Source organism: Gossypium hirsutum, chromosome A07 (genome assembly GCF_007990345.1).
Source record: "Gossypium hirsutum isolate 1008001.06 chromosome A07, Gossypium_hirsutum_v2.1, whole genome shotgun sequence".
NCBI lineage: Eukaryota > Viridiplantae > Streptophyta > Magnoliopsida > Malvales > Malvaceae > Gossypium > Gossypium hirsutum.
Genome location: NC_053430.1, coordinates 24,187,570 through 24,259,658, shown reverse-complemented (window position 1 = coordinate 24,259,658; position 72,089 = coordinate 24,187,570). Strand labels below are relative to the sequence as shown.

The following is a 72,089-nucleotide window of genomic DNA, read 5'->3' as shown; positions in this document are numbered from 1 at the left end:
TGTAATGTAAGCATAAAATAGATTATTACCTGCAGTAGTAATGCTATAGGCAATCCTACAATGTTGCTTCTCCCGATCACTACTGCCTTCTTTCCCACTATTCCCACACCAGATCGAAGCAATAACTCAAGGCAACCTTTAGGTGTGCAGGGAACAAAGAGCGGTTCCCTTCCTCTCATGGAGAGATTCCCCATATTTATTGGATGGAAGCCATCCACGTCTTTTTCTAAACTCACCAGATTCAAAATCTTCTCCTCATCCAAATGCTGTACCAGGAAACTTTTACAAGTCATTTGCAGAACATTGAGGGTTCTCTTGTAAAATTCAAGATAGTATTACAACTGAATAAGACCATGACAAAGTTGAGGATTAGATATTTCTTTATATACTGGCTGTGTTGCATAATGGAAAAAAAGGGGAAAAAAGAACACCCAAATCTAGATTTTATCTTCCAATAGGGGATTAGATAATTCTTTATAAACTGGCTGTATAGCATATTGGAAAAAAGGGGAAAAAGGAACACCCAAATCTAGACTGTATCTTCCAGGAGAAGTGGTGTACACTCAAGCGATACATATACTGCAAGAGAAAGGTATCTCCAGGAGCAGTACCAGTAACTGACAGTAGACTAGAAGGCACACATCAAAGGGACAGGGAGAAACTTTGGGCTATATTAGGAGGATACCCCATCAACGAGGTTAGGCTATAGCATTCATGCAGTCAATGATGTTAAAATAGGTGTGTCATGGGCAAACAGTCTGCCCTAGATGGCACTGTAGTAAGAGATGTAGGATGACATAATGAGCCAAAAGCGGTCTATGGAGTTACTGAAGTGCCCAAGGAAAGGCCAAGGGAAAATCCCTTAATTTGCCCCATACCATGACAATGAAAACATAATCCTAGTATGTGATCAATCAAAAGATGTTGCCTCATCATGCTGGGATTAATCTTATGCGGCAGAATCTGAAAGTATTAGCTACAAAACACACAAAGGACTGAAAGAAAACAAAAACCAACATCTACAACACATAAACTTCCGAAAACTCAATCAAGATGACTAGCTGGAAAAAGGTTCATATTGTCTAGTGACTAGTAGATGTTTCGAAACAAAATTAATTCATCAGGCTATTAGAAACAAAGTTGAATAAAAGATATTGCCTCACCATGCTGGGATTAATCTTATGCCTTTAAAATGCTAGAGAACTTGTTCTTATAGTTTGAAATATCAAGAGCATTCACTACATTTTAATGAAGAAAGGACACCATTTGATTGGAAATGGGATTTGTCAAAGATTCTGGGTACTTGCAAATTGATGATCTCAAGGTAAATTTATATCTACTACATTAGACTATAAAATCATAGAAATTCATGTGCCTTTGTTTAGGCTTGACAACTAATCCAGTTCTAGCATTCTTTACCATTAGCTAGGAAAAGCAGGGCCACAATTGAGATCCCAACTGCAGGATTACCTCTGGCAAAGGAAGCTGCAAAAGGATACCATGAACTGATGGATCCTCATTAAACTTTGACAAGGAAGTCATAATATCCTCTTCAGCACAAGTGTCAGGAAATTCTGCCACCACAGATTTGATTCCAGCTTCGTCACAAGCTTTTATCTTGTTACGAACATAAGTCAATGAGTCCCTTCTTTGGCCCACCAAAATTACAGCCAAACCAGGAACTTTGCCGATGGACTCTTTCATCCATTTTACCTTAGAGGCTACTCTTGATGTGATTTCCTCAGCAATAGACTTCCCATTAATTATTTTTGCGTGCTGCACATTTACAATGGTGAATATTACTAATCAAGCATGTGAAATTACTTTGTTGTATTTAAGTTAAATAATTTATACATGTCAAGTTATGTTTGGAATTTTACATTTATATGAGGGTTTAGTATCTTGGTTTTGTTTTCCTCATACAAGTTACGTATGTTGCTTGGACTCTTCATTCTTCTTGAAGTACCCATATCTAACACATGGATATGGGATCTGGCCTCCAAAGGATCCTCCAAATATATGGAAAAACAGAGAAAAATCTAACCATACCCGAGCTAGATACATATCCAACTCCAAGTAACATAGCAAGTTATGATGAGAAATTTTCAGCATCAGTGCTATTGTGATTGTATGATGCAATAGAGATAAAGTGGGACTCCTAAGGAAGTCTCGTCCGATGCTTAGGTTTTCTTTCTTTCTATCCCAAGTGTGAATCTTAGGAATTCTCACCACTTCATATTTTTATCAAGAATTAGAACAATTTATATTGGAAAATATCACAAACCCTAGCTCTCCACCGAGCAGTCTAGCATCACTTATACAAAAGGCAAATTGGGAAGGAGCATTCCTCTATAAATAATGCAGCACAAAGTTGGAATAATCATTTTTGCTAGAACTTTAGCACACGGCCGTCTAAGTTGTAATTAACCTTGAAAGATAAGTGCAAAAATACGTGTAATTAAGCAAAAGAGCAACTAATGTCATGGCATCCACGAAAAGAGGTAAAGTCAGTGGAAACAAACTAGAGTAAGTAGTTAGATATGGCTTGGCACCATCCAATTATCAAAATAAAAGAACAAACTAAAGTGCATAATAAGAATTAAAAAGAGAGAGTAAAACAAACACTTACAGATACAGGACTTTGGGAGGGATGGTGATGATAGAGGGTGGAAGTGGAACCCCAAATTTCTGGAAGGTCGACAGAGACAAGTGGTGGAGACAATAATATTTGGTTCGTGGTGGTGGTGGATAAATATCTTTTATATTCTTTCGCCCATCCTACTACCACCTTCCGAGTTGGATTCATCATCCTCATCCTCATTAAAATCTTCCTGTACATACCACCTGCCCAATCCTACAACCATATGGTTCTTGCTTCAATTTCCTCCATTCGGCACCCACTCACCAATGACACAATCGACTCCCTCTCGCACCTGAAATTTGATGCGTTTAAAAATCATCACTCGGTAACAGCCTCCTACACGCGATACTACGACAGCCCAATACGATAACGCCACCTGTCAAACAACTCCTTTTGCCAAAATTCCAACCAAAATATCCTTTTCTATTGGCAGTTATAATTTTCAAAATCACAGCTCCTTCACAAAAGAAGTAAAGGGTTATTACCAAGTTTTTAGAACCGTACCATGTTTAAACCGGTAAAATCATCGATTAGTCTGACCAATTAAATTAAAAATTATTAAAAATTTAAATATAAAAAATAAGAATTTGGTTTAATTGCTTTTAGCTAGTTTAATCGATTCATATTAATTCTCAATTTAACCGATTAAAAATAATTCTTTGGATTGATATTTTGATCGGTTCTCGATACAATCAATTCAACCGATGAGTCAAATTCAATTCAAAATCATTGATTATTACCAACAAAAAAGATAAGGGTTAAATCTTAAGAACACCCTCGTATATTAATAAAAGAAATCAATTAAACCCAATTGAATTGCAATGAATTAAAATTTTAATTGAAAATTTGCAATAAATTAAGCTCTTGAAATTTAACTTTTTCCTCAAAGCCGAAAAATGATGATTTGGGAAATAGGTATGGTTTTAGATTATAAGCTTGATTGATTTTTGGGTTAATATATTCATCACAACAAGCAGTGCCATTGTCAACCCTGCATTTATCAAATCATGGATGTTACAATAAAAGCCTCTATAGAGATCTCATATCTCACAGAGATTTATGTAACATTTACTATCTAAAAGATTCAACCATGAGGCATATATCTATTGTATTGAGAAAGGTTCATACAATAATAATGGCATTTAGAATGAAAAGAGTGGAGATATGAGATACAAAGTGCATCTATTTAGTTATTCATGATAGTAGAAGAAAGAGTAGACAACAAAATCATATTTAATTAAAACATGCAAATGATTTGCTTGAAATGACTAATTTCATGCTTCCTATAACTTCATGAGCCTAAAATTTCTATTCCTTGAAGATTTTGTAAAGCTAAAATAACATAGCTTTATAAATAAAACATAATTCATTATACCAAAGCTCCCTCATTTCTACATAAAATATACATCCCTGAAAGAGAATCTTAAACTATCTATTCCCTATCATTTATTTTCCTTCGTTGCGACTTGAGTGCTTCTACTCAACTAAATTCAACAACTGAATAATAAAATTAAACGAGAATTATCCAAACAATATAAAAATGTATATAATAAACTAAGAAGATGCTGAAGAATAAATCAAAAATAAGTAAACCTATTCAATCCAAATTGGCAACTCTTCCAGTCTTCTTCATCATCGTTGTTTATTTTGTTATAGAGGAATCATTCTGTTCAAGTCGTTGCGGCGTTGCGTTTCGCAAAAAGATAGTAAATAAAACAATGCATTTTGGATAGTGTTTTTTATTTTTTATTTTTTTTATGTTTAAGGTGATTGTAGCTATAGAATAACAAATTCCATAATCAACTTGTAACTGTTTCATTTTAAGCAGAGGAGGAAAAATGGAAACGATTATGCAATTTGTGAATGAAAATTTTCTTTTTCTTCTTTTTTCTTCATTTCATTCTCTCTTCTAAATTTACCATATCAAGGGTATTACAGTCTACTGATCCTCCATGGCCAGTGATAGAGTTACAATACATCTTAAAAAAAGGTTGGTCATCTACAATAGGAAGTTGCCCAACTTAAGATTGAGTTATCTCAGTGGGACGCCAAGCTCAACACTCGTCTAAAGGAGCTTAGAGATGACTCTCTTGGTGAGATAAAATCTGAGTTGCAAAACTTGTTTGAACAATATTTGGGTAATCTGCCTTCTATTCGTATTGTTTGGGCTCAAGAGGATAAAGGGAAGAGCATTTTAGGTGGCCCTCCACCTGGTTTTCTTCCTAAAGAAACATTGACTATTTCTCTTATGATGGATTTGGGATGTATGGGTATTCCCTCACGCTCGAGCAATATGGAGAGGACTCTATGTTCTTATAAACTAGAGTGTCTTAAGTTTGATGGCTTCCATTTTCGGGGGTGATGGCCCAAGTTGGAGCAATACTTTGAGGCTGGAGGTATTATTGATAGTCCCAAAGTGAGGACTGTGATGCTTCGTTTGGAGGGGATGGCACTCGATTGGCACCATTTCTATATTCAAAAATAGGGAGGGTTCCATTTGTTAACATGAGACTGCTATGCTCGTAACATGAATGAGAGATTTGGCTCTAGTTCCTTTCAAGAGCCCATGACTGAACTGGTTTCCCTAAAGTAAGATGACTTAGTTGAACAATTCCACAATGACTTTGTAAGTCTTCTCAATCAACTTCAATTAACTGAAACTTATGTCTTAAGTAATTTTATCAGTAATCTGAATTTGGAAATTGGGTAATACTTACAATTGTTCAAACCTAATACACTGGTAGAGGCGTTTTTGTTTGCTAGGCAAGTTGAGAACATACTGTTTAATTCTCAAAAGAAATACTCTCTAGTGGGCATTGGAGGACACCCTCGTTTCTCAACCTTGTTTCAAACCACAAAAATTGGCCTTATCTCGAATTTCACTCCAGTTCGCAATGGATCTCACCTTAGTGTAAATAGTCATAAGGCTACTAGTAGAGCCATATCCAAAGTTGATATAAAAGATTAAAAAAGGTGTAACAGCTCGTTTTTAATCAAATTGGAATAGTAGTTTTGGGACCACAAATTCGAGGTCAAAATATTTATTTTATTATTATTTTGAGGTCTACAGCATAATAGTATGATTGTGTGAAAATTTCGTTAAGAAATTTTATCGTTTAAATACTCAATTTGATAAAAATGACTAAATCGCGTAAATTACAAAACTTGAGTTCTATTAACTAAAGGTACTAAATGGCTATGAAATTAAATAATTGAGGGATTTATGTGGTAATTAGATCATTGGTTGCTTAAGTGGACATTTATGGACATTATTTATGTATGTTTTAATGTTTAAGTAAAGGGTAAATAAGTAATTGATAAAATAAATCAAAATTAAAGAAAGAAAAAGAAAGCTATCATATTTATTCTTCATTTCTTCAACTGAACTTAGAAGGGAGAAAAGCCATTGATAGGATTTCAAGGTTCGACCAAGTCTCCTTGTGCATGTAAGTGTAATTTTGTCCTGTTTTTAATAGTTTCTATGTTTTTGGAGTCGTTGTAACTTAATCTAGTTAGCCCAGGGACTAATTTGCAAAATTGTTAAAGGTTTACGATTTTTTCCATTGATGAATATATGAGTATTTTGATGTTTGATGATTGAAAATGTATGGTTGTTGTTAGATAAACAACATTTGTAAAATGATTTTTGGTAAAATTGTCAATTAGGGATTTATTTGTGAAATGTGGAAATTTTGTGGTAGAAATATGAAATAAATGAAAAATATGGGCTACTTCAGTAATAAAGAAAATTCGGCTAGCATGAGTAGGGACCTAATTGCATGAATTTGTATTTTTATAAGCTAAGGACTAAATTGTAAAAATGTTGAAATATTAGGGGCAAAAGAGTAAAGTTGCCATAATATGCATTTGGGGTTAAATTGAATAGAATGTTGATTAAATAAGCTAAATTTGATTACATATAGATAAAAAAAATTAAGTTCGGATCTAGATCGGGGGAAAAATAAAGTATTGGACTAGTCGGTCCATTTCGTCATTTTGTGAATGAGGTAAGTTCGTATGTTAATAAGTGTGATATCCTAAATTACGGCCTAATCGGAATAGTGGTTTCGGGACCAAAAATCCGAGATAAAAATAATTATTTTATAATTACTTTGAGGTCTATGCTATGATTGCATGATTGTGTGAAAGTTTTATGAAGAAATTCTATGCATAAAGTGCTTAATTTTTAATTTGGGACTAAATTGAATAAGTTGAAAAACTTGCATTCTAGAAATTTCTAGTATGAAATTGCTTTGGAATATTAATTAAGAGGCCTTAAATAGCAATTTGACCAATTTCTAAGTTTTTGGACAAAAATTGGACATGGATGGAATTTTTGAAAGTTTAGTAAGGAAGGGCATTTTGGTCATTTGGATTTTAATGAATTAAAATGGGAAAAATCAAGCAAAAATCCATTCATCTTCTTCATGTTGCTGCCAAAATTTACTTGCTACCATAGCTAGGGTTTATTCAACTTCTAAGCTCAATAGCAAGTCAATCCTAGCCCCGTTTTTAATGTTCTTCATATTTTTGAAATTCTCGTAGCTCGGTTTACCTATTTCTACCAATATTTTGAGCTAGGTTTATATTTAAAAATTTACCCATGAATGATATGCCTAAATTTTGATGTTTTATGGTAGAATATGAAGCTTGAGATTGTGTTAAACAACTTTTGCTAAGTGATTTTACGTAAAAACAACTAAAATGACGTAATCGGTAAAAATATCTAATGTTCATAAATACGTGATAAAGTGTGAATTTGATGTTGCTATAGAAGGGAAAAATGATCAGCATGTCATAAAACATAAGAAAATAGGAAGAAGTTTAATTTCCGAGCTAGGGGAAAAATAGTAATTTTGTGAAACTTTAGGGGTAAAATTATAATTTTTGCCATAGGATGTTTTTGGAGTAATTTGAGTAATGTGAGACATTAATAAGTCAAATGTTTTATTATAGATCAAGAAAGACGTGGAATCGACCTTGATCGGGGAAAAGAAAAGATTTCGAGCTAAATTGCAACCTTTATACATTTTGTACCGAGGCAAGTTCATGAGTAAATAAGGTAACATGATTGTTGTTTTAAGCAATTCAATGTTGTTTATATGATATGATGCTTATTATTATCATGAAATGTTATGTTTTGTGGTTATTGTTGAATAATATGTAATTATGTGAATTACTTGATGAGTATGAACTATCACCGAAGTATCGATTTCGACATTTCGTGGAAGATGGCAAAGGAGTATGATCGAGGAAAATCCCGTTTGAACATTAGGAATAGATTAGGATACAAGTGACATGTCACTAGGAAATTGAGATCCGAACTCGTTGAGTTGCGTTCCGAGTTCGTGAGAATTATGAGGCATCCGAACTCGTTGAGTTGCGTTACAGGTTCACTTATGGATGCAAGCATCCGAACTTGTTGAATTGTGTTCCGAGTTCATTATGGATGTGAGCACCTAAGCTCGTTGAGTTGCGTTCCGAGTTCATTATGGGTGAAATTATGATAGTTTGATTTCATGTATCCGAATTATATTCCGATGTGTTCAATGGGTAAAGTTCTAGTGAAATGGAAGAATTCTTGAGATGAAAGTGACTAGTTGGTAAGTGTTGTGGAACGGATACTCTGTATAGGTATGTACTTAACCCTCGGGTTGAGACTTCAATATAACAATAATATGGTAGGATCATGAATGAGAAATATGATATGAATGCTTTGGTGATATTATGCAAATGTGGATTTCGTATTATTGCATGGTTATGTTACTTGCTATTTACATGTGAACTTACTAAGCAATTATGCTTACTCCCTCCTCTCTATTCTTTGTAGTTTTGTCAAGCCGGTTAGGAGATCGAGAACGGTCGGAGGCGCGCTCACATTATCAACAAACTATTTCGGTATAATGACTTGTATATTTTGGGAATATGGCATGTATAGCATTATAATCATTTTGTGTATATAATCTTATGATATGGCTCATGGATGGCATGGAAATGTTTGAAAATGATTATCTATTGGAGTGGCTAATCAAGATTATATTTGATAACACATATGCTTTATGTGCTAACTAATCTATGGAAATCCATAAAATGGTGTAATTGGCTATAAAACAGAATCACACAGCAGCAGTGACGTAAGTTTGAAAAATCACTAAAAATAATAGAGATAGAATTAGATAATGAATAAAATATGGAATTGAAGCTTAATGAATCTATTTTCATGTGGAAGAAACAAAATAGGTAAAAGAGTTTTATTTTATGAGATATTTATGTTTTAGTGAAACAGGGTCAGAGAGATTTTTGGATCCCCTATTCTGACTTTAGAAATTAACCATAAATTGTGTAAAAATAATTAGGACTCACACTTTATATGTATGGATTCCTTATTGAGTCTATTTTTAAGAGAAATAAACGGCATGGTCATTGGATCTCTGTACAGGAAGAAATTTTATTCGTAGTGCACAGAGTAGCCAAACCCTGAAACAGGGGAGACTTTAACTAATAAACTGTACTAATTGGACTGACCAAAAATTATAGAAAAAAAATTAGTAAGTAGATATATGAGTCTAGTTTTAGGGAAAATTTATGGAATTTGATTTTGAGTTTCGTAACTCGAGATATAATTTTTTTAGCGACTGTGATGCAGATGGACAGTTTACTACGAGAATTGTTTGAACTTGTTTAAATGCTAAAATAAGTTTAGTAATGTCTCATGCTCGACTCCGGCGACGGTCTTGGGTAAGGGGGCGTTACAATAAGTATTTATATAATTATGTTTTAAATACTTTATTATTGAATTTAATTGTGAATACGACCTTACGGATATGTTCAATGAAGATTCGGCAATGTGAAATCTCAGTTGAACCTTAGGAATAGATTAGGATACAAATGACATGTCATTAGGGGTTATGTGTTTGGGTGCTGGTCCATACGTCCTACCGATGGCTGAGTTATCCGGCATGTGTTGCAAATTCTCGTCAGCTTGTGTGAACAGTACCGTGTAGCTACGTCGTGACCGTCAACTTGTGTAAGCAGACCCGTTTATAGCTCGAGAGTGAGTATTATATGATATATGAGATTAAGATAGCTTCGGCTATGTATTAGTACTTAGGGTGCGAGATTTCTGAGCATCCGATAGTATTCCAAATGGTTCAACGGGTATATCAAGGATATGGACGAGTATGAGATTGATACGAGTTTGTACAGGTATATACATGAACCATACAAGCATTGAATCGAAGAAACTTTTGAATTTCATATCTAACCTTGTGAATGAATATATGATAGGTTTGTGGATCAATATGAATTATATTATGTTATGTTTAATTGCTTAAATTGTGTATGTATGGTAAGTTGAGTTTATCAGTATACAAACTTACTAAGCTTTATAGCTTACTCTGTTTACTTTTTCGTGTTTATAGTGAATATCGAAGCTTGCTCGGATTTGAGATTCGTTAGAGATCTCATCTCACTATTGAGTTATCATTTTGGTACTATTGAACTTATGTATTTAGTTATATGGCTTGTATAGGAGTTGTGGTCAATATGATCTTTATGTTGGTAATGGATTTAGTCATTTGTTTTGGCATTGTAAATAATAAATGTTAGGTTATATATATAGCCATGTGATTTGGCTTATTTTGGTATACTTGGAGATGTATATATATGTAAATAGCCTTTTGTTATGTGGTTGATAATTGCTATGTGATATTTATTGTGAATTGGTAATTTGAGTACCATATGGTTGAAATTTGAAGATTTGGTATACGTGTGATTTTAGGTAAGAAAGTGCATATATGAGGTTAATTAGTTAAGTGATTTGTAAATATGAATTTGGTATGATTTGAATTGGAAAAATATGATGTAATTAGTCATATAGTTCTTAGTATGGAAATAACATGAATTAGGCTTGGTTAAGATTGGTTTGAATGCCTATTTATACCATGTTATATGCCTTTTGGTTTGGAGTAGGTGAATGGTGTAATAACCCGATTTAGTGCTTAGTCAGAACAGTGGTCTCGGGACCACAAATACGAAGATATAAAAATTATTTTTATTATAATTATGATATTATAGCATGATTATATTAGTGCATGAAAAATTTAGTTAGTTAATTTTAATGTTTTCAAGCTCGATTGCGATAAGGGACTAAATCGCATAAAAGACAAAAGTTACCTTTTAGTACCCAAATGTGTTAAATAGCTAGAGAATCAAAATTTGGAGTATTTAAAGGGCAATTAAGATCTTTTTAGAGTGCTTGGCCGGCCATGGGAGACAAATTGGTCAAAAAGTCCAAGTTGGGTTGGGTTTGGTGGCTAATAAAATAAGAAAAGATGATATCACCTTCTCATCTTCTTCTCTACCACCGAAAATATCAGCTAAAATGGGGGTTTGAAAGCTCAAAAATCTGTAGCAACTTAAAGCACTCATAAGTAAGTGATTTTAATGAGTTTTCTTCAAGATTTTTATATTTTTGAGACCCTTGAAGCATGAGCTTTCAAATGAGGGTGATATCTTACAAAATAGTCAAGAGTTTAGGATTTTTCCATAGATGTATTTGTGTTATATGCTGAGTTTTTATGGAAAATATGAGTCCTAGTTGTGCTATAAACAACTTTTGTGAAAGGTGTTAGCATGAAAACACCTAAAGGGCCTAGTTTGCATAAATTGCAAATTAAGTAATAAGTGTGTGATATAGTGACAATTTGGGATTGCTCTAGTAGTAAAAAGAGTTTAGCTAGGCTAAAAATATGAATAAATTCGATAAAAATTAATTTTCGGGCATAGGGGTAAAATGGTCATTTTGCCAAGGCCTAAGGGCAAAATGGTCATTTTACCAAATTTGTGAATTTATGAATGCTTAATTGTGTTTAGTGACTAAAAGGATGTATATTGTTAATATAGATCAAGATTTTCCAAGACCGAGCCTAGATCGAGGCAAAGCCAAGCAATTCGATTAAGCCGTTTAGTCAAGCACTTTTTGTAGTCCAAGGTAGGTTGTATGTAAATAGTACAACTACATTGTTAATACTTGTATTCATATTGTCATTGAATTGATATTGTACAAATTGTTAAGTTATAAATTGAGAATGCCTTGTGATATTTGAGATAGTAGAAATATCCTGTTGAACCTTAGGATATGAATTGGATATTCGTGCCAAGACATTGGGTGATTTGTACGCCAGTGTAAGACATGTCTGGGACATGCTTTGGCCGTACTATGAGAGCCAGTATAAGACCATGTCTGGGACATGGCATCGGCATCCAGATAAGGGCTAGTGTAAGACATGTCTAGGACATGCTTCAGCCATATTATGAGTGCCAGAGTAAGACATGTCTAGGACATGCATCGGCCTCGACAAAGATAGCCAGTGTAAGACGTGTTTAGGACACGCATCGGCTAAGAGTTGTGCTAGTGTAAGACATGTCTGGGACATGCATCAACATGCATATATGAGAGCTAGTATAAGACCATGTCTGGGACATGGCATCGGTAATTTATCCCATGTCGAAGGTTCATAGAATATCCAGTAGTATCCCAAAACGGTTCAATGGTGAAAGTTGTAGTTCAATTTTGATAAAGAAAGGGTAACCATGTTACGAGTGTTACAGGTACCTATATGATAAGCATGAGAAACAAGCTTAATTTAGAAATTAAAACTTGAGTAAGTTAAGTTATGTTTACCTTTGAGCTATAAGCATGATGGCAAATGGTGAGAATGTTGTTGTATACTTATTATATGCAACTTACTAAGCTTTATGCTTACTTTCTTTCTTTTCCCTTTTCTTTCAGTACTGCCAATTTACTCAAGGATCCCTTGAAGTCAGAGATATTAATCACATTATCATCCATTATACCTGGTATAGTTGGATTCATATTTTTATTGTGGCATGTATAAGGCTAAGCTAGTAAGTTGTATTATTGAGAAATTGTTCATGTATTTTGGTTTAAGATAAAAGCCCTTCATTACAGAATAACACTATGAAGATTGCAACTTATATCGGTAACACTTGCGTAATTATTCTAGTCGACTTAGGCATAACTCATAATTTTGTTGATGTCAAGCTGGTGAGGAAGTTGTTTCTGCCTGTAGAGCATTACTGCATACTGAAGGTCACCATTGCTGATGGGGGCAAATTTTCCACCTATGGGCTTTATAGAGTGGTCTTTTGGAAAGCTCAAGGCAGCTAATTTGCCACTTAATTTATGGTATTACTATTTAGGGGATGTGATATTGTTTTGGGGATTCAGTGGCTGTCATCCTTAGGATCTATAGTTTGGAACTTTGCTTAATTGACAATGTAATTTTCCTACCAAGGAAACTATTCACTCTTCAAGGAATCATACCTGGTGTTATTCAAATCATGTCTGCTACACAATACTCAAGGTGTTTTTCTTTGGTAGGGCATGAAGTAGGACCTTGTTTCGAAGTCATGACTTCAAACAATCAAGCTACATTAGCGGTAGTTGCCGAGGCTCCTAAAGTAGAACTGCAATAGCTCTTTGTAGAGTATGCTGATGTATTTTAAGCACTTAGTGGGCTACTTCCCCCTCGTTTGCAAGATCATAGAATTCCTTTCAAGGACGAGAACTTAGTGGTGAAGATTTGACCACATCATTATCCAACAGTTCAGAAGAATGAGACAGAATGGCTAATCCAATAGATGTTACAAGCAATAGTCATTTGAGACAATAATAACTCATTTGCTTATCTTATTGTCATGGCCAAGAAGAAAAATAGGAGCTGGAGGCTTTGTGCTGACTGTAGATGGCTCAACCAACTTACCATGAAGGACAAATTTCCCATTTTAGTGATAGAAAAGCTATTGGATGAGCTTGAATAGGCCAAATTTTTCTCCAAGTTGGACTAAAGGTCTGACTACCATCAGATTCAAATATAGGAACAAGACATTCATAAAGTTACCTTTTGAACACATGAAAGCCACTATGAATTCCTCGTTATGCCCTTTGGCCTCACGAATTCCCCATCAAGCTTTCAAGCTCTAATAAAATGCTATGTTTAAGCCCTTCCTAAGGAAATCCATTGTAGTGTTCTTTGATGGCATACTAATCTGCTCAGTTACAAGGTCTGACCACTTATCACATCTTAGGGAGGTCATTCATTATTAAGGACTCATACTAATGATGACATTCTAATAATGGCGACATGACAGCAGTGCGGTGGTGGTGTAGCGATGATGATGTATGAATGAGGCGTGGAAGAGATATGAGTTTTTGTGGTGTTATAGTAGTGGTTTGGTGAGAATGTTGTGGCTAATGGTGGTGATTTGGTGGTAAATAGTAAAAGAAATAATGGTTAGAGAAGGAGAAAAAGAGAGAAAATGGATGAGAGAAAGTTGAAATGAAAAGTAAATCAGAATTTTGGGTGTCTAGGTGCATGGGACGACAAGGTCAATGGGGGAGTAGGAAAAAGTGGAAATGAATGGCTCAAGGGGAAGTAAAGACAGGTAAGGGAACATAAGGAGCAAAATATGCGCTATTAAAGGAAATGAAAGCAACTTAAGAGAGGAAAGAATCTCTCCCTTATGGCAACTTTGGGTGGATGGCAAGTGGGGTGTTGACCAACCTTTTTAAGGCTAAAAATTCAAAAAATAATAATATTGGGTAAGGGGATTTGAACATAGGATCTTAGGGAATTTAATTAAGCCAGTTACCACTAGGTTATTTAACTTGCTTGCACATGAATTGAAGAAATTAAAAATAAAAATATGGGGCGTGACAATTAGTGTTTTCACCACATGAGTTACTATATAGTCATTAGCTCTTGTCTTCGATACTCTCAGGTTGTGTGGACACACTAAAGTCATTGAGTTCGCGATTTTTACATTTTCTCCAATCAAGTTTATCTTGGGAATCCCGAGTTACAGGTGCTCAGAAGTAATCAAGTTGGCTTGGTTGAAATAACCAGAGAGAAAGCATTCCTTATATAAATGCTCATTCTTCATCCTCTACTCACCTACATCTTAGTCTCCCCTAAATTATTTTTTTCTTTACTTGTGTGTTGAAATTTTCGGGTTTAAAGATTTATTTCTCTCTCGCTTTGAGGGAGACATATTCATAATTTTAAATTGTGTTTGGGTTCACGATGATGTCATGGAGCTCGGTAACCTAAAAATTTCACCTGCCATGTGAGTATGGCACCATCATTTAAGAAATTTGGATCGCTTTGCAACTCAAGGTCTAAGTTGGCGGTGATTATATCGTCTCAAGTTGAAGTGCAACTAGGGCTTCAAGGTTACAAAGGTTATGTTGTCAAAGGATAGAGCATAACTAGAGTACTAGTTGACGATGGTTATGTGGACACGACAACTATTTTCTCCTCGTCAGAGGAGCATGCTTCATAAAACCCACACGGAAGTGCAAGGAAGAAAAACACAAGAGTCTTCTAGTATAATCAAATAATTCGTTTTGTTCATGTCCACCAAAGGTAGTGACCCTGTTAATAAAACTTGTTACACCCCAATTATGTCACATGTTATAATAATGGGGTCACCACCTTTAGTGGACATGGACAAAACAAAATACTTGATTATACTAAAAGGCCACTACGTTTTTCTTCTTCGTACGCTTGTTTGAGTTTTATTAAGCATCCTCCTCTAATGAGGGAAAACTAGTTGTTGTGTCCGCATAACCACTGTCAACTACGACCCCATTTATGCTCCATCCCTTGACAACATAACATTTGTAAACTTGAAGCCGTAGTTACACGTTGACCCCAAACCGTATAATCACTGCCAATTGGGACCTTCAGTTGCAAAGCGATTCAGCTTCATAATTGATGACTTCATACTCACATGACAGATGAAATTTGTAGGTCACCCAACTCCATGACACTACTGTAAATTCAAACATTCATTAAAACTATAACCATGTGTATCTCAAATACGGACAAAAATAAATCTACAAACTTTTAATTTCCAACCGTAAGGAAAAAAGAAGAAGAAAAAAACAATTTTTACCAAAGTGAAAACACGTCTTATAGGACGCATTTTTATTCTCTCTCTTGAAAACGCATCTACAGGACACGTTTTCACTATTACATCAATGAAAATGTGCCCTGTAGGACATGTTTTCCTTTCTCTCTCCAAAATATTTTTATTTTAACCTTTTTTTATAATTTTTACAATTTTTTTGAAAATTTTAATTAATTTACCAGCAAGTAGCACATGTGGCCATCCATGTGGCATCCACGTAAGCAAATTAACAATACTATTAATTTTTCCATCCAATTATGGATAATTTAAAAAATAATAATAATAGTTTGAGGGCTGAAAAAAAAAGAGAGGACTAAATTAATTATTTCCAAAAAGATTAAGAGCGAAAATTGTAATTATGCATACATGAAAAAGAAGAATTGATGAAATATAAAATGAAATAATAAGTCTTTAATTACAAGACAATCTCTTTGGCTATTAATTAGATAAAATAATGATGCGTAGAAGGTTGCGAAGCATTGTTTTTCATATCAATGGTTAGGCCCAAATCAATGAAGAAGATAAAACCCATATCACTACTCAAATTTGCTGATTTCCTTCAAATATTTATACTAGTTAACACACTATTGAGAATGATTTTTTTTTAGTTTAGTTGATAGAATTTAAAATTTTTTATTTGGTTGAGAGAAATATATTTGGTGTTTCAATTAGAAATTTATTAAATTATATTAGGAGTGACCGAATTGTGAATTTATTAATATTTGAGTAACTAAATTATAAATTTATCAATAATTCAGTGACCAATTTGTAACTTAAATTAAATTATAGGGGCGTAGCTGGTAAATCAGGAGCTCTACATAACTTGTGGGTAAAATGAAGAACATTTGTTTGAGGACATCCCTTTGGCTCAATCGGTGGTAACGACCTTCTCCAATCGTATCGGAATGAATCTAAATAGCTGCCATATGCTTGTCAGTGTCAAGTCGTGTAGACATCACAGACTCCGTTCTTAAATGGTCAATCTCAGCTACAAAAAATGTAAGCCAAAGGTCTGTTAGCTTTATACTGTAAGATAATTGATAAAGCACATGGTATAATTGATTCGTATATTTGCTGCTTTCGTTAATGTAGCTTCGATTATGCAGTGCCAGATTGAACAGCTTGCAAAATTGATGCAAAAGGTTTGAAACCTACGCAAAATCACTCATGTCACGGCTACTCTTTCGAAATCTCCCTCTCAAGACTTCACCTACCCACAAATTTCTTAGAACTTTACAAACCCTACAAACCCCATCAAATGGGGAACCGGATTCGTTCATGGTGGAGAAGATTCTGTTCAGTTTAAAGCAAGGTAATGCGAACTCTTTGCATAATTATCGATTTCGAATAAACCCGTTGATCGTCGTTGAGGTTCTTTTGCACTGCCGTGAGAATTTGCAATTGGGTAAAAGATTTGTTGATTTTATTGTGCTTAACTGCTCGAATTTTAAGCATTCTTCGATGTCCTTAAGTGCAATGATTCATGTTCTTGTGAGATGTGGAAGGTTGCCTGATGCACAGGCTTTGGTTCTTAGGATGGTTAGGAAAAGTGGGGTTTCACGTGTTGAAATTGTGGAGTCTTTGGTTTCCACATGTGGAAATTTTGGGTCAAATGATTCTGTTTTTGATTTGTTAATTAGGTCTTATGTGCAAGCTAGGAAGTTAAGAGAAGGATCCGAGGCCTTTATGATTTTGAGAAGTAAAGGTTTTTGTGTTTCTATTAATGCCTGTAATAGTCTTCTTGGTGGATTAGTGAAGGTTGGATGGGTTGATTTGGCTTGGCAAGTGTATAATGAAGTTGTTAGAGCTGGGGTTGAGTTAAATGTTTATACATTAAATATTATGGTTAATGCTTTGTGTAAAGATGGAAAGATCAGTTGTATTAAATCTCTTTTATCAGAAATGAAAGAGAAGGGAATTTATTCTGATATTGTGACATACAATACAATGATTAATGCGTATTGCCGTGAAGGGCATTTGGAAGAAGCCTTTGGGTTGATGAAATCCATGTCAAATAAAGGGTTGAAACCAGGCCTTTTTACTTATAATTCAATTGTGTATGGTTTATGCAAGAGAGGGAACTTTGAAAGAGCAAAAGAAATTTTAAATGAGATGCTACGGATAGGGTTGAGTCCTGATACTACTACCTATAATACTTTGCTTGTTGAGAGTTGCAGAAAAAATAATATATCAGAAGCTGAAGACATTTTCAATGAAATGTTGCATCGAGGTGTTATTCCGGATTTGGTTAGCTTTAGTTCACTTATTGGGGTATTTTGTAGAAATAGACATCTTGATCAGGCATTAGACTATTTTAATAATATGAAGAGAGCTGGCTTGGTTCCAGATAATGTAATTTATACTATTCTTATAGATGGGTATTGCAGAAATCGTGCGATGTTGGAAGCTTTGAAGATCAGGGATGAAATGCTAGAAAAGGGATGTAATATGGATGTTGTTACTTACAATACCATTTTGAATGGGTTGTGCAAGGAGAAGATGCTCACTGAAGCAGACAATCTATTGCATGAGATGACAAAAAGGGGTGTTTTTCCTGATTTTTATACTTTCACAACACTCATCCATGGACATTGTAAGGATGGAAATATGAATAAAGCTCTAAACTTGTTTGATGCAATGACTCAAAGGAATATTAAGCCAGACATTGTGACATACAACACCTTAATTGACGGGTTCTGCAAGGTAGGTGAAATTGAGAAGGCCAAGCAGCTCTGGGCTGGTATGATTTCTAGAAAGATTATTCCTAATCACATTTCTTATCGAACTTTGATAAACGGGTTTTGCAGCATTGGTCATGTTCCGGAGGCATTCAGGTTGTGGGATGAAATGGTAGGGAAGGGTATTAAGCCCACTCTTGTGATTTGTAATAGCATCATAAAGGGCTATTGTCGATCAGGTGATACGTCAAGAGCTGATAAGTTTCTATCCAAGATGACTGCAGAAGGAATTGTTCCAGATAGCATTACATATAACACTTTTATCAATGGATTTGTCAAAGAAGAGAATATGGACAAAGCTTTTCTCTGGATTAACAAGATGGAGAATCAAGGGCTTTCTCCTGATGCTATTACATACAATGTAATTCTAAGTGGGTTTTGTAGAGAGGGTAGAATGCAAGAAGCTGAAATGGTATTAAGGAAGATGATTGAGAAAGGCATAGATCCTGATAGGTCTACATACACATCACTCATAAATGGACATGTTACCCAGGACAACTTAAAGGAGGCATTTCGGTTTCATGATGAAATGGTACGAATGGGATTTGTGCCTGATGATAAATTTTAGTCATCCTTTCTTATATCTTGAAGGACTGAGTTAATATGTTGTGTGCCAAACATACACCAAAGGTTAGTTTTTCCTGTCTCTACATAATTCACTAATCTCTAGTCATTCTTGGTTGGAGATGTCTATATGTGCTGGTTCAGTTTTGTTATATGCCAAATATATATATATCTATGACTAGTTTTCTTGTATCTTCATAGGTTGCTGCTATACGGTCCATCTGATGATTGTAAAGTCTTAAGGTCTAAGCATTAACCAGAAGCGCCGTGAAGCAGATATCGGAATCTCACACTAGGGTTGATTCGTATGTTATTCAGGTGGGAGTTTGAGAATTGAGATAGTGAAGTTAATGCATTTATTTAGCATGCAGGAGACTTTGGATCAAGGAGTGAGCTAATTGTTGCCTTTAATACTTTTTCAACTCAACTATATATTCGTTCTGAAAGTAAGGGTGTGTGTCATGGCTGTACATATCTTTTTACAATTACTTTTAACTAAAATTGCTTGTTTACATATATGTGAAAATCTTGATACATTTGAAAATTGGGAACAAAATTAGTGCGAAAGCTTTAAAACCAAGTAAAATTGTGTCTGCATCTGTTTTGTATATTTTGATAGCATATGTGCAACAGCAAGTAAAATTTGGGACAAAATTAGTGTGAAAGCTTTAAAACCAGAAACTCCCAGTGGTAAAAGAAGATGAGACACATGGAAATCCATCTTTATCATATTTTAACAAAATCAAAACTACAGCTAATTCCAAATCGCTTGGTTTCTTTCTGATACTTACGATATTAATTAAAATGAAAGCCTTTCAAGTTTCAACTACAATTGATGGACTTTATGCCTGAAATTTTGCTAAGAATAATTATCCTCATTTTCTGTGATAAAATCACATCACATTAAATTAGCTTCTGTTGATTCTTAATAAATAAGGCTTCGCTGTAAAATTATATCTTGATCCTTAAAAATAATAAAAATATTATTTAATCTTTTAAAAATTATAATTATTAAAACAGTAAAATTATATTTTTACTATTATAAAAATATAAAACTTAATTTCCAAAAATAAATTTTCTGACTTAAGGGTACAGAGTAGAAGACTTGTAGACAAGAAGTTGATTTATATGATATATTTTGGTGTGAAGCTGCACATTTCTTCTTGAAAATGAAAGCTTTGGCCTAAATAAACCCATTTCAATGGTTCCATCTTTTTCTTTCTTATATAATTTGCAACTCAATTATTCAACCCTTTATATTTGGTGGGGGTCGAAAATGTGGAATTCATCACCAGTTGCCTTCCGATACAAATACATTAATTTAATTATAAAATTATTTATAAAAAAATCTTTTGCATGTGTATGAGTATAGAAATTATATATTTAGAATATAAATGTGTTTTAAAATAATATATAATAAACAATGGAATGTATGGTTTGAAACTAATTAATAATAACACATGAAATATGTACAATCTTAAAAAAAAAAAGATTAAATTGTCAGTAAAACAAAATTTAAATATATGGACACATCAAATTAAAAATGCTAAATGAGTACAATTTTATATCATGGTGTTATCATTAATCTTGAGTTGGTGCTACAATAAAAAAAAATATTAATATTAGAAATTCTATCACATGTGTATGGATATGTGTTTATAAATAACAAAAAAAATTTGAAATGTAAGGTTTGAAACTAATAATTATAACAACAAATATGCAATATGTACGGAAATTGAACTAAATAAATAATTGTTTAACTTGTGAGTAAAAGAAAATTGAAATAAATAAACACAACATATTAAAAATATAAAATGCACTCCAATTGTTTATTATGGTATTTTCATTTTACGATAACATGTCAAAAAGTTATCATTTAGTGAAAATAAAATTTAATATTAAAAATTTATTTTTCAAAAATTAAATATCTAGTTGACTTGTGACATCAACACAATTAGTGTCATAATCTATATTAGAAATTTTATCACACGAGTATACATGTGGAAACTACAAATGTGTGTCATACATAAATTTAGTGAAAAAAAAACATTTTATGTTAAAAATTATTTTTTTTAAAGTTTACTCAAGAATTACTATTAGCATAGTGGTAAAGAATTTGTTTATAAATCTATTATACACAAGTTTAATCTATAGACATGTTAATTTTAATACTTTTATTTAAAAAATTATATAAAAGTGTGGAAAAAACCATCAAAATAATAATAGTGTTCATTTAATAAAAGACAATACTAGTAAATATTTTTAAAAGAATATATTAATAAAAAAGAGTATAATATAGATAAAGTAATAAATGTTTATTTTAAAAATATTTTATATAAAATGTAAAAAAAAAAACAAACTTGACTCTAAAACACTGATAAAAAAAATATTACAAGATGTATGATTGTTTGCAGCAATGATAGAGATTAGTGAAAAGTCTATAAACCAAATTATTAAAGTATGCAGTTTTGGTTGTACAATTTTGACCCCAATAGGTACACTTACTGTTTGAGAGAATTGGTTTAATTTGCTTTTCATATTTTCATTCAATTATAATGTATTAGATGTAACTTATTCACTAAATTACAATTTTACTCCAATAATCACTTTTTCTTTTTTCACTTTTTTTAATAATTATGCTCAAAACCAAATTCCTTACCTTAAACCTTAAACAGAATAAGTGTTCTTTTCATCTCATACATAAAATAATAAATCTTCACTTAAATAACTATTTAATAGCTTGTTAAAATACAATCAATATGAATCACTATCTTCTAAAAAGTAAACTTTGATATAATTTTCGGTAGGAGTGACCAAAACTCGATTCAACTTGAAAAAATCGAAAAAAAATTCGAATTTCGAGTTAAACAAATCGAGTTATTCGAGTTAATCGAGTTATTCGAGTCAACTCGAATTTTTTTTTCGAATTTCGAGTTCGAATCAAGTTGAGTTTTCGAATTCGAATAACTCGAATAATTCGAATAATTCGAATATTAAACTATAGTATTTTACATTTTTACCCCAAACTCCCAAACCTTTTTACTTTTCTCTCAAAATTTTTACTCCTTCCTACTTTCCCCCCAAAACTTTTACTCCCCTTCTATCCCAACTCCCCAATCTACCCAAAATCCATTTCCCACCAAAATTTTACTCTTCCATTTACTTTTTCTCAAAATTTTTGATTTTCCCCCATAATTTTTACTCCCTCCCACTTTCCCCCTAAAACTTTTACTTCCTTCCAATCCACCTCCCATCTTCCCCAAATCCATCCCCCCAATTATTTTTAATATTTTCCCTCCAAAATTTTACTCCCCCTATTTACTTTCCCTCAAACTTTTATCCCCCAAAACTTTTTATTTTCCCCCTAAATTTTTGCTTCTCACCTTTTACTCTCAAATAAAAAATCAAAATTATCCAAAAAAAGATCACTAAACATAAATAGTAATAATTTTATTTATATCTACTATTTATATTATTAAATTAAATTTCACATTTTATATTATTTATATTATTAAATTGTTTAGTCATATTGAATAGTTATATTAAAATTAAATTATTAATTATGCCATTAAATATTCATGTTAAAATTTTATATTGGTATTCACATTTTATCTTTAAAATAACTTTTATTAAAAAATCATATTTTTACATTTAATATATTTTTTAATTCCAAAATACATAGTGACAAGAATCTAAAGATAATTGAAAAAACTAAGCAAGCAAATAAGCTAACCCGTATATAAAAGATTAATAAATAAATTATGAGGTGATGAAAGTTAATAAAAATTTTGATTAAGGTGGATAAATTTTATTATGATGGGTGACAGTGATTACAAGGACCCAAAATTATTTTTTAAAATTTAACTCGAACAAATAAATTTGATTCGATTCGATTCGAATTCCATCTCACTCGACTCGATTTGAGAAAATTTCAAATCAAATTAGGATGATAAAATATGATTCGTCAACTCGATTAACTCAAAATTTTTTCATTCAATTCGATTCGATCGAACGCTCACCCCTAATTTTCGGTACAAAATAAAGCGACAAAGATTTTCTCAATATAAACTTTTTTTAGAGATCAAATCTATTCAAATATAGAAACTTAGGTCACATCAAAAGGCATCATATTATGACTTGATTTTTCACCTTTTTATCTTCATTAAAGTGTTGTTACAATTTTTTTTTAAATGTTATTAAAGATTAAACTATTTTGATAAAAGAAATGTCAACAAAATATAATAAGTTAGATTGATGTACTAAAAAATAATTAAGTTAGAAGTAGAGTTATATAATTTTTTATGAGAGAGAAAATAAAAGGTTAGAAATAGTTGAAAATTATTTTAATTGTGATTCACAAGTTATCATAATTTTAAATCATTACAATTTAAAAATAATAGAAGACAGATATGAGTGTAAATATATGTTGATGGGTATCATGGTGGCTGATGACATAGCAATGTCACTGTCAATATGTCATCCATAATATATATATTCTGCTTTCATAAATGTTTATCATATGATTTCATATATCTGGTCAAATGGATTTTGATGAAATCAAAACTTAAAAAACACAAAATTTCCTATAACTATAACAAATTTTTTTAATATATTTTTATTGAAAAATTAAATAAATTAATCATTGTAAGTTACATGAGTAAGCAAAATAATCCCACCATTATAATATGGTGTTTATATATAAGATATTAATAAATTTAACTTTCAACATTTACACATTTATTCAATTTGATCTCTAATTTTTTATTGAAAATAAATTAAAAATTTTTGAAATTAATAAGGCTAAAGGGTAAAAAAAAGACTTAATTTAGAAAAAAAATCAATTAAATCATTTTAAAATTTAAAAGAAATATTTAAAATATATATATAAGTTATAGAAATGTTAAAAAATTATATTAAAAAACAATACCAACCCATTAAAATCTAATGGTTATAAGATTTTTAAAAAATTGATCCCTAATCTTTCATTGTGTCGGTATTGTTATTTTTTAATAAAAATTTATAATTTTATTTTTTTTACAACTTTAATTTATAATTTTTATGATTTTTAAATTATTTAAAAATTTAAAAGGGCATAATTGATATTTTTTAATTTATTACTAAGGCCTTTTTGGCCCTTTAGCTTTATTAGTTTCAAAAGTTTCTAATTTAGTTCCAATAAAAGAGTAGGGTTAAATTGAAAAAAATGTGTAAAGGTTGAGGGCTAAATTTATTATTATACCTTACATATAAACACCAAAATAAACATTTAACTGTGTAAAATTAATGGAAGTGTTGTTTTGCTCACTCATATAATGTACAAGGGCTAAATTGATATTTTTATTCAATAAAATATTTTATTTCGTAACATTGTTTTGCTCACTCATATAACGTACAGGGGCTAAATTGATATTTTTATTCAATAAAATATTGTATTTCGTAACATTCTTTCAAATCATAATTAAGTAATTGCACAATAATTAAAAAGTATATTGCATAATCTTTAAAAGATATATACATTTGATAATAGAATTAATATTAATTTAAATAAAAATAATTTAAAATAAGAAGATATTGCTTATTAATTAAATTGAATCGTTTAAATTATAATAAAAGTGTAATTAAAAGGGATTGCTTCAACATTTTGAATAAAAGTAAAACAATTTTATATAAATATCTTAAAAGTTAAATTTCAACAACTATTATTTCTGCTACAAAATGGCTAGCTTCGGAGAGGGGTTAGGTTAAACTCAATATAGATGGAGTTGTTTCGACTAGTACTCAATTGGCTGCAATTGGGGGCTTCATTTATGATGATGGGGTAGCTGGGTTTGTGGTTACTCGATGACATTAAGGAAAGATGAAGTGTTTCAAATTGAAGCAAGATAGATGTTAGAGGGGCTTCGACTAGCTTGGGACAAAGGCTATCGACAAGTTGAGCTTGAATCAGATAATACTTTGTTAGTTGAATTAATGTTAGCCGATAACTGTACTACTAGTCATATTGTAGAATTACATGCTATTCACAAAATATTGCATAGAAATTAGAATGTTCAGATGTGTCACCTTCCCAGAGATCACAATACATGCTGCCCTAAGGTTCACAAGTATTCAAGTGTTCTCCGTCCCTTCTCAAGCTATAAGGGGGTTGATTCAAAAGGACAATTTGAGTTTTGATTTATGATTTCATTGTAATCGACTACTGCTATTTATTATTTACTGAAAAAGAAGTAGTTTAAGAATTGAGATTAGGATTTTGATTTTAATTTGGATTAGATAAAATTAATTATAATTCTAATGTATTAAATTTATTCAACTAACTATTATTTTTTAAAAAATTAATGTTAAAACTTAAATTCAATTTTTTAATATTAAAAATTATATTTAATTTTTTTTCTAATTTAAAACAAAAAAACAAAATAAATTCAAATTGTATCAATTATAATAAAAATAAACTATATTAATCTTGTTGGAAATCAATTTATCTAATTTGGATGAGATTATCACAGTATATTTTCTAGTTTTCTAATAGTTTGTTTTTATAAGTGAAACAAAGATTATTAAATCATTTAATTGTATTATAAAAATCTATGAAAGAAATTAAAGATAATTGGAAAAAGTTCAACTAGTCTATTTAGACAAATTAAAAAAAAATCCAACTTCCTAAATATTAAAATAAGATATAATTTAAAAATAAATAATAATAGTAAATTTTTATTTTAATATTCTGTTTCAATCTATCATTCTCATTAGCGTCCTCATTATTGATCTCCTTTTTTAATTTATTATCTTCATCTTCTATCTATGTTGAATTTCTTATGTAATTTAATTATTTTAGAGTTGCAAATCACCTAAATAATTATAAAATAAATCATAATAATAATTTATTTTAAATTGGAGATTTTTATGTAATTATAATTAGAAAAATAGCATTAATAATGTACAATTATCAAGTCAAACTTACACATTATAGGGGAAAGTGAATAAGAGTGGTTGGAAATAAATTTAATATAATATGCATAATAAACTAAATAAATATGTAATGAAGGACTATCAAAATTTTACATTTTTTTGATTAAAATGAATTTCCATTTCTCTCGATGAGATTGATATTTAAACGTGATTAGAAATTCTCTCATCGGAAAAAAAACATAAAATTCGATCAAATTTGGAGCGTCATAGTGATTATCAAACTGACCTATTCGATCAGTTGTTCAATCATTACACATTAAAACATAAATTTAAACACACAAATAGCCAAAAATCGACAAATTCTAAAATAAAACCAAAGTAACCGAATTGAACAAATTATCAAATTTTAAGTATATGCCAAACGCTATAATAATACAAGGGTCTTTACTAACTCAGCGAAAATGCGAGGACTTTGAGTCAATGCTACTTTGATGTCTCAAACTCACGATCCAGCAATTACCTGCACACAAAAAAATTTAACTAGTACTTTGAACTTGCAAAGTTTGAATGGTGTTCTACTGAAGTCTAATATACCACGTAATCAAAGCATACTAACAATTCCATAACAAAATAGATTTTATAACTTGTCGAAACCAATTTTTGGAAAACGTGTTAACTTTAAATTTTAGAAATAAAAACGAAAAAACGGGAGTCGTCACCAATTCTTTTTTATGAGGTGTGATCAAGTCACTTTAAATTAATCATTTTAATAAAAGTTAAGATTTATTAAAGCGATAATTTTTTGGTCTACGAAAATTAAAAAATGAGTTCAGGAGTCGGTTACGTACGAGGAAGGATTAGCACCCTCGTGACACTCAAAAATTGGTACCTAGTTGATTAATTAGTGGCTTAGTGTCGAAACTTTGAAAACTCGAAAGACTTTAAAATACGATCCATCTTTTTATAGAAACACTTGAATGTTAAAGAACTTCTCGTCTCGAAATAATAAAATGTCACATCCAGTAAGTTAGGACACAACATCTTGAATTTTCGAGAACGAGCTTGCCTTTTATTTAAAATTCGTGTATTTTAACTTTTTAAAAGGGTATTCGATTATTTAGAGTAAACGAGAAAAATCAAAACCCAGTAAGTTAGGGCACGATATCTCGAACTTCCAAATACCGAATATTGCCTTTGTTTGCAAAAATCTTATCTCGAGTTAACAAGATGTCATATCTAGTAAGTTAGGACACAACACCTCGTATCTCAGAGAATAAGCATTTTATTCAAAATTCGTGTTGCAATTTTAAAAGAATATTCCGTTATTTAGATTAAATGAGAAAAATCGAAATCCAATAAGTTAGGGCACGATTTTCTCGAAATTCCAAATACGGATCATTGCCTTTATAAAAGAATTAATTTTGGGTAGGATAAAACATAAATTCATAATAAAACGAGATAATAGAGAATGCATAAACAAATAAAAAATTCGGTATTGACAGGCATAACATAATAAACATAAAAACGAATGTGAAAGATAATAACGATAGGAGAAAAGATAAAACAAATGGGTAAAATGAATAAGCTAAAATAAAAAAGAAATAATAAATAAGCTAAAAAAATATTTGAAATTAAAAAGAACTAGTAGTAAATAAATATTATGTAAAACTATTTAGAAAATGATAGTAATAGTAGTGATAATAATAATATGAAAAATATAACAATAGTGAAATGATAATATAGGTATAATGCTTAAAATACAATAATATCGAAAATATAAATATATAGAAATATAAATAGGTAAGTAACAAGAAAATCTATGTAGATGAAAATATAGTAGTAATAATAATACTATAGTAATAATGATCATAAAAAAATTAGTAATAATAAAAAAATAAAAAAATAAAAAAATATAATGGTGACAGTAATAAAAAAATGTTAATAATGATAAAATACGGTGGTAATAATAATAATATATTGATAATAACTAATAAAAGGAATAAAAATAATAGTAACGATAAGAATATTAATAATAAAAATAATAACAATAATAATATATACATGAATAATAATAATAATAATAATAATAATATAAAGAATAGGAAATAATAATATACTAATAAGAATAATAATAGGTTAATAATAATAGGAGGAAATGATAATAATATATTAATAAGGATACAAATAATAATAATAATAATAATAATAATAATGGTAAAATAGCAAAAATAACTAAAATGACTAAATTAAACTTAAAATAGGAGTTCGGGGCGAATTTGGAATAAAAGTACAAAGAAAAGGACCAATTTAGGCGTGCGGATAACAAGGGAAGACCAAAATGGGCAATATTCCATCCTCTCAAAATGCACAGCACCAAGAGGGACCCAATTGAACTCCAAGCACAAGTTTAAGGTGAGATTAAAATAAAGAAAAAGCTTAATTGCAAAGTAATAAAAAGCGGAAGGGCTAAAAGTGCAATTAGCCCTTCCGTAAAAAACACGCAGATCTTCAACAGAGGCGGGTCAGATAGGGTCGGCCTCCCCAAAACGACGTCGTCTTGGGGTTTGGGGAGGCCAGTGAAAATGATGTCGTTTCTTTAGTGTTATAAAAGCAAAATTTTTTATAAAAAATTCATTTTCCCTTGTTTCTGAAAAAAGGGGGGGCTCTCTCATTTCTCTTTGGCCAAAGCCAGAATTCAGCGAGAAAACTGTCGTAGGGTCGCCGCCAGCCACCGCGTGCGGTGGCCGAAACTCCAAAAGGTACGATTTTTTTATATATTTTTTTATGTTTGTAATAGTCGTATATATGCGAGGAAATAGATTCGAAAATAGGAAAACATATACAATAAAAGAGGAAACCTTGACAACGAATCGTTTTCTTCTTCAACTGCTATCTGTTTTTGATTTGTTTTTGTATTTGAACACCTACTGTTTGTATTGATAATCTTTTTTTTTCAAAAAAAAAAGAACCCCCTCACATTCGGTTTTCTTCCCTTTTTATAGCCCTTTCACCATGCCTTTTTAATCTATTGCTTGCGTGTTTATTTTATTTTTACAGGCTAGTCGGTGGTGGTGGAACAGGTGGGGGTGGCAGACACGCCAGTGGTGGTGGATGGGATAAGGGCAGACCTAGGTGCGGCGCACCTAAGGTTTTCTTTTGTTTTTCTGAATTGAAAAGTTGTGGGCTTGGTGGGCTAGGTTTAATTGGGGTTTATTTTGGGGTTAGTGGGTTGCCTTGGGTTTTAATTGTTGAGCCGGGCAAAAATTGGTGTGAACATAATTAAAAACATAAATCAACCTAACTCTTAACATACATAATCCAAATATTTACATGTACTTTACAAATATGAACCGGTATTACAACATTTCATTTGATAATTCCTTTAAATATTTAGAATATTAGAGTGGTTCAAGGACACCATCGAATAGAGTCAAGAGTGCTCTCTTAGGTCTCCCGAAGAAATAGTAAATACTGTGGTTGGGAAGAAGATGAGTGGTGGCTTTGGAACGATGGTGGATCAAAACGAATTTGCCTTTTTCGAAAAAGAGTTAATCAAACTAACGGTGAAAAGCTCTCTAATGGTTCCATGTAAGAACCCGATGTTACTATGTTCAGTTTGAACGAAGAAAACATATAATCCAGCTAGCTTGAGGGCACAGTTGAAGAGTATTTGGAAGACAAAAAAGAAATTCGATATATTTATTGCAGGTCAGAATTTGTTTACGATTTCTTTCAAAGATGAGAAAGATTTGAAACAAATTTTGGAGGAACGTCCATGGCTCCTTCGAAAGCAACTAATCATCTTTGATAGGTTGGTTCAACCTATTGAAAGAAATAAGATCAAGCTTATTTACTCTCCGTTCTGGATAAAGGCAGGTCCATGTCCTCCTGAGTGCGACAAGAAAGACCTAATGCATGCAATAATTTAATTCAAGTTTACAACTATTCAACCTATCATATTGATGTGGAAATTAACGAAGAAGATAGTCAAAACAAATGGCTGTTCACTGGGTTCTATGGTAATCCACATTAATCAAATAAACATGAGTCTTGGAACTTACTTCGATAATTAAGAAATATCTATCCATTGCCATGGTGTGTATACGAGGATTTTAACGAGATTATGTACATACATGAAAAAATTAAAGGGAGAGTAAAGGATGAAAGACAAATGGAGGAATTTCGGGGAGTTTTAAAAGAATGTGGTCTAGCCGATATGGGTTTCAGTGGGCAAAAGTTTACATGAGAAAGGGGTAATTTCGAAGAGACAAATATAAAGGAGAGACTCGATAGGGGGGTTGCAAATCTGGAATGGATGAATTTATTTAGTGATTACTCGATACAAAATCTACCCCTCTTTTTCTGATCATTGCCCAATTCTCATCCAGACTGTGCCAAATATGAAACGTTCTAGAAATAATTTTTTTTTAAATTTGAGTCTTGGTGGATAACTGAGCCCTCATGTGAGGGATTTATCAAGAAAGTATGGACAGAGAAGTCTGGTAATGTCTTGGAAAAATTGGAACACACCCGGGTTAGTCTACAGACATGGGAAAAAAACATTAAGGCAAATTGGAGAAAGAGGTCAAAGAATCTTCGTGAACGCCTAGTCAAGCTCAATGGAATGGATAGGGATGATAATATTTTGGCAGAGATAGTTGATGTGAAATTAGAGTTAAATTGGGAGATGGAGAAGGAGGAGTTGTACAAAGAACAAAGAGCTAGAGCAAATTGGTTGCGACAAGGGGATAAAAATACGGCTTTCTTCCATAGCATAGCATCTTAGAGACATAGAATAAATAAAATACAAAGGTTGGAAGACAATTAGAACAGAAGAGGAAGAAGTGGAAGAGATTATACGAGACTACTTCGTGAGGATATTTCATTCTAATGGGATTGGCGATACTAGCCACCCTTTTTCAGGTGTTGATCGGAGTATTAGTGAAGAAATGAACCACATGTTAACTACAGAATATAATGAAGAAGAAATTATTGAGGCACTTAATGGTATTGGCCTGACAAAATCTTATGGCCCTGACGATTTCCTAGCTATTTTCTTTCAGACATTCTAGCACATGGTGGGAAAAGAGGTTAGTGATTTTTGCTTAGTAGTTCTTAAAAAAGGACAATCTTTAGAAGTCTTAAATCATACAAATATTGTTTTAATCCCAAAGATACCTCTCCTGAAAAATCCATCAAAATTTAGACCAATTAGTCTTTGCTCGATTTTTTATAAAATAATCTCAAAAACTATTGCAAATCGATTTCAAAAAGTTCTTGATTATTGCATTGATCCGGCTCAAAGTGCCTTTGTACCGGAAAGACTAATCACTGATAACGCCTTGCTCGCCTATGAGATTCTTAATTCTATGCGGAAGAAAAAGGTGGGAAAAAAGGGATTTATGGCATTTAAGATTGATATGAGCAAGGCGTATGATCGGGTGGAATGGGAATTATTGAAGCAAATGATGGCCAGAATGGGTTTTGATGAAAGGTGGATTCGACTTATTATGAACTGCATAAATACAAGCTCATACTCGGTTGTTCTAAAAGACATGGTAGAGAAAAAATTTATTCCACAGAGAGGCTTATGCCAAGGGGATCATTTGAATCCCTTTTTATTCCTCATTTGTAGTAAGGGTTTATCTACTTTATTAAGAATTGCAAGAGAGGAAGGGCTTTTGAGAGGAGTTAAGACAAGTAGAAGAAGCCTTCAGATTACTCATTTCCTTTTTGCTGACGATTGTATTCTATTTGGGGAAGCCTCTGAAAAAGGTACAGAAATTTTCAAAAAAGTGTTAAAAGAATATGAAAGTTGTTCAGGGCAATACGTGAATTATGGGAAATAAACTGTGTTCTTCAGCTCAAACACTAATGATATGGTCCAATGAAATATTTCAAATAGATTGGGGGTCAAAAGGTCAAACAACTCTGAGAAATATTTGGGTCTCTCAAACATGGTGGGCAGAAAGAGACGTCAGGCTTTTCAACACTTAAAGACCGCATCAAGATGAAAATCGATACCTGGAGTACAAGATTGTTATTACAGGGAGGGAAAGAAGTCTTCATAAAGACTGTTTTACAAGCAATTCCTACTTATACGATGGGATGTTTTCTTTTACCAAAATTTTTATGTGAAGAAATGGAACAAACAATAGCAAAATTCTGGTGGCAAAAAAGGCATGGGAGACGTGAGATACATTGGTGTTCATCGAGTAATTTATGTGAATTGAAGGAGAATGATGGTCTTGGATATCACAACTTAGCAAAATTCAACCTTGCCTTTCTTGCAAAGCAAGGTTGGAAACTAATTGAAAATCTGAATTCTCTTCTAGCACAAACTTTAAAAGCAAAATCCTACCCGAACACTAATTTCTTAAATTCAGATCTAGGAAACTTACCATCATATACTTGGAAAAGTATGTGGGCTGCAAAAGGTCTCTTGTTAACAGGTCTTTGTTGGAGAATTGGCAATGGACGTGACGTTAGAATTGAAGAGGATGTTTGGGTTTCAAATGCTGAAAATTCACACATTCAATAATTGGCGAGAAACCAGAACATAACGAGGGTAGGAAATCTGATCGACAACAACACTAGATCTTGGAAAACATAATTGATCGAACATACCTTCTCAACTGGTGATGCCCAAAAAATTCTCCAAATTCAGCTGATTAAGAATCCCCATGATGACTTTCTGGCTTGGAGGGGGGAGTCAACAGGTGAGTATACAGTAAGGAGTGGGTACAAAATCCTATTACATGGTAATTTGCTTAATGATAATAGATACAGCCCGATCGAAATCAGAAAATGTTACAAAAAGCTATGGAATAGTAACTTCCCTTCAAATTACTTATTACAGTTTGGAGAGCCACTTTGAACAATTTGCCTACTCTAGTAAATCTCAGAATTAAACGATTAACAAACAAGGCGGTCTATCCAAGATGCATGCAAGGACTAGAAAATAAGGAGCATATCTTTTGTGACTACGCTGTTACAAAAAAGACATGGGATAAATTAAATTACGCCTGGCCCCAGGAGTTATCTCAGTTGGAGTTCTTGGATTGGTTTACCTGGATTATGCTGAATAGTGAGAAAGATGTCTGTCGAGCCTATGTTTGCGCCATTTGGGCTATCTAGTCTGCTAGGAATCAGTGTATCCATGAAGGTCGAAGGAGATCTGGAGCAGAAATAGAAATATTTATTTTACAGTATTTCCAAGGGCTAAATAATATCAAGCAAATATCCCCTACCTTAAGACCGCCTACCGAACTCTGGAGACCTCTGGAGCAAGGGTTCTGCAAAATTAATTTCGATGCTGCAGTGGATATAAAAAAAAAATATAGATCCTACTCAGGAGTCATCGTCCGAGACTGTAATAGGGATGTCTTGGCTTCGAAAACCACAATACATGAGAATGTTCCTTCGGGATTTGCAGCCGAAGCCATTGCATGTCTACAGGCAGTGAAAATAGGAAAGGGTCTGGGATTAAATTATGTTGAAATTGAATGAGACTCTCTGACGGTTATGAAGCGAGTCAAAGGAAAAAAGTGGAGATAAATCGGTAATAGGACCATATATTCAAGACATTAAGGAACTGATTAAGGGTTTTCATGAAAGCAAATTTCAACATGTAAGACGGACAGTAAATGAGCATGTGCATATATTGGCAGCAATAGGATTAAAATGGAGAACAATACTCACCTTGCCCAGAGAAATGATGGTTCAGATATTACAGTAGCGGAGGTTGATTGAGGATGGTGATGAAGGAGAACAGAAAGACTACAGGAATATGAGAAGAGAACTTTTTGTTTTTAGACGTTTGATCTTCTCCAGGGGCTGTTTCAATTTTGAGAAGTAGATATTTTCAATTTAAGAGTTTTCTAGAAAATGACAGCTCTTACAGCTGGGTTGCTTTTTCCTTTCATTTTTGTCATTTCTTTATTTTCTTGTAATTCTAAGCATTTGATACTTAAAAGCGATCAATTCACGACGATATTTGCTTTCAACGATTCCCCTAACTCTTTTCACTTCAATGTAAAAAAAATATACAAATTTATTTAAAACTAAATCTAAATTATCAAATTTATGATAATGAATCGAATTTTAATTATTCTAACTATAACTTTATTTATAAACTCAATTTAATCAAGATTCATATATAGCTATTCTTTTCCAATCTTCTAATATAAATTAAACTAAATAATAATACATTAATTCAAATAATAATAACAAAGCGCACGCACTCATGCCACTATTCATGTCAACTAAATTGTCTACGGCCTAATTACGATATTAGTCCCCCATTAATAGATAAAAGTTCAATTTAATCTTTAAAACAAGATAAAAATTAATTTATAAAAATATAAAATTTATCCTTTCGAATGCAATTTCCAAAATAATTTATTTGAAAAGACATAAATACCTTGGGATTATATTTGTTATGTTATTAAAAAAATTATCTTCTAGGCATAAATACCCTTGTGACAATATTTTCTATGTTGTGCCACAAGTTAATTAAACATCACTTCAATCAAAAGCTTTTATTAGTATTAAAAACTCTCTTACATGTGTATGTCTATGAAAATCATTTATTTAGAATACAAATGCGTTTAAAATAGCATACAAAGAATAATAAAATGTATGATTTAAAATTAATTAATGATAATAACACACAAAATATTTATGCTATTAAAATAAAAAAATTAGATTAAATTACAAGTAAAATGAAATAAAAAGACTAAAATATCTTCAAATAATATAATTTTTTTTGATAAATCAAATAATATAATTTATTCTAAATGGGAAGAGACATTAAGTAATTTCCCTAATTGAGTTGGGGCTCGGTTGATGGGTGACATCAACTCAGTACAAAGCTTTATAAATAGTAAGTATAAATACACAAATATATAAAATTTTAGAACACATATATACTTATTAAAGTTTCAAATAGAAACAAAATATTGATTTAGTTCAAATGGGAAATAAAAATATTTTATATGCATGGTGTCCCTAGTTCAAATTTCATTATGGATAATTTTTTATTGATTTATAAAAATATAAAAAGACAAAAACACTCACATAATTATATAATTTACTTAGCAAATAAAATGATTTTTGGTAATTCTCTAACCAAGTTGAAATTCTAAGGCTTAATAAATAGTATATATAAGTATATATATTATATTAAATAATTTATTTGATGATTTTTTATGCATTTCTTAAAATACCCATAAACTTTTTTAAACCCTAGCTAATTAAATTATAGTATATTATGCGTGGTAAAAGTATGATGTAGGCCCTGCACTAGGAATTGAATTGCATTTTCTCACCTCTATTAAAAATGGTCAAATTAGCTCCTGATGTTAAAAAATGTGTAAATTTATCATTATGTTAAAAATTTTATCTATTTATGTTGTTAAATGATGGTTTGACTTTTTTAAAAAGAATTTATGTAAGTGACGTGGAATTAAATGATGAGTAGTATTAGGAGTTGATTACATTTTGTCCCCTCTACTAAAAAATGGGTAAATTAATCTCCGAATGTTATATTAAAGGGCAAATTGGTTCTCCTAATAAAAATTCAATTAATTCTACTTTTAAGTGATGATGTATGCATTTACAAAATTACTCTAAAAATTTTGCAGTCTTTTCAATTTAATCCTAATCACTCAATCTACTACTTAAAACTAACCAAAACATCTTAAAAACCCTAATTAACCTCTAATTATGAATTCCTAACCTAAATCAATGCTAAAACTCGAAAACCTTTCGGTTTGACTTACCGAAATAACTCGGTACACAATTTCGACCAAAAATTAACTCTTTTAATTCTCGAAAAATCAGAGGTGTTACGACAATGCTATATATGGTTGGGGGGGGGGGGACTTTACAATAACAGTATTCAATCTTGATACGAGACTAATGTGATTGAAATGCTGAAAAAAGTTAATATGTTACTCTTCATGGCAGGAGGGTGTGAAGGAGAGGGGTAATTATCATGTATAGCAGTATTCAGTAAGATGTTAAATGATGTGGAGGTAGACTTTGATTCTATTATTTTAGAATGTGATCACAAATTGAATACTGAAAAGGCTTCTGGTGTTGACTTTGATTTTAGTAGAATCAAAGGTTGCAAGGGGTAATTATGAAAAGTCATCGGAAACTAGCTTTTTTACGCGACTTTAAGACTATGGAATCATAATTCCCGTGATAGTATCTATGTCTGGTTTTCCTAGATTGAAGATGAAGACTGGATGCCGTTTCTGGCTTTGCGTTGCTTGTGAATTGGTGGTGGTTCATTTGTAGAAACCTGACCTTATCTCATATCAAAAGTCAATTACCGTAAAACACATTAATTAAGCTCAGTCTTTCTTGTTGGTGGAGTTTGCTTTAAGGATAAGTACTGTATACGAAGCTATTCAATTCTTCCACATCAGAGTTTTTTCAGGCATACTGATCAAGGTGCAATGAATTAAGACAAAAACAAATTTATCCATCCTACGAAAATGGAGATGAACATAAAGGATAAGTTGAACCTAGATGATAACAACTCCAAGCAAGTGAGGAAAGGGAATAACCCAACACAACCTCAACTTTCTATCACTTATCTTAGGGTAACTAATGGAAAATTGAGTGGTTAAATAAAAAAATTAATAATTAAATGACGTACCCCGGCTCGATTGTAATACTTTGGCCCCATGTTTTTTAAAATTATACGAATATCATTTATCATATGTTTTTCATTGCTTTCTTCCCTATGTTTTTCATAGTACGTCTATTAATTTAAAAATAGAGAAGAAAGATTTACTCTACTTTTATCAAAATAGACTTATAATTTAAAATGCATTATTTATTTTATAGGTCGAAGGGGAAAATATTTAATTTAATTATAAATATTATATTAAGTGGTGAAACAAAAATGTTGATTAGTGGGGTTGGGATATTTATTTTAAATAGACATATTAACGAGTACAAGTGGAGTTTACTTCAATAAGTATTTTTAAATTTGGGATAATTTTGAATGTTGACCACAAAAACTAATATTTGAAAAAGTAAAATAAGTTTTGTTTTTAAGTGTAACAAATACAATACAATCAAAGTATAAATACAGGTCGAGCAATCGCAAGTATCGAATTATTACAGGTAAATTGTTTGAATTTACAATGTAGAATCAACTATTACATCAGAATAGACTAAGAAATACAATCCAAATTATAACCAACAAACTGACTGGACTAAAACTCACCTATAACAATTGCAAATGATGGGACTCGAAGATTTACGCATATAATTTTGCATGATAGGTCTTGAACCTAGAAACTCAAGATCCAGAGCCTTTGCTTTTGCCAAAAAAAAGACAAATAAGTTAAATACTCAATTTATATTGAACACTATAATTTTTAACTTTATTTTTATAAAATAATATTTAAATACTGCTTTGTATTAGTTTACAAATTTAAACTAAAAATATTACTAAATTTATCATAAAAATTTATAAGTTATATAAAAGAAATCAAATTGAAAAAGAAACCTTGAAAAACTTTAAGGGTCATACACAAATTTATCCTATTTTTAAACATTAATTATAAGATCAAAATAAAAATTTTAAAAAATTAGGAGAATTGAAATGCAATTTTACAAAATTTAAGGGCTAGGCACTCATAGTGCTAGCCCCTAAATTTAATTTGCCCCTGTTTAACAAAAATATTAGCTACATTATTCATAGAGTTTTTAGACTCTATAAATAAGACTACGGTGATAACAAGAGTCCAATAAAGTATATTAAAATATGAGTGAGTATTTTGCAAACTGTATTTTTTAATTCTACAAGCAACTTAAAATTTTGACATGTGTCTTTTTTTAATATTTTATTATATCTCTATAGGATACTTTTCAACCTCCTAACAATGTTTGTGGAGTCTAAATGTGTACCAAATAATTTTCCTTAAAATATTATATATAAGGTTGAGGTTTTGGTACATTGCAATGTACTTTTTTTTTTATTTCGCAAACAACCTTGAAAAACTGACATGTGTTTTTTTAAAGATTATAATATACCCCTATAAAACACTTGTTAACCTCTAACACTATTTGTGGAGTATCAAAGAATCAAGATACAAGACAATCTTTTAACTCTACTTTAAAGTAAAAAAAAAAAAGGTATATTGTCAAATATAGATGTACAAATAACTATATGTTTAAATAATTAAATGGGTTAGGTGAGAAAAACCAGAAAATAAGTGAATTAAAAATATGTTTTTGAAATAAATAATTAAATAATGTAAATACTATTAAAAGTTATTCTTAGGCTGCGTTCTTCTCCTCGTTTTTAAAGAGCTTTTGCTCAAAAAAGCACTTTTTGGCTAAAAATATTACAGAACAAACACCAGTGTAAAAAGAATTTTAACTTTAAAAAAGTGCTTTTGCACAGATGGAGAAGCAGAAATTTTTGGCTTTTCTCAGCCAAAAGTGCTTCTTTGGCTTGTATTTATTATTTTAATCTGCTAGTTTTTTTTATACGTTAGAATATTTTTCCCCTTTACTCTTTCTTTTCTGAACTTTACTCTTAGAAATATTTTTTCTATACGTTAGAATATTTAATTATTATATTTAAATATTTCAATATAGTTTATATATTGTAATTAAATTTAATAATTAATTAATATTAATTATTTAGAAATATTTAAAATTAATATTATATATTAAAATATTAACAATAAGTTATAATAAAGTATTTTTTATATTTTTGTTAAAATATCATAATATTAACTAATTTGAACATTATTTAAATACATATTTATTACTTTATAATATCATGTCTAAAATAGACATTTTACTTCTTAAAAGTATTTTTTGACAGCAATACTAAACACTGAAATTTTTCAAAAGTACTTCTCAAGAGCACTTCTCTACAGCACTTTTCTGCAGCACTTTTCAAAAGCATTGCCAAACTAACCCTTAATGTACATCAAAAACTTATTTGTCAAAGTATGTTATTTTATCATTACATTGACATTTACAGTTTTTGTGTTTCATAAAACATGTAAGAAAAGAAATTAGTTTTTACTATTAGGAGTTGGACATCCGTGGATGTCAAGTTTAGGTATGTTAAGTTTTCACCATATATATAGCATAAACCTAACCCTAATAAATGCAATATGGACCTCATCACTTGTAAGTATTGAGTTTAAAGTATGTTTAAGGTTTCATTAATTACCATAAATCTAACCTTAATAAATGCAATATGGAGCTCAACACAAGCATGTTTAAGGAATTTTTTATTTTGCCTAAAATACCCCTTTCTCGTTTTGTTTTTTCACCTTAAATTCCATCTTTTAAACTCTACTATGGCTCTCTTAACGCAAGCAAACCATATAGCTCTAATAACCCGAAATATGGTAATATTTATTATTAAATTATTACTTAAATAAGCATTTATTTATTATTCATTTGTATTTAAAATTAATATTAAACATATTTATATTGAATTTAGAATATTGATTTTTTTTTCATTTATTTACTAAGTTGAGGAACGAAACCTAAAGATTCAAAGTAGCATGCATTATCCGATGTTGGAGGAAAAGTAAGTTCAAATTACAAACTGTCTAGATGTATTTAGTTTTTAGAATGTGGCCCAAATACCTCGTATTTCATTGCGGTCATCGTTGCTCATGGCCTTGGTTGAAAGGTGGAGAACTAAGACTCTTACCTTCCACTTCTCATGCGGTGAAGCGACAATTACTTTAAAAGATGTAGCCTTCCAATTGAAGAAGTTATTGTCACCAAGGTGATTGAACTTGAGCTCGAGCCATAAATGATGTGGTCACTCTGCCATTATCTCGATGATAATATAGATTTAAAGGGTAGTTGAGTAAAGTTCACATGGTTGCATACATTGATCAAGCATTCACTAGCGGAGAATGAAAAAAGATGAAGAGTTTGATCGGTATGTTAAAGCATACATAGTGCACGTGGTCGATGGATTATTTGTGGTAGATAAGTCTGGGAGTCTCTGCCACTTAATGCATTTACCATTGCTGGAGGACCTTGCTAGAGTTCGCACATACAATTGAGGGTTTGTGGTGTTGGCATTCCTTTATCAGGAGCTTAATTAGCAAAACCCTCAACCCGCTTATGGAGTCTAAAAAACTCCACTAGTTGTGTATCAAAAAATTTTTCGTATATTTTAAGGGATGATATTTGGCACACTTCTAATGAAGTTTTTAGACTCCACAAGTAGGAATAGGGGTTAACAAATGTCCTATAGGATATAATAAGGGTTAGTAATTTGTACACTCATAGTGTACATTTTTTATTCTACAAGCAGTCCTAAAAAATTGTCATGCGTATTTTTTATTTAATATTTATTTTTTACTATTATATTACACATTTATAAGACATTTGTCAACTTTTTAACCCTCCTTATAGAGTTTAAAGACTCCATTAGGAGTGTATCTAATATTATTCTATAGTAAAATATTAAAAAAAAGAGATATATGACAAATTTTTAAAATTACTATCACATATTTTAAATATTATATACAATAAACGGGGTAAGAGAAGTATATTATAATTGAAGATGTTTTAAGGTACGTTTCGATTAGTTGAAATAAAAAGTGTGATAAATGTTATAAGAAGACGTCCATCCCACTGGACATTGAGAGATACACAAAGAGTAATTCAAAAGCCGACATTGCTGACCACCGGCCCCATCAACCTAAAAACAAACAAATATGGACTTTTTCCAAAGTCAAATCCTCCCCCTTTTCTTCTATATAAACATAGCCCTTTCCTCTTGGTTGTTTCCTCTTGTATATCATCCAAATTATCTTTAATTCTTTCGTCTCTTTCTCTTTTGATTCATCATATAATAATGGGGAATTCCATATCTCCATGTTTTCATCCCAATCCAAGGTCTTCAGTGAAACTCATCTTCTGGGAAGGAAATACAAGAATCCTCACTGGAAAACACATCGCCGGCGAGGTCATGTTTGAGTTTCCCGACAAGATGGTTTGCCATGCAGACTCTTTCTTCATCGGTCACCCCATCCCAGTGTTAGGCATTGACGACGACCTCATGCCTGGTCAAACTTACTTTGTTCTTCCCCTCGATCGATTTCCATGTATGAACGTATTGTCAGCATCTTCTCTTGCTGCCTTAAAGTCTAGTCCTAAACCTGCTCCCATCAACTTCGGGGACTGCCCTTTCGAATACGTCAAAGGTTCAAATGGTAGGGTTCTGATCAAGGTTTTGCCTGAGTTTATAACAAGCTTGATACATGGAAGCAAAGAAGAAGGAAGTGAGAATAGTTTCCTTTGCAGCACACCGGAGTTGAAGAAGCATTACGACATGCTTGTTGGATCAAAAGAACAAGTTTGGTCGCCAAAACTTGAGACGATTTCAGAGTACAAGATTAGGTTTTCCCCTTGCAGGTTCATAGGGCTGGAGTGGAAACAAAAGGAGAACCAAATTTAGTAATTTATTATAGACGATTAAAAACTCATTTGTCATGTCAACTCCTCAAATAATTATCTTAATTTCTAAATTCATAATCATAGATAGAGGTCCTTTGATTAACTGTGTCCTTTTAACATGGTGTATGCCACTAGTTGTAAAAACCTTTTAATTCCATTTTCATTGTCAATACACAGAAATGTTATTGAAATTAGAGATTTTTCTTTGGGGTTCAACATTCATCTTAAATTAAATTTGCTTCTAAGTGTTTCATTAACTTCATCATTTTATCTTAACAGTCATTTTATTAATTAACTCCAACTAAGCACTCATTCATATATATTTCTTGATTAAACAGCAATTTGTATATTTATATGCATCTATATAGAGAGAAGGGGGGGGATGGAAATTATGTAAAATGGCAACGCACAAGTTAGTTATGTATTTATAAATGCTAACCCAAAATTAATGCAGTTGAATACAAATCTTTTATAATTTAACCTACCATTTATTCTACACAAGTTCATAACTTTAATCATCAAGGTATTTCACAACTTCATCCTAATTTTTAATTAGATCCCAATTTTTATTTAATTCTTATTAAACTCTTAAAAATTTAATAGTCCCAAAACTTCATCCCAATGCACGCATTCCTAAAGGAAAACCTACACCAAACATTCATCACAAAGAAAGTGTCAAATTTAAACAAATGTGAAGCTTGTGGGTATGGCCATGCGGAAGCAAAGATGAAAGTTTTATATATATCTGAAACAAACCTAAAACAAAGCATCTATCCGCAAGTTTAAGCAATTGGGAACTTCTAGCTAGGAAACTTTTGAGTTTGTCATGTGGATTAAATTGTTATATCTAGATATGTGTGCCAATAAAGTTGATATGGTAAAATTTAATTATTAAAAATTGTAATCGATTTATAATCAATTATGGAATGCCAAAATATTATGATAAAATTGACATCTTTTGTTCGAATTTTTTTTCTGGATTTATTTTAAGGTTAAATTATTTTTTAAATTTTATATAAAAGATAAAAAATAAAAACACATGATTATAATATTTGTTATTTTTTAAAAAAACTGTTTTTTAAATATATAATTTTGAATTAATATTCTATTCACTCTTGATTCTAATCCAATAAAAAATATAATAGTACATATAAATAAATTTTTTTTCTCACAGAACTACAGACGTTGTTGACTTTTTTATCTTTTAAAATGTTACCTATAATTAATAGTAAAAACCTTAGCAGCAAAGTTAAAAGGGTATCTTAGTAATTGAATATGTTTATGAGGACCTGGCTGGAAGGTTTGTCTAATATTTTAAAGTTTAAATTATATGTTTGTTCACTCAATTATATGAAAGCTTTTGTATTTGTTATTTAATTTCAAAAGGTTATAATTGGGTATTTAAAATTATGTTTTTAGTCATCTTTAACTGGTTAATGAAATGCAATGAATTGGATCCATCATGTTTAAATAAAATAAAATATTAAGAATTCATAAAAATAAAAAGATATTAAAAATCATAAAATTCAATTCTGTCATCGGTTCATTTGGTTTTTTAATTTGGTTCAATCAATTTATAACGGTTTGTAAGTCAACCGGTTTAACTAGACATGTGAGAAATTTATGTAAAATTTTAAAAGTTGACATAACAACCAAATATAGCTTTGGTCGAAATGCTGCAATTGAGTTATTAACAATTATAATGTTTTATGTTTGGATCCCACTATGTGCAAATATTTTTTAAATTTTATATGAAAATATAAAATTACCTTCAAAGTAAGAGCCATTGCTTTGTAAAAATAAGAGACTTTTGGTAAATCTCCATTGAAGTGAGACCCGATTGAAGCATGACACAAACTCAATAAGAATATTAAAAATGAGTATCGATAACTAGACAAGTGTAATGTATTAATAATACTAAGAAGCAAATTAGAGGGCAGCAAGAAAAGAGAATCTTATATAAAAGCACTAGAATTTATAAAAGTACTATGGATACTCTTGTCCTAAGAGTTAGATTGCATTTTACCTTCTCTACCCAAAGAATGAGTAAATTAATCCTTATACATTAAATCAAAGAGCAAACTAGTCTTTAAGTTATAAGTTTCATCTATTTCTACTATAAAGTGCTAGTGAGACTGACGAAGCAACTAGACAATGACATGTGGCGTACCACATGTACCTCATGCTGATATGAAGAGGCTAATTCAAGCAAAATGAAGGGAATTTTTAACAAACAATGAAATGAAAGGAATTTTTGACATGGAGGGACTAATTCAAGTAACCAAATCATCACTTAATAGTAAAAGTGGATGAAATTGTTAACAAAAAGATCAATTTACTCTTTGATCTAATGTGCAAAGATTTACCCATTTTTTGAATAAAGAAGACAAAATACAATCTAACTTATAATACATGGACCTCCATGATGCTTTTACCTACTAGTATTACTGTATATATCATAATTTATGCCTAAAAGCAATGCATTCTCCGTGTGTGTAACATTTTTCAAATTTTCAATTTGGTTAGGTAAAGATGATGTAGTAATTACCAAGAAATAGTTAAGAAAAGTGAAAGTAAATTTGGTTTATCAAAATTGACCAAACAAGACAAATCTAAAAAAGAAGTTGTTAAATGTGAAAAGTAACAATTAATTAAGGCATGGGCGTCTGCTGCAACTTAATTAATTAATGAATGAATCAACCAAACAGTTTAGCATGTGAAAGATGTGTTCAACGTTGATCATATATATATATTTTATGTATCTGTTCATATTGTGGCAACATATAAGAAAAAAGTTTCAAACTGATCATCATTATTCATTATAATGGATATGGTTCAAAGTTGCAATCAGGAATACAGGATCACTGAAGTCCATTTCATGCTTATCTGTTTGATGCCGTTGTTGGCCTTTTTTATTTGGTCAAGTTGTTGGCCTTAGTGTGTCGTTGACTCAGATAATGCCACGTTTATATCCCCCATTATTCGTCTAATCACACTGAGATGTTACATCAATTATTCATACCAAACTATGTTATTCCTATTGCTTGCCTTTTCTCTCTTCCCTTGTAATTTTCTCTTCTTTTCTACTTCTTCTATCATTCTTACTATGCCTTTTTCTTTCCTATGTTCATATTAATAAAATATGTAGAAAACCAACTTCCCATCACCACAATCTTGTTCATAACAACATCAATAAAACACCAGATAAAACATGAAACTTGAATGACAACATTCACTAACAACCCCAAACACTAGATCGACGCACAACTCACTCTTCCTTAAGCCCAAACCATTACCAACCCTTCAATCACCATACTTCCTATGCTTCACATTACAAAATTCGCACAAAAATACTTTTGTTTATAAGCCATCATATTTCATTAGATTAATAAGAACCAATTTAAAAAGGTAGATTTGTGCATTGGCCCCAAAAGGCTAGGGTAATGTACATCAATTGAAGTTATTTTCAGTTAATTACAAATTCATTCAACTATTTTTAGTTAATATAATGCACTTACCTTTACTATTTTTAGCCCTCCTAGATATGCCATGGCTCATTTTCACTCTCAACACACCCCAAAAATCTTTCTCCTCTCACCTCCTTTTGAGTTTGTTCAGTATTTTTTTATTACAATCTATTGTTAGATCTGTTTTCAAACTATTTTTAGCTAATTCAATCTACTTACGTTTACTTTTTTTAGCCAGTGAAACTCCTATATATATCATGGCTCATTTTCACTCTCAACACACCTAAAAAAATCTGTAACACTCCCGACCCGGCCTAAGAGTTTCAGCTAAGTCGAAGGTGTTACATTGATTATCGACCGGCCTAAGAGTTTCAGCTAAGTCGAAGGTGTTACATTGATCATCGAAGTGATCTTGTAAAGCCATTTTTTTGCTTTGAGTTGGATTATATGAAAATTGCTCTTCTATTTTAAAGGAAAACATCCATTAATTAAATCGGCTTTACTTAGCAATTCAATTACAATATTATTAATGTGAAGTTTTGAAATATGGTTAAAATTAAAAAGACTTTTAAAAAATTATGGTATTTTGTAAAGCAACGAAAAACATTATTAAGAATAGTAGTTTTCTAAACCAAATAGCATGCAGATATCAGAGTATTAACTAGGTATCATGTTTAGAAATAGTAAGCTAAACAATCCCAAACTTAAGATTTAAAAGAAAGAAATAATTATAATTACAACCCCAAAAATGATTAAGGAAAACTTTTAATGGAAACTTTAAAATGATAATAAATGAGCCCCAATTTCAGGTAATTATGCACATATACTTTAACATATTATGCTATTTATCATCAATCGATACTATATTCAATATCTTATACCATCATTTAATGGCATGTGTTCATGCATTCATTCACATCAATTTCACATATACAGTTAATTTATGGAACTAAAAATAGTTTCACATATACAATATTTTTATGTGAATTTAACAGGCCTAGTCCGGCTAACACAACAATTCAGGTCCACAAGTAGGATTCGCACATATGGGTTTGCATATACACATATAGGGTTCGCATATCACAACATGTAGGGTTCACACATACATATTGGGTTCATATTTTACTCATGAAAGGTTCACATAAATAACATATAAGGTTTGTATGACAACCGGATAGGGTTCGCATGTATATTTCATATAGGGTTCGCATAAATATAATAAAGGATCGCATATTGATTCCTATAAGGTTTTGCATATGGGTTCACAATAGGGTTCGCATATATCTACTATAGTTCACCTAGTGGAGTTCGCATATATAACAGTTTACATAAGGGCTCGCACTTAGGGTTCTCATTTATAGGGTTCGCACATACAGGGGTTCGCATACATGGGTTTGCATTTAAGGGCTCACTATAGGGGTTCGCGTGCAGGGGCTCGCCTATAGGGGTTTCACATATAAATGGGTTCGTATATAGGGTTCCACATGCAAGGGGTTTCGCATATAGAGGTTCACATGCAAGGGGGTTCGCATGCGAGATGGTTCGTGTACAGACTACTTACTTTTTAACACTACAATTAATCATACATAATGAGTTAAGTTTAGATCCCACACCTAATTTAAAAACACTAAAACCTTAATTTGGATGAGAAGATCGACGATCTATTGGAAGGAGAGGGGCGGTTTTGAAAATCTTTGAAATCCTCGATTGAAAATTGATTCGGCAATGGAGGAGAAAAGAAAGAACTTTGAGAGTTTTTCTTGAAAAATTTTGTGGATAAAAATTCCAGGGTTTGAAAAGATTGACTATTTATAAAACTTTTTTTCCCTAATTGAAATAGGTTTTAGGAATTCATGTAGAAATAGGACTACTTTAAATTAAAGACTAAATTAAAAAAAATAGTTTTGGGCTGGGCTATTTTGAAATTTTGGCACTTTTATGGGGTAAAAATAAGAAAATAAAATATTTTGGTTAAAATGTGCACTAGGAATTTCAAACTTGGGACCTATGTGTAAGTAAAAACTTTACCACTGAACCAGCAAACTCATTCTGGTTAGTTTTTTTAACAAAAATAATTTTTAAGGCATTATAAATTCTCTTACCTTTAGTTTTAAAGAAATAAAAATCCATATTTAATTCCTATTTCTTCTAGTCCTAATTTTAGGATGTGACAAATCTCCTTCCCTTAAAAAAATTCATTCTTGAATTTTAACTTACCTTATCTAAATAAGTGAGTATATTGTTGACGAATCAACTCCTCAGGTTTCTATGTTGCTTCTTTTGTTCCATGGTTTTTCCAGAAAACCTTAATCAGAGGAATTTTCTTATTTCTTAGAGTTTTAACATCTCTATCTATTATTCTAATTGGTTCCTCTTTAAAAGATAAATCCAATCGGAACTCGATTTCTTTAACAGAACGATATAGGAAGGATCAGAACAATAGCGCCGTAACATTGACTTATGGAACACATTGTGGATTCGATCTAACTCAGGAGGTCATTCAAGTTTGTAAGCCACTGGGCTAATCCACTTCTGTACTTGATAAGGACCAATAAAATGAGGTCTTAGTTTCCCTTTTCTACAGAACCTTAGAACCTTTTTCCAAGACAAAACTTTTAAGAAGACTTGTTCTCCCACATTTAATTTTATATCTTTTCTTTTTAGGTCGACATAGAATTATTGCTGATCCAAGGCCATTTTTAATCTTTCTTGAATCAGACGAATTTTATCTTTATTTTCTTGTACCAATTCAGGACCCATTATTTTTCTTTCTTTCAATTCTGTCCAACACAAGAGTGTGCGGCACTTTCTCTATTATAGTGCTTGGTAAGGTGCCATATTTATGCTCACTTGGAAACTGTTGTTGTAAGTGAGTTTAATAAGTGATAAAAATTCCTCCCAACTGCCTCGAAATTTAATGACACAACTTCTTAACATGCTTTCCAGAACTTGGATAGTTCTTTCGAATTGCCCATCGGTTTGTAGGTGGAATGTTGTGCTAGAGTTGAGTTTTGTTCCCAATGCTTTGTGTAGTTTCTTCCAAAACTTCGAGGTGAAACAAGGACATCGATATGATATAATTGAAATCGGTACTCCATGTAGTTTAATAATCTTTGTAATATACAACTTTGCTAAATTTGATAAAGGGTAATCGGTTTGAACTAGAATGAAATGGGCTGATTTGGTGAGTCGATCCACAATCACCCATACTAAGTCATTTTTTGTAGGAGTTAAAGGTAACCCACTTACGGAATCCATTGTTATTCTTTCCCACTTCCATTGTGGAATTTTGATTGTTTGTAGCAACCTCGACAGAAATTGATGTTTTGTTTTTAGTTGTTGGCATGTCAAGCACTTTGCCACTAAATTTGTCACGTCTCTTTTTAATCCTGGAAACCAATATAATTCTTTCAAGTCTTGGTACATTTTATTACTTTCGGGATGCATAAAGTATAGGCTATTATGGGCTTCTCGAAGTATCTATTGTTTCAATTTTGGATTGTTCGGGACACAGAATCTTTTTCTGAAGCAAAAGACTCCTCTTTCATCGATTAAGAAGTCTTCTGTCAATCCATCTTCCACCCTTTTTATGTGCGATAATAACTCAATATCCAAGGGTTGTTTGGTTCTTATTTTCTCTTCCAAAGTCAGGTTAACTTGTAATTTGGCTAGGATGCATCCATCATCGTAAAAGGCTCAATCTTGCAAACATTGTTCTTAGTTTAATTTTTGGCTTCCTGCTTAGGGCGTCTACTACAATGTTGTTTTCTCTGGATGGTATTCTATTGTGTAATCATAGTCTTTGTGTAGTTCGATCCATCTCGTTTGGCTTAAGTTAAGTTCATTTTGAGTCAAATGGTATTTCAAGATTTTTTGAAAAATGCAAGGTTTTGTTCAAACCTACAACTTGAAAAACATTAACTTAAGTGAGATGCTTCATGTTCCTAATGTTTAAACCAATTTGGCTTCCGTTAGATTATTAGGAAAAATTGAAGTGAAAATGTCCTTCGAATGTGACAATTATAATGATTACAAATATATTTTTGTGAGAAAAGACTTGTAAAAATATACTATTTCTTGTTTGATTATATAGTATTCAAACAATATAATCATTAATATAAATAATTTCATAAATCAAAGCAAGAAATAGGGTTATTACCTTAAATCTAAACATATTATTTTCAATATCTAAAGATATGAAGTTACTCAATGTAAACGTGAAAAAATAAAAATCTGATGCAATTTATGGAATTCAAAATTTAATTGAATATTTGCAACTTCTTTATTTTTATTTAAACCTAAGCCTCAAATTACCATCTCTTCACATATTGTTGAATGAGGAAAAAATGTTATATCGATTGCGTATGGTGATGAATTTGTCATAAAAAATATATAAGTAGGCAACATGAATACATAAATCTCTATTGTCTCTTTGGTTTAAAGAAGAAACAACTAAATCAGGCCTTTAATATGCAAAGTCATGGTAAGTTGCTAAAATATGACATTAATAAAATGGGTAAACTACAAAAATAGTCACTTTTGTTTGCCTCAGATTACATTTTAGTCACTTATGTTTGAAATGTTACATTTTAGTCACGTTATGGTTTTATTACGAAGTAGTCACTCTACTGTTAAACTTCGTTTCCTCCCTAACGACAATTCTACGTGGCAATCCAAATGGGTTTTAAATGCCAACTTGGATGCCTAGTTGCTAGGATGACAATAGGTTTTTAATTAAATAAATTTAATTTGGACTGCTACGTAGGACATCCAAGTTGTCATTTAAAACACATTTGGATTGTCATATAGGACAGCCGTTAAGGAGGTAATGGTAGAGTGACCACTTTGTAACAAAACGATAACATAAGTGACTAAACCGTAACATTTCAAACATAAGTGACTAAAATGTAATATGAGGCAAACAAAAGTGACTATTTGTATAGTTTACCCTAATAAAATTTTTCTTCTAAACTTCTAAACCCAAATATGTTATAAAAAAATCCCTAAAAATAATAACAACTAGTAAAGGTTTCATTTTAGATATTGTTCTGATTTATTTTAATTGAAATGATCCTTTAAACTTTTTATGCTTGTTGTTTGAAAGAAAAAAAAAACCATTCTCATTGAAAGAGAGAGAGAGAACCTTTAAACAAATAACTTCTTTGGCTATTTGCAACTTTGCTAGAGAATGCTTCAAACTCTGATTATAGTTTTTAAAAGGCACAATCAACTCATAATTAAAAACTAATGTCCTGTTTGGCAATTGGTTGATAGTTGATTATTGATTGCACTGGCTAGTTTGACTAATTGATTCTATTAACTAACTTGACAAACTGATTCTATTAACTGTTTATTTAAAAGTGTTTGTAAACCTTAACTGATAGCTGAAAATTAATATGTGTAAAATGAAAAATAAGGGCATGACGCATTTTATTGTTAAGTATTTATTTATTTATAGTACTTTAGTATTTATCGGGTGAAATTATTGAAATAAAACACTATTACCAAGGAATTAAAACGTCCATTATGGAAATTAATTAGTGATTTTAAATAAACAAATTTTCTTAAGTTCCTTATTTGCAAATATATTTTTTTGGTGAAAAGAAAAGGGATTACATTTAAATTAACTGATCAAAAATACCATCTACTATATCGAAATGCATGAGATCTAAGACTTCTCATGGCATATTGTCAAAAACTTCCAGATTATCCTTCTTGTTGAGCAACAATTTGACTAAGCAATCAACAACTTGATTTTTCTCTATAGAAATATGTCTTATTCTCTAATGCTAAACTTTCAATAAAGTCTGATGAATTCGTCTAATCAATGCAGAGTTTGAATATAATAATGAGCTATCTTGGATGCCTTTAATCATCTGTAAACTATCAAAACGAATCATTATCTTGTTGTAGCCTTGTCATTGGAGAAGAATCAAACCATCCAAGATGCCTCATAATTTCTCATCAAAAGCCGAGCATTTTCCCACATATCTGTTATACCTAAAAATCCACTCACCTACCCTATTACGCACCATTCCCTCAGCACCTCCTAATCCTGTGTAACACCCCACACCCAACCCAAACGTTATGGCCGAATTTGGAAATGTTACAAAAAAGGGTTTTGAAACAAAACTTTCATGTTAAACTTTTCAATTTTATCATTCTAAAGGAATCCACATTTTTAGAAAAACTTATTATTATTCTCTTTAATGAAACCGTCATTTATTGCCTTTTTAAGTAAAACATTAATTAAAACGTAAATTGGCAGCGGAAATTTGTAAGTCGTTATAGTGGAAAATCAAGCTTAAGTTTTCAAAAACATTTGTTTGCGTAAAACCGTTATTTTCGTTAAATATCGCAGAATAAAAGTCAAAGCACTTCCAAACCAAAATTAAAATCAAACAGTCTCGAGAGTCCAAAAATTATAAAACTTTAAAAAAACCAGAAAAAGTAAATAAATCACTAATTAAAAGTAGTTTTCAGACTAGTGGTCACCACTGAGACTCTTTCGTATCGACCCACTTATGGCTGAGAATTACCTGAACAGAACAGACAAACATATATGAGTTTTCATAAACCAATTGTGTAACTCAACAGAGATAGACATTCAAATATACTCAGAATTTCCATATGCAGAACATATACAGATACGGATATAAGTCCTTAACAGAATCAGATAATCAAAACACAAATATGCAAAATCCTACCCCCATCCTCTACACACCATCTCCGACCATCCCAGCACATTATATGTGGTATAAAACACTCACCCATCCTTACACACCACATAGTGCTCGCACGACACTTATTAGAATAATTTGCAGTTGTGCTGCCAGAATAAGGGCTAAATATCCCATTACAGAACACTTTCCCCAATAAAAAGATCCTACCCCATATACAGATACAAATAGCAGATAACAGATATAACAGAATTATCATGTCTTGCATACTTATATATATAGATAGATATCATACATGTTATTACGAATCAGTCAAATCATACATATCAATTTTTAAATGCTCAAATCAATTAATTAGAATACATATATCATGCATTAGGGTCTGTTTTGCTCTTACCAGTCTTACGGAAGACGCATAGTCGACCGAATTGACTTATGTGACTTTAAAAAAAGATTTAGAATTTTGGGCTCGCATGCCGTGTGGCCCACATGGCCTGACCTATGGCCCACATGCTCGTGTGGCCAACACGCCTAAATCGACCTAGGCCATGTGACCCACACGGCCACACACTCGCCCTTTACACGACTATGTCTCGCACATGACTAGGCACACGTCTGTGTGGCGTCGATAGACCACTTTTTCGGCTTTCGTCAAACCTTGTTTCTCCATGTTTTCATTACACACCTGGTTCGTTTTTATGCGAAAGCAAACCCGAGACAACCAAAACCCACGAAATGGCAGCACTGAAGCTTTACTACATGATCAAGGAGTTTTGAATTTCTCGAGAATTATCTATGAAACCGCACGAAGAAATCGAGAATACTCAACGCAACGAGAAAAGTGAGTTGAAGCCAAAATTGATGGAACAAAATATGGAAAAAGCATGAACGAAACAAAAAAGACAGATGGAAAAAGGGAAGAAACAAAAAAAATGACGTCAAAAGGGAAAGAGAATTTTGGAAAACAGGAAATAAAAATTAAAAATAAAGTTACTTAATTCCTCCAACTCCCTACTAACCTACTAACTAGCCTAATCCCACCAAATCTGATACACTAACCACATCCAACTACCTCAAACTCCCAACTCCACTGAACCTCTACTAGACAATCGAAACAAAAATTAACATTCATGCTCACACGGGGATTCAAACACGAGACCTTCAGCAAACTAACTCCTTACCACTCAAACCAACAGCCAATTATGATAAAAGTTTACTAAAGATAAATATAACCCAACCCACCAAAGGTAAGGTCAGGATCAAAATAACAGAATTTTTCAGAAAGTGAGACTTGAACCTAAAACCTCAAACACACATTCAGAACACTTAGCCACTGAAGCAGATACATATTTGTGACAAAATTCATAAAAATAAAATTAAATATTTTAGGGTGTTACAACTCTACCCCTAAAAGAAATTTTAACCTCAAAATTTACCTGATCCGAATAGGTGAAGATACTATTGACACATCAAGTCCTCAAGTTCCTACGTGGCTTCTTCAGTACCATGATTCCACCACAGAACCTTAAATAATGAAATAGACTTCCTCTTTAGAATCTTAACATCTCAATCCAAAATTTAAACTGGCTCCTCCTCATATGTCAAATTCGGTCTAACCTCAATCTCCTCAACAAAAATAAAATGAGATAGGTCAGATCGATAGCGCCTTAAGATAGAGACGTGAAACAGATCATGGATACGGTCTAACTCTAAAGGTAGCTCTAATTGATAAATGACTAGTCTCATAAGCTTTAGAATTCGATACGACCCAATGAACCTAGGGCTCAACTTGCCCTTACGTCCGAACTGCAGAACCTTCTTCCACGGAGATACCTTAAAAAAGACAAAGTCACCCATATAATATTTGATATGCCTTCTTTTCAGATCTGCATAAGACTTTTATCTATCAGAAGCTGCCTTAAGACGATCCCGTATCAACCTGATTTTATCTTCCGTCTCGGAGACCAATCCAGGACCCAAAACACGTCGCTCACCCAACTCAGTCCAACACAGTGGAGTACAACATTTACGACCATACAAAGCCTCGTAAGGTGTCATCTGAATGCTAGACTGAAAATTGTTGTTGTAGGCAAACTCAACTAAAGACAGAAAATCCTCCAAACTCCCGCGAAAATCAATTACACAACTCCAAAGCATATCTTCCAGTATCTGAATCACACTCTTAGATTGACCATCGGTTTGAGGATGGAACGCAGTACTGAAGTCCAATCTCGAACCTAGAGTTTCATAAAGTTTCTTTCAAAATCTAGAAGTGAAACAAGGATCTCTATCAGAAATTATCGAAATCGGAACCCCGCGAAGTCTTACAATCTCAGAAATGTAGAGCTTGGCCAATTTCTGCAGTAAATAATCCATCTGAACCGGAATAAAATAAGCAGACTTGGTCAACCGATCTACGATGACCTAAACAGAATCCTTTTTAGTAGGTATTAAAGGCAACCTACTAATGAAGCCCATCGTAACACGTTCTTATTTCTACAAAGGAATCCTAACGAGTTAGAGCAAACCCGAAGGCAACTAATACTCAGCCTTAACTTGTTGGCACGTCAAACAACAAGCAATAAAATATGTTACCTCTCGTTTCAGACTTGGCCACCAATACAATTACATAGATCCCGATACATCTTATTTCCACTGGGATGCATAATATATGGACTACTATGCGCTTCCCTCAGAATCAATTGTCTTAAATCAAAATCATTCAATACACAAACTCGTCTTTGGAAAATAGAACCTCATCCTTATTCAGCCCAAAATTAGATGTACTGCCACTCTTAGCCTGACAGAACTGCAGAACTAGAGAATCATCCCTTAACTATTTATCCCGAATTTAATCAATCTAAGTCGGTTTAACTTGCAACTCAACTAACAAACATCCATCATTAAACAAACTGAGACGAGTGAATATCGCTCTCAAATCAGACATTACTCTACGATTGAGAGCATCGGCCACTACATCGGTCATACCGGGATGATACTCTATCATATAGTCGTAATTCTTGAGGAACTTAATCCATCGACACTGCCTGAGATTCAACTCCTTTTGAGTAAGAAAGTACTTGAGGCTCTTGTGATCGGTGTAAATGACACACCTCTCACCATACAGGTAATGCCTCTAGATCTTTAAAGCGAACACCACGACAGCTAATTCGAGATCATGCATCAGATAATTCCCCTTGTATGACTTAAGTTATTGGGACACATAAGCCACAACCTTACCATCTTGCATCAGTTCACATCCCAAATCGATGTACGAAGCATCACTGTAAACCGCAAACTCTTTACTGGATTCAAGATATATCAGAATAGGAGCCTGAGTCAAAACAAACTTGAGTTTTTTAAAACTTAATTGTTGCGCATCAGTCTAGACAAAGGAACATTTTTACATAGAAGCTTAATCAGAGGATTTGCAATCAACAAGAAGCCCTAAACAAACCGCCGATAATAACCTGCAAGACCCAAAAAACTCCGGATCTCAGAAATATTATTAGGCTGTTTCCAATCAAGTACAACCTCAATCTTCCTAGTATCAAGTCGGATCCCCTTAATAGAAACCACGTGCCCTAGAAACGTTACTTCTCTTAACCAGAATTCACACTTACTCAACTTAGCATAGAGCTGTTTCTCTCAAAGTATCTGAAACACTACTCTAAGATACTCATCATGCTCATCCTCGGTCTTAGAGTACACTAGAATATCATCGATAAAATCTATGATGAACTTATCTAAATACGACTGAAAAACCCAGTTCAATAGATCTATGAATGCAGCTGGAGCATTCATCAAACCAAAGGGCATGACTAGGAACTCGTAGTGCCCATAACGACTCCTAAAATCTGTCTTAAAGATATCAGTTTCCTTAACCCTAAGTTGATGATAGCCGGAACGAAGATATATTTTCAAGAATACTGAAGCTCCACGAAACTGATCAAACAAATCATCGATCCTCGGAAGTGGGTATTTATTCTTTTCAATCAGCTTTTTTGACTGTCGGCAATCAATACACATCCTCATGGTACCGTCTTTTTTCTTTACAAGCAAAATTAGTGTCCTCCATGGAAACACACTAGGACGAATAAATCCATGATCCAAAAGCTCTTAAAACTGAGCCTTTAGCTCTGTAAACTCTTTCGGTGCCATTCGATATGAAGCGATAGATACCAGAGCTATACTCGGTAGAAGTTAAATGTCAAACTCAACTTTCTGATTCGGAGGTAATCCTGATAGCTGATCAGGAAATACATCTGAAAATTCCCTCATTATTCTGGTATTCCAAAGAGAAGAGTCCCCAGAAACTGAAACACTTACGAAGGCTAGATATGCTTTACACATCTTCCAAACCAGTTTTTTGGCTACTAGAGCGAAGATCACATTAGATAAGTAATCCCTACGCTTGTCAATCACAACCACTTCCACATCATCCTCAGTTCTCAAAATGACCCACTTAGTCGTGCAATCCAAACTGACTCGGTGCTCTATTAATTAGTCCATACCCAAAATCAAGTCGAACTCTCCAAACGGTAACTCAATCAGATTTGTCAAAAACACAACCCCTTAAACTTCCAGCGGTACATTCCTATACAATCTATTAACCCGATCAGATTGACCCAACGGACATAGTAAAAAAATCTCACCAGAAGTACTCTCAATAGTAATCCCTAAGTTTCCAGGTACAGTACTAACTACATACTAGTGTGTTGACCCTATGTCTATCAAAGTAGTAAAATGAGTATTAAAAATAAAAAAAATGTACCCGTAATCACATCATGGTCGTCTCTGTCCTCACAACGTCGAGCAGTATAAACCAGTGCAGGCTGCCTCACCTTAGTCTGATTAGCACATCTGCCCAGTGCTCTTTATCCTCTGCCCAAACCATTACCACCTCTAGTCAAACCATGGCCCCTAGGTGGCTGCTGTACTGCCCTCTGAGGCTGAACAAAACCCGGACCTAGAGCTTGCATCTGATCAGAATGTTGCGAGCACTCTCTAATCAAATGCTCCAATGACCCACAATGCAAAGAAGCCCGTAATCTCCTCCAACACTTGTCTGGATGGCGCCTACCATAATTGCTGCATGGCTGAACCCTAGTAGGAGCAACTAGAACTCCCACTCTAGTAGGCCCATCAAGTCTGGCTTGTTTCTTAGGCCTCTAAGCAGAACTAGAGGGCTTTGAATCCCTCTTATTCTTGCATCTCTCATGATATCTGTTCTGACACTCAACGCTTCTAACCTCCTCGGTGATATTTGACTTGTCCACCAGAAAACTCTCTTTTCCTCTACGAATCTATCAAAACCATCAGACTGTCTCTCAAACTATCCTCGAAATGCACACACTTCTCGTACTCAGATGCCACCATGCCTCAAGCGTAGCAGCTCAACCTAAGAAATTCGATCTCATACTCAGCCACAGTCCTATCCCCTTGCGTGAGATTCATGAACTCACATCTGCGAGTATCTACATAACTCGCTCCCACATACTTTCTCTAGAATACAGTTTTAAAATACCCCCAACTAATACGATCCGGCTGAGTACGCTCTTCGATCAGTAACTATCATTGACATGCCTCGTCACGAAGCAAAAAAATGCACCATTTAATTTCTGCTCAAAAGTGTAGTGGATGTCGTTCATTATTCTCTCGATAGCCTCCAACCAGTATTCAGCCACAGTAAGGGCAACTCCACTGACGCCCCTATATAGTTCAACTCCATTGGGCCAAAGTCATTTAGTTACTGACCCACGACCCCCAGATCTAAAATGGGGTCCAGCAACCCTATCTAAAACTCTCAGCATGGCTTGGGATAATGAGTCATCCCTAGCCGAGCGGCTTTGAGACCCAATTCCGGTAGTAGGTGAAATTCGTGTATCATTCTTATCTAGATTTGGTATACTGCCCAAAAAGGAAGACTCGACTCGAGTCCCCCTACGGTGCCCGACACGCCCACAAATACTACAACTGCGAGTTCCACGAGCGCTCATTGTAGTTCAGTTTATCTACATTATAGAATTTTATGCATCAATTTCAGTGTTTATTAGTAAACGGTTTATGCTTCAAATATTTATCAGAAGTTCAAAAATCTTTCAAAAATCACATTTTTTAGCTAACTCAGTATAGTTTCAGATAGTTCTAACTACAATATTTCTAAGTCCAGATGTACTTACAAGATCGGTGCTGGAGACTCGATGTACCAAATATTAACTCAAAAAAAAAATTTTGTTTAAAAAACTAGTTCTTTTACAAATAGAATTTTGAACCCAAAATTCACAGCCCGAGTTTTGTAACCTGACTTTGATACCACTATATGTAACACCCTAAACTCGGCCCAGACATTATGGTCGAATCTGGAAATTTTACGAAAAAAGGTTTTGAAACAAAACTTTCATGTTAAACTTCTCGATTTTATCATTCTAAAGGAGCCCACATTTTTGGAAAAACTTATTATTATTCTCTTTAATGAAACCGTCATATATTGCCCTTTTAAGTAAAACATAAATTAAAACGTAAATTGGCAGCAGAAGTTTGTAAGTCGTTATAATTGAAAATCAAGCTTGACTTTTCAGAAACATTTGTTTGCATAAAACCATCGTTTTTGTCAAATATCGTAGAATAAAAGTCAAAGCACAACCAAATAAAATTTAAAATCAAACAGTCCCAAGAGTCCAAAAATTACAAAACTCTCAAGAAAAACCAAAAAAGTAAATAAATCACTAATTAAAAGTAGTTTTCAGACTAGTGGTCACCGTTGAGACTCCGTGGTACTGACCCGTCTATGTCTAAGGATTACCTGAACAGAACATACAAACAGATGTAAGTTTTCATAAACCCAATGTGTAACCCAACAGAGATAAACATTAAAATATACTTAGAATTTTCATATGTAAAACAGATACAGATACGGACATAAGTCTTTAATAGAATTAGATCATGTCAGAATTAGATAATCAGAACACAAATATGCAAGATCCTACCCCCATCCTCTACACACCATCCCAGCACATCATATGTGGTATAAAACACTCACCCATCCCTACACACCACATAGTACCCACACGACACTTATTAGAATAATTTGCAGCTATGCTGTCAGAATAAGGGCGAAATATCACCTCACAGAATACTTTCTCCAATAAACAGATCCCACCCCATATACAAATATAACAAAATTATCATGTCTTGCATGCTTATATATATAAAAAGCATACATGTTTACGAACCAGTCAAATCATACATATCAATTTCTAAATGCTCAAATCAGGCTATCAGAATGCAGATATCATGCATTAGGGATTATTTTACCCTTAGCGGCCCTACGGAAGGCTCACAGTCGATTGAATCGACTTACGTAACCCTAGGGAAAAGTTTAAAATTTTGGGCCCACATGCCAGCTGTCGAAACCATCTTTCGATTTAAAAAAATTTAAAGTTTTTAAATTTAATGAAAATACGGGGGAATCGACTTTTGAAAAAAACAGGAATAAGGGAGTCGCCACCGATCTTTTTGTTTTGGGTGTGATCGGATCACCTAAAATTTTGGTTATTTTAATAAAAGATTTGCGATTTACTAAAACAATGACTCTGGTCTACGAAAATTTTAGAAAAATGGGCTCGGGAGTCGGTTACGCATGAGGAAGGATTAGCACCCTCACTACGCCCAAAATTGGTACCAAATCAATTAAATACTGTCCTTATGTCTAAAAAATGTTTTTCAAAATGTGGCTCATTTTAATAAAAGTTGAATAACCCGAGTTGATTGTCAAAAATCTTTTTGTTTCGACGTCCGAAAAATTTATAATTTGAAAATCACGAAAGGATGCTCAACTATTTAGTCCAACGAAAAATCGAAACCCAGCACAGTAGGGCACGATTCTTCGAATTCCCAAACATCGATCATTGCCTCACTTTGGGAAAATACGAGTGAAATTCCGGAGAGATATTCGATTATTTTGGACAGACGGGAGATTGCAACCCAGCACGATAGGGCTCTATTCCCCGAATTGCCAAACATCGAGCACTTCTTTCGTTTTAAAGGGTTTTTAGAAAACCTGAATGAAACTTCGAAGGGATCTTCGATTGTTTAGGGCGAATGAAAAAGCACAACCCAGCACGATAGGGCACGATTCTCAAATCGCCAAACATCGAACATCCTTTGTTTTGAAGGATTTTTAATAAACATGAGTGAAAACCTAAAGGAATATTCGATTGTTTTGAGCAAACGAGAAGTCACAACCCAGCACGATAGGGCATGATTCCCGAATTGTCAATCACCGAATATTGGCTTCGTTTTAAATGATTTTTAGAAGACATGCGTGAAATTTTGGAGGGATATTTGATTATTTTAAGCAAACGAGAAATTGCAACCCAGCACGTTAGGGCACGATTCCACGATTGCCAAATATCAAATCTCGTCTTCGTTTTAAAAATTTTTTAAGTGAATACTTATAAACTAGCTTAAAACGTATTAATGAATTTTTTGAAATGAAACAAAATTAATCATAAAATTTAGATTTTATAAAACCACATTTCGAAAATAAAAAAGAAAACGATGAATGGGGTAATATGTACATACGAGACATGGTCCATTAATAAACTAATAATTAAGCGGGACTAATCAAAAAAGGTAATACGATTACAAAAATGCATGGAGAATAATTACTATAATAATACAATGACAAAGATGATAATATAACAACCATTCAAGCAAAACAATACATATGATAGCATGCCACAATAATATTCATCGTATGTTATAGAATAACCAATACAAGACATAAAAATAATATAGCAATTAGAAACCAATGCGCTATCCAATGATAACAACGAGTAAATGGACCTATATAAGTTGACAAATTTGCATGAAAGCTATAGATAGCTATATGATTTTTGGGAACTGATATTATAGAATGAAAATTTGAATCGAATTGCATGTAAAATGTTTTAAACATGAATTTATTTAAAATTAACAAAATACATGATGGTATAAAAATACATGATACAAAAATACATGACAAAAACATGAGGCCCAAAATAAATTTATAAAAAAAATGTACGTATAAATTAATAAAAGAATGAGATTAAAATTAATACATAAATAATTTTAAATTGGTTTTTAAAAAACATATATATCCTCATATCAAAATATTTAAATAATAAGCTATATAAAACACAAAAGCCATATAATATAAAGAAATATTCAAAAACTTTAAAATTATCAAAGGGAGTTCCTAAAAATAATTTTGTATACATACATAAAAGAGAATGAAAAAGTCATAAAACAAAGAGTATTTTAAAATAAAAAATCTATTAAAGTAACAAGTATATCGACATGTATACCTATGAATTAAAAAAGGTACATGCAAATTTGTATAGAAATAATAATGTATATACATGCTTAATAATACATATGAATCAAATACATGTACTAATATAAATAAATCCAAAATAACTCAAATCCTATGTCAAACACATGCAAAGCATATTTGAATAATAAAGAAATACGTTAAAAATGCCAGGATATATATAAAGACAAAAGCCAGTATATGCATATAAAAATATATTGACACTATTATAATATATACATACATATATAATAATATAAAGGAAACAAATATTTAAAATGTATAAAACATGATGTTCACATTGTTAAGAGAAAACAGTTTATAACAATGGAATAGCCATGACCTAAAATTAAAAAAATAATTAATTAAGAACACACAAGGGCTATGAACTAAAGGACTTAATCAAAATTAAACTAAAACAAGAGGGGAAAATTAAGAAAATGGAACAAATGAAAAAAAAGGGACCAATGCGCGAGGCGCGATAATGCAGAAGGATCTAAACTGGAAATATACCGGTCCTCACAATGCAGCATTAAAACGCGGACTAAATTACAAACGCGCATGAATTAAAGAGCCAAATTAAAAAAAGGGCCAAACAAATAAGGTGCAATTGAATATTCGCACAAAAGGAAGGATTTAATGCAAAAATTCCCCACTCCTAATGAAAAGACGCAGACTTATTTTAATGCTGAAACACTTATTCCCATTTACTTTTCTTTCAAAGCACAAGTAACCTTTTAATTTTAAAAAAGAAACAGAACCCTTCACTGTCTTTGGGTTCATTAAGCAACCGCCCAAACCACATCAATTTGATGGCTGACGGAGCACGAACGGGGGTCAGATCTTGCTGAAGAATGCCTCGCCCACAAAGATCCGGTAAGAGTACTCCTTTCCCCCTTTTTTTTTAAAAAAAAAACTTTAAAATCCTATACTATTCTGTCAAAAATGAGGCGAAATCCGACGAAGAGCAAGAGAAAACAACCCTAGCCCGAATCACCATATTCCTGAGACATGAGGGCTTTCATCGGTGTTGTTTCAAGTATCCTTTTCGTTTTCTATGCTAAAATAATGCAAGCAAATCGATGGAAAAGAGGGAAAGATTTGAAATCACATTTAGATAACTTTTTTGATTTCTTTTCTACTGTTTAGAATATGTATTGTAGTGTGCGTATCTCATCCCCAAAAAAAAGAGAGACTTTACAATCGAAATACACAGGGCTTTATAGCCAAAATCCGAAAAGATCAAAACATAAAAAATAAAAAATACAACTTTTCTTTGTTTTTCTATTTGCTACTGCTGTGGTTTGTCTGTTCTTCGCAGGTACGGGGTGCGTTGGCATCGTACGGAGGCTGTGCTGGCACTTGCGTAGCTGCTGGAGGGTACGGAGGCGGTACGGAGGCTGGGGCTGCTGCGGCGCAAACAGATTGCTAGGGTTCTGCCTTATTTTTGAATCTTGGGCCACTTGGGCTGATATAATTTGGACTAGTTTTATTAGTTTTGGGCTATGGGTCATGTAAATGGGCTATGGGGTATTGGGTTTGTGACTTGGGTCTTGGATTTTAATTTTGGGTTTAGGGTCATGTATTAATTTTAGGTTTTGGACTGCAATGATTTGGTTTGTAAAAGGACACTAAAATGGGCTGTTTGTGTTTTAAACTTTTTGTTTATTGATTTATTTTATATTTTGTTTTGGTCTTTTGTGTTTGTTTGGGCCAGGCAAATTTGGCCCACTACACTCGTTTGGCCCACACACCTAAATCGGCCTTGTCTGTGTGGCTCACACACCTAAATTGGCCTAGCCCGTAGACCCATACAGCCACACTCGTCTGTGACACAGCCCTGTGCGACACACGACCAGGCACACGTCCATGTGGAGTCGACAAGCCACTTTTTCGACTTTTGCCAAACCTCATTTTTCTGTGTTTTCGTTACATACTTGGTTTGTTTTTTACGCAAAAGCAAACACGAGACAACTAGAACCCCCGAAACAGTAGCCCCAAAGCTTTACTACACAACCAAAGAGTTTCAAATTTGCCAAGAATTATCTACAAAATCGTACGAAGAAACTGAGAATACCCAACGTAACGAGAAACGTGAGTTGAGGCCAAAATCGATGGAACAGAATGAGGGGAAAACAGGAACGAAATAGAGAAGATAGAAAGAAGAAGAGAAGAAACAAAAAAAAATGACGTCAAAAAGGGAAGAGAATTTTGGAAAACAGGAAATAAAAATTAAAAATAAAGTTACTAAACTCCTCCAACTCCCTAGTAACCAACCTAATCCCACCAAATCTGACACTCTATCAGACAACCGAAACAAAAATTAACATCCACACTCACATGGGGATTTGAACACAAGACCTTCAGCAAACTAGCTCCTTACACCTCGAACCAGCAAGCTCATTCTAATATAAGTTTACTAAAGATAAAATATAACCCAACCCACCAAAAAAAATGCTAGGATCAAAATGATAGAATTTTTCAGAAAGTGGGACTTAAACCAAGACCTCAAACACACATTCAAAACACTTAGCCACTGAAGCGTATACATATTTGTAACAAAATTCACAAAAATAAAATTAAATATTTTAAGGCGGTTCATCCTGAAGCCTGTATAATTGCTCCATTAGAATTTAGGTGAACCCAATTTCCTGACAAGGATTGACTAAGACTATTTTCCTGATAGCTACTCTAAATATCCTCATGAACTGACATGTATTGCAAATATTAACCTTGTGGAAATTTATAAAATATTAATAGTGTATCAATATGATAGTAAACTATACTCTTAGTGATAATATGTCACACTCTGAATAAATTTGTCAAGTAACATATTTCAATTAATATAAAGTTGCATAAGAAATCATTTTACATGAGCAAATTGAAAATAAATTAAGAGTACATAAATATTCAAGGACGAATGGGCTTGATTGAAAATTTCTTGCGACAATGTTGATCTTAGTAGATTTAAGTGGAGTTTTTCTTTTTTTTTTAGATTTACTTTGGACTTTAGAGGTGGAAGTGAAAATAAGGGAATAAAGGCTACTTATATCTTGGCACACTTGAGAGCATGTGGTAAAAGAAGTAATTTTTTAGCAAGCATGGTCAGATATGTCATTCCACATATCTTATTCCCATTCAACTGTTGAAAAAAGTTGTCTATCCTAACGTTTTTCATTTTGGAGGTTTTAGCTTAACAATTTCTTGCAAACTTCGATTCACCAAACACTACAATTAGAGAGTTTAACTATTCAATTGTAACATCCCGAAATAGGGCCTAAACGGAATAGTGGTTGCGAAACCACAAATTCGAGGTAGAAAATTTTATTTTATTATCATTTTAAGGTCTATGGCATGATTGCATGATTGTGTGAAAATTTCGTTTAGAAATTTTATCGATAGAGGGTCCAATTTGATATTTAGGACTATATTGCAAAAGTTGTAAAATGTGTGTTCTTGTTCACAAAGGTACTAAGTACTTGTGAGTAATGGGTTTTTAAAGTGGAGGTCCTTGGATAGTAATTAGACCATTATACTAGTTTGGACAAAAATACCTAAAGGAAAATAAAACACCATAGTTTTTAATTAAGGGCATTTTGGTTATTTAGTTATTAAAATGAATTAAAAACAAAATTAAAAGCCAATTTTTGTCCATCTTCTTCATTAGACCGAAATTTCAAGGTTTCTCCATAGCTAGGGTTTGTTTCAAGCTTCCAAGCTCCATAGTAAGTGATTCCAAGCCCCGTTTTTAATGTTCTTTACGTTTTTGGAGTCCCGGTAACTTGATTAAGCTTATTCTAGCAATAATTCAACCTAGGGTTCATATTTGGAAAAATACCCATAGGTGAAATTTGTGTGTTTTGGTGTTTTATGATAGAATATGAGATTTTAAATTATGTTAGACAACTTGTGCTACTTGGTTTTAAGTGAAAACGAGTAAAAGGGCTTAATCGGTAAAAATACCTAATAGTCATAAGTACATGTTACAGTGAGAATTTGATGTTGTCATAGAAGGGAAAAATGATCAGCATGTCATAAAACATAAGAAAATAGGATGAAGTTTAAATTCCGAGCCTTGGGGAAAAAGAGTAAATATGTAAAAGTTTAGGGGAAAAAATGTAATTTTTCCAAAGTTTGGGTCAATGACTGTTTTAATAAATGTGAGTATTAAATAAGCTAATTTTTTTTATTATAGATCAAGAAGAACAAAATCCGAAGTTAGACCGGGAAAAGAAAAAGATAGTGGACTAAATCGATATAGTTGATCGTATTTTGTTTCGAGGTAAGTTTGCGGTAAATAAATGCAATATTCTATTATTTTATGTTAATTTTGTTAATTTCCAGCATGTGTATATTTATTTTATGAAATTATTTAAAGAAGACTCAAGCATGAATTGACGGAGAAGTAATTTCAGAAAGTCCCGGTTGAACCTTAGGAATGTGTAGGATACAAATGTCATGACATTAGGGTTTAAGGATACCATGTAAGACCATGCTAAGGCATGGCAATTGGTAGGGTTTCTCAGGCAAGGAAATCATGTAAGACCATGTCAAGACATGACATTGATAAGTTACTATAAGGCAAAGGTCCCATGTAAGACCATGCCAAGGCATGGCATTGGTGAGTTCATAAGGCAAGGATACCATGTAAGACCATGTCAAGACATGGCAATGGTAAGTTTAAAAAGGATACCACGTAAGACCATGACAAGTCATGGCAATGGTAAGGTACCCACGTATCCTTAGTATTCCAAGTGGTTCAACGGGAAAATTTAAAGAGAATATCAAGGTAAGGTAAGGTAAGGTAAGGTAAGGTAAGACGAGTTATACTAAAGAGGTAAGACAAGTTCATGTTAGAAGAGCAAAGGTAAGTACATAATGTTCATGTATGCTTGATAAGGAAAAAGGTGAGTAAAATGTATTAATAAATTTGATTAAGTAAGTAAGTATTTAAGTAAGTGAGTAAGTGAAGAAGTTTAAAATATGTCTATGACAATTAATGAAGTTGCATTAAGTAGTATCATGCCAAGTAGTAAGATAATTCTTATGAATATTGTTATTTATTTGCATGCAAACTTACTAAGCTTAATGCTTACCACCTTTATTTTCCTTCTTTTTATAGTTTTGTCAAGCTAACTCGGGGATCGTAAAGTACGTCGGAGGTCCGGGCACACTATCACGAGGATTATTTTGGTATAGCTAGACGTTTCATTTTGAGTATGGCATGTATAGCATCGTAGCCATTTTGTGTGTATGATCTTATGATATGGCTGATGAATGGTATGTAAATGCTTGATAATGATTAGCTGTTGGAATGGTATGCCTAAATGCTAGTTATTCCATGGAAATCATGAAAAATGTGAAATTAGCTTTAAAACAGTATTGGACAGCAATAATAATGTGAATTTGGAAAATCACTAAAAATAGTAGAATTGGATTTAGATAGTGAATGAGATATAGAATTAAAGCTTGATGAGTCTATTTTCATATGGATGGAACAAAACAGGTATATGAGTTATATTTTATGAGATATTTAAATTTTTGTGAAATAGGGCTAGAGCGATTTTTGGATCCCCTGTTCTGACTTTGGAAATTCACCAAAAATTGTAAAAAGATAATTTTAAGTCATGCTTTACATGTAAAGATTCCTTATTGAGTCTAGTTTTATGAGAAATAAACTTCATAATAATTGAAACTCTGTACAGGGAGATATTTAATTTGTAATACACAGGGGTCAGAGTAGTCAAACCCTGAAACAGGGGAGACTTTAACTAATAAACTGTACTAGTTGGCCTGACCAAAAATTCTAGAAAAAATTTAGTTGATAGATATATGAGTCTAGTTTCAGGGAAAATTTACGGAATTGGATTTTGAGTTTCGTAACTCGAGATATGAATTTTTAAGAGACTGTGATGCAGTTAGCCAGCTTGTCTGGAAGTTCTAAAATAAATTGTTTGAGCTGTTTAATTAATGAATTAAGTCCGTTAACACCTCGTGCTCGAATCTGGCTACGGTCTCGGGTTCGGGGCGTTACATCAATCATCTATTTGTGCCCAAATCAACTAAAAAATAACTCAAGAAAAAAAAAGAAAAATTCAATTCCATTTACTTTTCCTTAAATGAAAGAAATAATCCAAACAAGGGTTCCTTTATTTTCCCTAGTTTTAATGCAATCCAAACAATGGAAGAAGAAATTATTAAATAGGCACTTCCTAATACATCGCTCACTATGCCATTTAATAATATAACAACATTAAATTTTTTTTGTCAAATCTTCATTTCCAAACCTTCTTTTATCTCCTTCCTTTCTCTTTTAATTACCCAGTCCTTTCTCTTTTTCAACCCACTCTCTTATTGTTACGGTTCCTCTCCATGCAACAATAATATCCCTCCTTCCCGAAACAGCTTTTCCTTCCTCTGTGGCCACCGCCACATATCCAAAATATGCCACTTCATTTGGACTTATAACAGCATATATAAAATGGGTCACTTCATAATGGTATGGGTTTCCATTTTCAACATCAGTGTTAGGGAAAAACTGGTTAGGTTGGCATAGGCTAAGGGCATGACCCTTTGATGCGTTGGTACTGTTAACATTAATGGGAGACAACATTAATGACAAACAATACAAAGTGGTGCAAGTTTAGCACCCTAAAGTTGACTTTGAAAAAGTGGCATGGGATAATTTTTTTTTGGTCCTTGAGATAATGGGCTATTTATTGTTTGGTCCTTAAACCTCAACTATAAATAGGCCTTCTCATTTCTCATTTCAATTCATCCCAACCAATCTTTCTCTCTTAGTTTTCTCTCTTCTCCCATTTGAGAATTCTTAAGGAATTCTATTTGTTTGTAATACTTTGGAGATAGTAAAGTTATCATCTGGTGTTAGTGCCCGAGGACGTAGGTATAATTTACCGAACCTCGTTAAATCTCTTGTGTTCTTTCTTGTCCTATTTTTCTTTCAATATTTGAGGGTATAATAGTAGTATTTAATTGTGCTATTAAATTACTATAGAAGGGATATTCTGTCTAAGGAAAGACTTGGTATTTAAGAGATCCATGTGATCCACCTCTCTTCCCTGGGAATTGAACTTTGTGTGATTTTTTAGTACAATAATTTACACGCTTCCGACCCTATTGGAACAACAAGTGGTATCAAGAGCCGAAGGTTAATCGTAGTATGCTCTATGGTTGCAGTTTGAACTGATCTTCCACATCAGAAAAGATTTCCTTAGGTATATTGAAAGATTATGGAGAAAACGGTCGGTGTAGGAGCTTCAACATCGTCCATGTGGACAAGACTGACAATTGCAAATGCAAGATTGGCCGTGGAGATCTTTGATGGCACGGGCCATTTTGGTATGTGGCAAAGTGAGGTTCTAGATGCCCTTTTTCAGCAGGGTCTAGACATTGCCATTGATGAAGAGAAACCAGATGATGTACAGGAGAAAGATTGGAAGGCGATCAATCGGTTGGCATGTGGCACAATTCGATCATGCCTTTCTCGAGAGCAGAGGTATGCTTTTTCAAATGAGACTTCTGCAAATAAGTTGTGGGTGGCACTTGAAGAAAATTTTTTGAAGAAAAACAGTCAAAATAAGCTCCACTTGAAGAAAAGACTGTTTCGCTTCACATACGTCCCAAGTACCACAATGAATGATCACATCACCAAATTTAATCAGTTAGTCACTGATTTGCTGAATATGGATGAGACATTCAAAGATGAAGATTTGGCTTTGATGCTATTGGGGTCACTTCCTGAGGAGTTTGAGTTCCTAGAAACTACTCTACTTCATGGCAGGAGTGATATATCTCTGAGCGAAGTCTGTGCGGCCTTATACAGTTATGAACAGAGAAAGAAGGACAAACAGAAAAACTCAATCAGAGATACAGAAGCTTTAGTAGTCCGAGGTCGTTCATACACTCGGAAGAAAACTCAAAAGGGGAGATCAAAGTCAAAGTCCAGACTCGGGAAAGATGAATGTGCTTTTTGTCATGAGAAATGCCACTGGAAGAAAAATTGTCCAAAGCTGAAGAATAAGGGAAAAGCTGCTGTAGATGCTTGTGTTGCTAAGCATGATACTAGTGACTCTGAACTATCACTGGTTGCATCATCATCGTCGTTCCATTCAGAAGAGTGGATATTGGATTCGGGTTGTACCTATCATATGTCCCCTAACCGGGATTGGTTCTCTGATTTAGTAGAACTAAATGGAGGAGTTGTTTATATGGGCAATGACAATGGCTGTAAAACTGTTGGGATAGGTTCAATCCAATTAAAGAATAAAGATGGATCAACCAGAGTTCTGACTAATGTTCGGTACGTGCCCAGTTTGAAGAAAAATCTCATCTCATTGGGAGCCTTGGAATCCAATGGTTCAGTTGTTACTATGAGAGATGGGGTTTTGAAAGTGACATCTGGCGCATTTGTGATATTGAAGGGCATCAGGAAAAATAACTTGTATTACTACCAAGGTAGTACAGTTATTGGAGCAGTCGCTGTAGCTTCCGGCAACAAAGAATTGGACTCCATACAGTTGTGGCATATGAAGTTGGGACATGCCAGCGAAAAATCCTTGCAAATTCTGGCAAAGCAAGGATTGTTGAAAGGTGCAAAGGCTTGCAAATTAAAATTTTGTGAGCACTGTGTTCTGGGAAAGCAAAAGAGAGTGAAATTCGGCACTGCTATCCATAATACAAAAGGTATTTTGGAATATATTCACTCAGATGTGTGGGGGCCTTCCAAAACACCTTCGTTGGGAGGAAAACACTACTTTGTTACTTTTGTTGATGACTTTTCCAGAAGAGTTTGGGTGTATACCATGAAAACTAAAGATGAAGTGCTTGGAGTTTTTCTTAAATGGAAAACTATGATCGAAAACCAGACTGGCAAGAAAATCAAGCGGCTTAGGACGGACAATGGGGGGAATATAAAAGTGATCCGTTCTTCGATGTGTGCCAAGAGTATGGTATTGTTCGACACTTCACAGTTAGGGATACACCACAACAGAATGGAGTGGCAGAGCGTATGAATCGAACATTGCTGGAGAAAGTTCGATGTATGTTGTCCAATGCTGGGTTGGGCAAGCAATTTTGGGCTGAGGCTGTGACATACGCTGGCCATCTTGTTAATCGTTTGCCATCATCTGCATTAGAAAGAAAAACTCCTATGGAGGTATGGTCTGGAAAACCGGCTACAGATTATGATTCCTTACATGTGTTTGGAACCACTGCATATTACCATGTGAAGGAGTCAAAGTTAGATCCGAGGGCAAAGAAAGCTCTCTTTATGGGAATCACTTCTGGAGTGAAGGGATTTCGTCTTTGGTGCTTAAGCACAAAGAAAATGATCTGTAGCAGAGATGTTACCTTTGATGAATCTGCCACATTGAAAAATGTAGCAGATAAAGATATTCAGACGAACAATACTCCACAGCAGGTGGAGTGTACTCCAAAACAGGTAGAGTTTGAGCAGATGGGGATTTGCCCAGTTAATAAGTCTAATTCTCCAGCCACAATGGAGGAATTAGAGGTTGAAGAGGTTCTGACCCAAGAACCACTAAGTACACCAGAACCAGTTGCAGTTGCAAGGCCACGGAGAGAAATTCGTAAACCTGCTCGATTTACTGATATGGTGGCCTACGCCCTTCCCGTTGTTGATGATATTCCTATCACTTATCAAGAAGCAATGCAAAGCTTAGAAAGTGATAAATGGAAAAGCGCCATGGATGAAGAAATGCAGTCTCTCCGGAAGAACAATACTTGGGAGTTGGCGCAATTACCAAAAGGTAAAAGGGCAATCGGATACAAGTGGGTATTCGCAAAGAAAGATGGATCTCCTAGCAAGAAGGATATTCGCTACAAGGCAAGATTGGTAGCTAAAGGCTACGCTCAGAAGGAGGGAATTGACTACGATGATGTATTTTCCCCTGTTGTGAAGCATTCCTCCATTAGAATTTTGTTGGCCTTGGTAGCACAGTTGAATTTGGAGCTAGCTCAACTTGATGTTAAGACGGCTTTCTTGCATGGTGAGTTAAAAGAGGAGATCTATATGACTCAGCCAGAAGGATACACAGATGCTGGTGGTAGAAATTGGGTTTGTAAGCTTAACAAATCGCTATATGGATTGAAGCAATCCCCGAGGCAGTGGTACAAGCGATTTGATAGCTTTATGAGAAGGCAGAAGTACACAAGAAGCAAATATGACAATTGTGTATATTTGCAGAAGCTGCATGACGGATCTTTCATTTATCTACTCTTGTATGTTGATGATATGTTAATCGCTTCGAAGAGCCAAAATGAGATAGATAAGCTGAAGGCTCAGTTGAATCAAGAGTTCGAGATGAAAGATCTAGGTGAGGCCAAGAAGATTCTCGGCATGGAGATAAGTAGATATAGACCGAGAGGCAAGCTCTGTTTAAATCAGAAGCAATATCTGAAAAAGGTATTACAATGTTTTGGTGTAAATGAAAACACAAAACATGTAAGTACCCCACTTGCTTCTCATTTGAAACTTAGTGCTCAATTATCTCCGAAAACTGAAGAAGAAAGAGAATATATGGCAAAAGTTCCATATGCTAATGCAGTTGGGAGTTTGATGTATGCGATGGTGTGTACGAGGCCTGACATTTCACAAGCTGTTGGAGTTGTGAGCAGGTATATGCATGATCCTGGAAAAGGACATTGGCAAGCTGTGAAATGGATTCTACGGTATCTTCGAAAAACCGTAGATGTTGGTTTAATTTTTGAACAGGATGAAGCACTTGGTCAGTTTGTAGTTGGATATGTTGATTCCGACTTTGCTGGTGATTTAGATAAACGTCGTTCAACTACGGGGTATCTCTTTACTCTTGCGAAAGCCCCAGTGAGTTGGAAGTCTACCTTACAGTCTACAGTAGCTGTGTCTACTACAGAGGCAGAATATATGGCAGTTACAGAAGCTGTTAAGGAGGCTATTTGGCTTAATGGATTGTTGAAAGACTTAGGAGTTGTTCAAAGTCACATAAGTTTATATTGTGACAGTCAGAGCGCTATTCATTTAGCGAAAAATCAAGTCTATCATTCAAGAACCAAGCATATCGACGTAAGATATCACTTTGTGCGGGAAGTCTTTGAAAAAGGAAAAATTCTACTTCAGAAGATTCCGACAGCAGATAATCCCGCAGATATGATGACCAAGGTGGTAACAACAATCAAGTTTAATCATTGTTTGAACTTGATTAACATCCTGAGAATTTGAGCACCTTCAGGTGTATGGCGCTCGAG

At 32.9% G+C, this 72,089-nt stretch overlaps 3 protein-coding genes and 2 long non-coding RNA genes across 8 annotated transcripts in view; 3 read left to right on the top strand and 2 right to left on the bottom strand.

Moving 5' to 3' along the window:
• The window catches only part of LOC107953178 (bifunctional protein FolD 1, mitochondrial), a 4,410-nt gene extending 1,481 nt beyond the window's left edge, over positions 1 to 2,929 (bottom strand). Inside the window, exons 1-3 of one of the 2 annotated variants that reach the window (XM_041117810.1) lie at positions 1,881 to 2,929; positions 1,471 to 1,776; positions 30 to 266 (exon numbers count right to left, since the gene is read on the bottom strand). In XM_041117810.1, the coding sequence (XP_040973744.1) occupies positions 30 to 266; positions 1,471 to 1,776; positions 1,881 to 1,970 (633 nt within the window). In that variant the 5' untranslated portion in view covers positions 1,971 to 2,929. The remainder of the gene's footprint in view (positions 1 to 29; positions 267 to 1,470; positions 1,777 to 1,880) is intronic. The other variant, XM_016888416.2, reaches the window with a different exon arrangement.
• Positions 2,930 to 16,477: 13,548 nt separating this feature from the next.
• LOC107953177 (pentatricopeptide repeat-containing protein At5g01110) lies at positions 16,478 to 19,455 on the top strand. 3 transcript variants are annotated; one of them, XM_016888412.2, is made up of 3 exons: positions 16,478 to 16,636; positions 16,744 to 19,005; positions 19,141 to 19,455. In XM_016888412.2, the coding sequence occupies exon 2, from the start codon at positions 16,805 to 16,807 to the stop codon at positions 18,941 to 18,943; it is 2,139 nt and encodes a 712-aa protein (XP_016743901.2). In that variant the 5' UTR covers positions 16,478 to 16,636; positions 16,744 to 16,804; the 3' UTR covers positions 18,944 to 19,005; positions 19,141 to 19,455. The 3 variants fall into 3 exon arrangements, with proteins under 3 accessions (XP_016743901.2, XP_016743904.2, XP_016743903.2); XM_016888415.2 differs by having other exon boundaries at positions 16,480 to 16,636; positions 16,730 to 19,005; XM_016888414.2 differs by having other exon boundaries at positions 16,480 to 16,647.
• A 6,638-nt stretch (positions 19,456 to 26,093) lies between these two features.
• LOC107953176 (uncharacterized) lies at positions 26,094 to 33,808 on the bottom strand. Its single transcript, XR_005930526.1, has 5 exons — positions 33,550 to 33,808; positions 33,099 to 33,300; positions 32,476 to 33,025; positions 32,250 to 32,366; positions 26,094 to 26,368 (listed from the first exon to the last, which is right to left on the bottom strand). It is a non-coding gene; the product is annotated as an uncharacterized lncRNA (long non-coding RNA).
• A 6,865-nt stretch (positions 33,809 to 40,673) lies between these two features.
• Positions 40,674 to 41,516, top strand: LOC107956515 (uncharacterized). Its single transcript, XM_016892147.2, has one exon. The coding sequence runs from the start codon at positions 40,721 to 40,723 to the stop codon at positions 41,321 to 41,323; it is 603 nt and encodes a 200-aa protein (XP_016747636.1). The 5' UTR covers positions 40,674 to 40,720; the 3' UTR covers positions 41,324 to 41,516.
• A 19,907-nt stretch (positions 41,517 to 61,423) lies between these two features.
• On the top strand, positions 61,424 to 62,505 carry LOC107953175 (uncharacterized). Its single transcript, XR_001699108.2, has 2 exons — positions 61,424 to 61,700; positions 62,146 to 62,505. It is a non-coding gene; the product is annotated as an uncharacterized lncRNA (long non-coding RNA).
• The last annotated feature ends 9,584 nt before the right edge of the window (positions 62,506 to 72,089 follow it).

Bases quoted from the DNA above. Each gene is read 5' to 3' on its own strand.
- LOC107953177 (XM_016888412.2), top strand. From the start codon at position 16,805: ATGTCACGGCTACTCTTTCGAAATCTCCCTCTCAAGACTTCACCTACC.
- LOC107956515 (XM_016892147.2), top strand. From the start codon at position 40,721: ATGGGGAATTCCATATCTCCATGTTTTCATCCCAATCCAAGGTCTTCA.